The 60948-nt window shown below is 34.4% G+C and overlaps 1 protein-coding gene across 2 annotated transcripts; it reads left to right on the top strand.

Annotated features, from left to right (window-relative positions):
• The first annotated feature begins 15183 nt into the window (after positions 1-15183).
• On the top strand, positions 15184-59641 carry LOC125813573 (uncharacterized). 2 transcript variants are annotated; one of them, XM_049493048.1, is made up of 20 exons: positions 15184-15563; positions 21863-22106; positions 22900-23005; positions 23098-23239; positions 23452-23716; positions 24000-24367; positions 31065-31120; positions 39564-39708; positions 39930-40104; positions 40653-40875; positions 43351-43854; positions 44450-44507; positions 51452-51539; positions 54593-54667; positions 55840-55923; positions 56235-56378; positions 57407-57488; positions 58750-58832; positions 58969-59023; positions 59140-59641. In XM_049493048.1, exons 1-20 carry the CDS (start codon positions 15281-15283, stop codon positions 59194-59196), a joined length of 3237 nt encoding a protein of 1078 aa, XP_049349005.1. In that variant the 5' UTR covers positions 15184-15280; the 3' UTR covers positions 59197-59641. The 2 variants fall into 2 exon arrangements, with proteins under 2 accessions (XP_049349005.1, XP_049349006.1); XM_049493049.1 differs by lacking the exon at positions 15184-15563 and having other exon boundaries at positions 23109-23239.
• The last annotated feature ends 1307 nt before the right edge of the window (positions 59642-60948 follow it).

Raw genomic sequence — 60948 nt, forward strand, 5'->3', positions numbered from 1 at the left:
CTCTCGTGTGAAACATAAGATAACTTTTAAAAATGTGGTAATATAAATAAGATTGATTATAAATATATCTTAGTACTAGGGCCATCAAGATTTTATTATTTTCATCTTTAATACTCATTTTTCTTTATTTAGATCAACAAGAAGTATAAAGTTTGCGTCTTTAGTGTTTTTTTTGCTTTATCTAGACCAACAAATTTAAAATACTTTATAAAAGAATCACAACAAACATAAGTGACTAAATGAAGAAAAATCCTTAAATTGCAATACATGGAGCAAAATAACTAATTAGTGTGAAAACGAAGATAATTATGAAAAGTGGGATCATATGGAAATTTGTTTATTTTGAGATTATAAAGGTCTTGAAGTTAATTCATAATTGAATAATCACTATTGTAATGTTACGTTGGTTATATGCATGCGACTCTTTATATTTGATTTCATACTATAAACAATTTTGTTTTTTGATATTTTTATCCTTTTCTTTTAAATTTAAATTTTTCTCATTGTTTATTATGCATTATAAGCATTGTCCATAGTGAGGTGATTATCAGGGTGTTCAGACAAATACCCTTCGTCGAAAAATTATAATGTATATATAGATGAAATGTTGTTTGATACAGTTATATTATAAAATTTGGATACCTTTGGATCAACTTGAGGGGTAGCTTAGCCATATGAAACCATCTTTGAAGTGTCTAGATGTCCGTGTGCGCTAGTTCGAGACCTGTTGGCTTCGGTTCTTTTCTAATTTTTAAAGTAACACACAACCAACATCACCCCTTAAAATAATAATAATAATTAATTACTTTTTATATCTATTAATTTTAATTAATAATAATAGTTAATAAATTTGTCGTTCTTATGTTGTTATTTATTAAAATAATCCTAATTAATTTTTATAGTAACACGCAACCAACCTCACTCCTTAAAATAATAATAATAATAATAATAATACTAATAAATTACTTTTTATATCTATTAATTAATTGATAATTATAGTTAATAAATTTGTTGTTTTTGAACTGTTATTTATTACAATAATCCTTAATTAGTGATGGACAATGTAAAATCTATAAGAAATAAATAAATATATCAATAACCAATTGTATTTCAAACAAATATGTCTTTTACTTTATTTATTTATTTATTTATACTTTTCGTTAAAACTTTAAAATAAAACTTAAAAGTAATTCTATAACTTCGCCAAAATTAAAAGCAAAAATGCTACACAAAGAAATATAAAAAAATTGTTTGATTTTGCTCTCTGTTCTTAGAGGCTAGCAAAAGCCTAAAAAAAAATTTTAAAAAAAATTTAGATTGAACTCTCTTCTCTTTTTTTTTTCCTCGGTTCATCCACATCATTTTAAATTTAATATGAACTCAGTAGATTTACATATTATGCATTTTGATTTTTAAAAATTTGGTGCATTCATTCATTTAAAAAATGTCAATTTCAATATTGTGTAGTTTGATTTTAAATATTCTTGATGCATCTTTTAAGAAAAAAATACTCATAGTTTGGACACCCTTTATAAAATTTTTAGCTACGCCATCACTGTTTTCAAGCATCACAATCTACGATCACACCCCTAAAAGATCATGTATATTTCAAAACCTTTTTGTAACTTGACTATCTATTAATTTTAGAAAAAACATAATAGGAGTCGCTACTTAATTTTAGAAAAATTAAGAAACCATTTTTTTTTAAAAAGAAATTTTTTGAAAGAATTTTTTTAAAAATATACCAGAGTCGGGTAAGGGTTCAAGCAATCCAGGAAGGTATTAAGCACCTTAAAAGATCCGCTAATACGCGATTGACCGACGGAGCTAAAAGTTTAGCTAATTTTTAAAAGAAACTTAAGATTACTTATGAAAAATGTTATTTGAAAATAACAAAAGTCTTTTGATACTCATACACACATCTTATTCCAAGTAATGAAATAAGTCAAATGTTAAAGTGTCAAAACAATAATTTTAATTTAACATTTTATCTGAGTCATTTGGGTCGAAAAATCAACACAATAACCTAAACATGGATTTAAAAGTTAAATACTAACTATGAAAGAATATGAATAATTCTTAATTTAATCTTGAATCCTAGATTGTCTAATTTAAAATAGTTTGAAAATTTAAATACTCAAAGTAAATTAGTAATGAAATAGTGAAAGAGTGACAAATAATCTCCCGAGGATTCATCTAAGTTAGCCAAAAAAGAATTAGTAATCACAATAATAATAAACATAAATAATGAATGAAACAACTAAGATTTTCAGCCCACGCTGATAATCCTGGGGGCTGAAAGGGCTGCAATCAGCCATTGAAATCTGCCAGAGAGGGGAGTCCCTTGAGTGGATAGGTAGCAGCTATAGTGTTGATGACAGAAATATAAAGTAAAGAAACTCGTATAATTAATTGCTTTTCTATTATTATTTTTATTTAAAAATATTTTCTTATAATATATTTTAAATCATTTTTTTGAACTCAAATGACATATGTCACAATATAATTTGTCATTGTGTCATGTCATCGCAAGTACATCTCGCACACTATTTTTGGTCTGATTATCAAAAAAATGTCGAAAAGGTATCAATTCAAAGTGGTAGAGGTGTTCAATAGGTACAAGCTTTAGTTGAAGTGTTCAAATGAATTATGCGAACAACTTAAAATGGCCATTGATGACTTAAACCTTTATTTTACAACAACTTTCATGAAGTTGTTACATCCTTTACTTAATAAAGTTATTTTGTGAACTCCTTTGCTTAGCTGAAAGTTCTAATTTTCGAATAAAATAATTTTAAAATACTTACATATATGATAGCCCCATTTAGGAAAAATTACTTGAATCGATACATTTTAATAAATAATTATTAATTTTAGCGATATTTTTTATTTATTACCATTTATAGCAATATATAGTAATACTATGTTAAATCTGCAATATGTATTAAAAGTGAATTATGTATGCAATATAATGAATTATGACTATTTTTTAAAATATATGATGCTTGTTTGGTAAGAAATTGACACATTGAATTATAAGTGTATTAAAATGTGTGATAAATGTATTATCTATCAATAAAACTTGTATTATATGTGAATAATAAATTGTTCTTTGTAATATGTATTAAAATTGTATTATAAATATATTAAAAGGGATCAAGTGAAAAAAAATATATTATTGTTATAAATATTAAATATTTTCTTAATATACTATATTTATTTAAGTTTCCCCATTTTTAACGCGCTAATTGTAATAAATTCCCCTAGTGTAAACTGATAGGAATTATCACGTTGGTGTGGTGACAATTCGTGTGATTGTTGACAAGAGGCGTAACATCAATTAATTTTTTTGGACACCAATTTTCTACGAGGGCTTTCGACTAAATATACACTACGAGAAAACATGAACTTAGCTACAAAAATTATCTGTAATTTCTGGCTAGTCCATCACTTAAAAGCTAGGTAGTTTGTTTTTTTTATATTTCGTTGTCGATCCATAGCTAAATGAGATTAACATGAATTTTTTTTTTGTTTAGTTATAAAATTTTGTTTGTCACTAATTTCTTATTTTCTAAGAGAAATATGCGTACACTAGTCTACAATGATGTTCATCAATCAATTTTTGTTATGTATATATGTGAAGAAGATAAGAGGCCTAGAACTAGCTAGTTGCCAAAAATCAGCAATCTATATCACCTTATATGTTTTCTTTATATGTTTATATTTATTTTGTTCTTTTGGCTTCAATCTTTTTCCATTTGTTTATTGTGTTTGATAGATTGACTCTATTGATAGTATTGATTAGCGTTATTTGCTTAAACAAAAACATTATTACTTGGTGTTATATTTCCATCTTATTTTATTTTAAGAATGAAAGTTGCATAGATGCATATCAGGGAGATAAGATTAAGAATGAAGAGATGAGGTAGAAGTGACCTCGATAGAGGACAAGATGCAGAAAATGTGTCTAGATTTGTCTGGGCATGTGCATAGAAAAGGCATGGATGCCCGAGTGCGGTTGCCGGTGGTGTGAGAGGTTGGGTATGGATGACATAAAGAGAGGGATAGGTAGGCCGAAGAAATATTTGGGGAAAAATTATTAGACAGAACATGACGCAACTTCAACTTACCGAGTTAATTTCTAATGTCATGTGTCATGTTGAGCTTGAAGACAAGCGGCTTTAATTTGTGCTTCTAAATTTGTTTCTAGTGCCTATACGGTGTCATTTTATTGAGTTCCTTTGATATGGTTCTCTCAAGAGCTCTAGTATATTCAAGTATTCTACTTGTTCATTTGAGGTTTGTGGTATACGTTCAGTTCACTGGGAGGATCGCCCTCCTAATTCAATGTTTTTCTTGGAAGGTTCAAACTTATTGACAAGTACAACAGTTGCGACTATAAACAAATTTATGATTATAATAGGGTGGCATACTATATTATGCTCTCTTGCGACCCCTACCCTAATCAAAAGACTAAAGGTTCCTGCTGAAGATATGTTGCCTTTTGAAGCGCCAGTCGCATAGGGAGACCAAACCAAGCAAAGTCAGAAACATGTTAAACTTTTTGGACGACTCAAGTATGTACCTGAGGAACGCAATAGTCACGTACAACCTAATATAAGCAATAATGATCCATCTATAGCAATTTATGAGTACTTACTGATAATATTTGTTATTTTTCATATATATAGCACTGATAATACACTCTTCTTGACACAAAATTAAGTCAAAAGATGCAATACTTAAGCTAAAACAAGAATACGTAGCTAGGAAGGAAATATGTTTACAATATTATACACATATAAGTAATAGTAATACTTAGATTAGCTTGGTGGACTTTCTTCTCAAATCTCAATTTGGGAGTCCATATATTGTCCAATACTGCATGCCCAAAAGAATTACAAGAAACTAATTAGAAACTTAACCCGAATGCTATATAATAATTAAATGGAAACTTACATAAATCTTACTAGTTTAGGAGCTAATTATTTAGATACACTCTAGTTTGCAATATTACGTACTTTACCAGATTTTGGTGCCTCCAGATACATTCAGATACATGGATATCATATACATGAGGTCAAAATTAGGTGTAATTTGTTCTAGATATATTGTATCATAGTGGATTCACATGTATCAGGGATACATAACAAATCTTGTTCGTCCCAGTCGCCTCTCTCGCATCTTGCCCAAGTATATGGTATCCCAAATACATGCGAATCATACCAGATACATACAAATACATGTATCTAGTGTGTATCTAGCATGATTCACATGTATCTAGGATACATACTAATCTCACTCGCCTCCCTCCCCAATCTCGCTCGCTTCTCTCCCTATTTTTGTGTATCTGATAGCAAAAATGCATGTACCTAACTATATTTTCTTCAATATATAGTAGGAAACTCTCAATTAGTAGTAAAATACATAATATTTTGAAAGTATATGTACTAATAGTATATATGGTAGTAAAGTATGTCTAATTATTTAATTTTTCCTAATTAAATTGTCTGAAAGATCATCAACTTCCTTTCGAGAAATTCACAATTTCTTCAAAATTGATGCCCACTAAGCTAAAATTATTATTTTTTAGGCCAAACACATATGCAGACCCTTAAACTTGTTTCTAAATTTCATTTTGACACTCCAACTCAACCTTGTTCCATTTTAACCCTTCAACTCCAATTTTTATGTTCCATTTTGGCACTTCTGTGCATCACACATTCTCTAAGAGAGTGAAAGACAAAAAAAAAGTATTTTTAAAAAAAATAATAAAAGATTACCCTTCAACTCTATTTCTTTTATGTACCATGTAACACAAAACACTAATTTTATGATTTCTTTATTTCTATATATGTTATTCAACTGCAATTTTGCATTTTAAAAATCGACGATCATCTGTTAATTATTGTAAAAAATTAAAACTGACGGATTATGATTGTTTTTTTTTATAAAAAAAGTAACAATTTCTTTTTAAGAGTTTTCCTATATTTTTGCGTGAAAAATAACCGATGAAAGTGCGTTGATTTTCTTTCTTAAAAAAATCAATGACAACCCAACGAAGTCTATTGAGTTTCAACATTTTTTTGTAGTGTTATTAATTAGCAATGAACATGAATTTTTTTTTACTTGTATTTAGTTGAATGAAAAAAATTAGAAAGCTGATATTTGGGTTGGTCCAAGTAGACTAGATATTTGGATTAACTAATTGTTTTTTAAAAAAACCAACACACTTTCACCGATTATTTTTTCACACAATAATGTACAGAAACTCTAAAAAAAAAAAAATTTTTTTAAAATGATGTTCATCCATTATTTTTTAACACAATAATGGCATGTGAAGTACACACATCCCACTTTGTTGATTCTTTGGAAAGAAGTGCCAAAATGAAACATACAAATTGGAGTTGAAGGGTTAAAATGGAACAAGGTTGAGTTAGAGTGCCAAAATGAAATTTAGGGACAAGTTTAAGAGTTTGCATATGTGTTTGGCCTATTTTTTACGATAAAAATAAAAATATTCTTACCAAAATATGAGGAGAAGAAACAGGAGAAAAAAAAAGAATCAAAATAAAGTAGAAATTAATGAATTTAAGTTATATACATGATCAGTTTTATAATGACCCTTAGAAATTTCTTACACTAATTTGAACTCGATAATAATTGAGAATAAATTTCTTACCCATCACAATCCACTTGTGGACCAATAGGAACTCTCTTGATCTTACAAACTTTGAAAAGTTTTCTTCCCTTTTTAACATCAACTATAGAAGAATTCCCACTTTTCTGAAGACACTTGCATAAATCTTTAATATCATCAATTGTACTATTTTTCAACAAGACTAGCCAAAATTTGAGAACCTTGACAACACTCTGCTGTAATATTTTGTCTACAACCCAATAAAAATGGTTGGCATGGTGATAACAAATCTTGGGCTTGATAGCAAATAAGTGATTTCAAAGGGATAATATTTTGCATAGTCACAAATCCTACAAATCCTAGAACAATTAGTGAGCATAACATTGCTTCTTTCATCTTCATATGTATGTTGATATAATTGTAATTAAGTATAATGAAATGCTTTGTTGGTAATTGGATATATAGATGGTGCTCAAGTTTGTTTTTGTGTGTGTGTGTTTGGGTGGAGGGTGGGGTAAAATAATGTATGGGCTCTTCCATTAATGTCAGTTGGATCAAATTGAGTTCAACATTTTTGGTGATCATGATTACCATTTTTTGGTTTGGTGGGATTTTTTTATTTTGATAGTTGAAAACATGTACATATTTGACAACTCTGGTTTAGTTGAGGATTCAAATTTTATGCGCTATTAGTATATTTTAATTAATATGTTATAGCAAGTTATCTGTCTTTGAGTTATTTATTTCGACGCTTATTTTGGACAGTTACTTGAAGTTATTTTTGGAGGATTTAATAGTGTAAACTTTTTTGGTTCTTTTTCTTGCTTGGTATGTTTCACATAATTCCATTGAGAGCACAAAGACTTGTTTTTTTCTTTAAAAAAAACCATCAACTTAAAATTCACTTGAGTAAGTTGAGTTAAAGGCTCATCCTTCTTTTGGTAGGCAATGAGCAATTTAAAGAAATAAGCAAGCTAAACTTTATGCTAATAAGCAAATTATATGACTAGCTTATCGAATTTGAATTATCTGATTTGATTCGCTCCAATAAATAGAAGATGATTAATTTAGGACAATTTTTTTGTTAACGGATGCTCTTATTATTTCATTCGAGGGATGAAAACTAACTTTGCAGCGTCTACATTAAAAAAATTGATATTGTATATGCCTGTTTGCAACAAATTTTAAACATATGGAAAATAAATAAATCATACAAATAAAATCTGAAGAAACATAATTTAATTCATCAAGATAGTGCGGGTCTTGATCTTTAAAAATATCCAAGAGATTATGAAATATTTTGAGATGCCTTTTAAGGAAATTTTGTACCCTTTATATAGGCGTGAACTAGCGTTTAGGATTGAATAGCCTCCAAAAATTCTAATTGAAATTAAACACACTTTGTAGAGTCCCAACTCAAATTGAACATGTCTTGTAGAGTCCTACAAAATTTCAATGTCTACAATGTCATCAGGTCTATTCTTTGTAGGGATTATATATACCTATAAAAATGTGTTATTGACAATCTTAGAGGTCTTAGATCTCAACTAGACAAAATTGTTCACTAAAAAATAAATGTCGAACAAACTATAACTAACTTATCCAATGAAAGCACTTGTGAAAGAATATAGTGTAAGCGGTGGTAATGGATTATTTTATTAAATATTTATATTTATATTTATAATCATAAGCAAAAGATTTAGGGTATTATGTTGTTGAATATTCATTCATACAACACATAAACTACCTAATGGGTCGTTTTTGGGTAATATTATTTGTGACGTTTTTTATTTTAAAATAAAATATTTTTAATGAATAAATTGTGATTACTGGTGGAGTTAATAACTGGATAATATATATATTGTATAAAATAAAATGAAAGTTGAGTGACTTTATAGTTAAAAAAAGAAGTTCGATAATTTTTACTGCAAATTAGTATACTACAAGTTGAGCGATCTCTAAATCAATCTTTTGATTTATGGATGGTGATTAATTTTTACTTTATTTCACAAAAGTTACCAACTTATTTTTGCAACAAAATAATCATTCAAATTTAAATTAGTATCAATAAAGTCACTAAACTATTTTTTTAACAATAAAATCACTTTAACTTCATACTGATGTAAATTTGGTGTATATATAAGTATTACGTGAATTGGTAATTGGTGTGGGTATGCCTTATGTTTGTATTTAAGCAATATATGTACACGTTATCTCATGTGAAGCTTTTGATCCTCTTCCGTTATTGATATATAGTCAATAATTTTAATCAAAATTTTATATTTGTATTAAAAAAATTACTAAATCTATATATATATAAAGGAGGATCTTCAATCAGTTGATGTGGCATGCCTCTATGATCAGGAAATCTACTTATCTATTTTTGGTTTTTTTTTCTCTATTTTTCCATGTAAATAGATTTTAATTAAGGCTGTAATAATTAATAGATTCTAATTAATTGTAAAGAGGAAGATACTTTTCCAAATTTTTATTGTAACGGTCTCATTTCCATATAAATGCAAATTTTAATTGTAAGTTGTAACCTTGTACCAACCTTTCCTCTCCCCACGTCCCTTCATTAACTTCTGAAAATTAATTTATATAACTCCTCACTTTTTCATCTTCTCCTATAAATCTTGAGCTATATGTATCATGGAAAAATATTAATTGTCTCATGTTTGATGTGAATCATTGGCATTTATCAGGTACCTTTTTTTTAATTAATATTTTTTAAAAAAAATTTAAATATTAATATATTGTAGGATCTTAAGAATGATTTTTGTATCATAATTTTATTTGTAATTAAAAAGCATATTTTTATTCATTTTATTGTTATATTGAAATGAATGAATGTGTCAATTATTACTTTTTCATTTATTTATTTTCTTTAAAATAAAAGTTTAATTGTTTTTATTTTCAGTACTCCACACAACTCTTGACAATTATAATTCCTAAATTAATAGTCAATGACTGCACTTTGAACATCCTTTTTTTACTGCACTTTATAGAAGTCCATTACTAAAAGTGCACGGGACTTTGTGGATTGTGGAAGAAAATATTTAATGGTAAAGAAAAATGAATTCTCAAAAATAAAAAGAAAGGATTTGGGTTGTTTTTATTGGAGTTTTTATTGGGGCTTGTGTGATTTATATAATCCCTCCCAATCTATCAAGGTCGGCTTTTTATGTAGGTTTTTCTTTGTTACTCTTATTTGTATGATTTTTTAGTTTTTTTATTATCTGCTAATACTAAATGACTTTTATCTTATGACTTTTTTTATTGATTATCGTAATTATAAAATTAGAATGATTCTTTATGATTTACAAAGGAGGATCAAGAAAATTTCAATACTTTTCATATAGATTGAAAACAATAGCGTGGGTAATATTTTTTTTGGGTTTTTGTGTGGTGAAAGCAAGTGTTGTGTGATATGAAGAGAAACATGTGAATTCAAAATTTGAACTTTATGTATTTAATATTTAAAGTTTTTAGTACTAACTTTGATATTTTTTCAGGTTGTGTTTTTGAAGATTCAATTTTATTTTTTATGCGTGTGGGGGTGAAAGCAAGTGATATATATATCATGATATTAAGCCGGAGCCATGATTTAAATTTTATATATTTAACGTTTAATGATTTAGCACTAATTTGTTATATTTTTAAGTCATGAGTTCACTTTCATAATTTATTATAATTTTAATGAATTCTTACATACAAATTTATGTATACCACGAATATACTAAACTAGAAGAATATGCAATGATGAATTAGTTCCTGGATGGTGCTAAAAAAAATGAGTATGTGGTGATCATAAGTTGTCTTCTACTGTTAAGAGTCTTCTTAAATCATTGTTATATATCCACAAAATTCAACATAACATATTATTGTTGTATCTTCAGAAAATTCAACATATGTTATCTTATAGCTAACTTCAAATTTTTCATTCTTTTCCTTTTTGTTCTTGCAGATCTCCGAATAATATGCAATTTATTTGAACTTGAAGAAGTGCTTTAAATTTTAATTAACTAACGATGTAATATATAAACTATAATTTTTTAATTAATTTGTTGCCATCAATTAGTTTTGATTTATTTTTGAATATTTTTTTTTTCATTTCTGCTCGTACATCTTATTGTAAGAATAAAGTCTCAAATATTATTGCTAAGCTTTCATAGGAGGCTAACAAATATGTGTACTTTAGTGTACTTACAAATTTAAAAAATATGCATATTTTCTGTTAAACTGTAAATTTTTAGCATATATATATATTTTGTAAATATTATCACTTTTTTTTAAAAAAAAAAGTTAAATATAAGAATTTATTTGAATTATGTAAGAACTTGAAATAGGCAAAACCTCTAAGCATTTGTAACGAATAAATATTTATACAACTTTCTCAAAATTATAAAATGTACTATCGTAGAAATTTAATGAAACTATTAAACACCATTATTACTATATCATGATTATGTGCAAAATACTTTTCTTTTTAAGATATAATTTTTTTTAATTAAGCAAAAGAATGTCACTACACCAGAACACAAATAATGATGTTGAAAATTTAAGGGAATCTCTTTTTTTTTTTGGGATGAACTTTATTTTCTAACAACTAAGTTTTAGGTAATGAAAAGTTAAACAAATTAAAATTAAATTAAAATCTAATTTATTTGGATTTGAAGACTATATAATTATTTTAAAATATTTTTAATTTTTTGAAATAGTAAAAGATTAGTTTGTAAATCTAAAGAGATCTTTCTTAAGCGTGGCCAAGTCTCCTAGTATGTTATATGTATAAATAAGTTATCCAATATTCACTAAGTTGCCCTTTTTATGATCAAAAAATCATAAATTCAAAATTTTAGATTCACCGGATCATCGTGTGGAGCTTCTAATTGATTATTCAAATCCTTGACATCATTATCAAGTCCCATAATGCTAATATTTCTTTATAGAGTTATTTACAATGGTGGACATTTTCTTTAATTTCAACGAGGTATCGAATCAAGTGAGAGCACTAAAGATTTGTGGAATATTATTGCAAGTAGTGGATCATTGAATTATGGGAGAATTATTTAAGTTTTTATTTTAGACAAATAGATTAGGGATTTGGCAAATGGATATGATCATTTTGTTGAATATTAATAGTACAAATCATTATTTAGTTTGACACCCAAGAACTTTCCATCCACAGAAACTACAAAGTATTCAATTGGTTTAGGTCATTAAATTTCAGAATATCATCAAGTTTTAGGATCAATACATGTTATTGACCATTATGTTATATTTTTGAATATCCAATAACGCAAAGGCAATTTATAATTTGGAGTCAACTTACTATATCTTGTAAATAGGCAAAAAAGTTCAAATATATTACTGAACTTTGAAAAATAGTCTATGTATATCATCGGTAAATTAGTAAGGTAAAATATGTCCCATCGTTATAAAATTTGCCCAAATACCCTTATTCATTAATGAGAAAAATGTATAAAATAACAAACTATTAAATCAAATTAAATGTTATAACCACGGTTTCATTTAATTGTAATCCATAGCAAACACTTATCATTCGCCTCTTTCCACAGAGAATCTCTCTCGCCACACTCCCTCGCCCTCTCACTTTATACAAACACAACTGTAGAAATTGCGTTTGTGTTTGTATAAAGCGAGAGAAAACTGTATATACAAATATATATATTTTCGTCCCATACACTTATAACTATACAAATACAGATCTTTCCCTACCAGTTCTCTTTTGCCTTTCTCTCTTTCTCGCTTTATACAAACACAAATTATACAAATAATTACAATGTATAATATGTGTTGTATAAAGCGAGAGAGATTTGATATACAAATGTTTTATTTCGATTTGATTGTATACAAATTCAAATTTTATGCAGATATACAAACACAATCATTGATACATGTGCATAATAGTTATATATATATACAGTTATCTAACCGATATACATACATAATCGCTGCCCTTTTAAACAGACGAGAGTGACAACGATTTATACAAATCTGATGCTCCATAGCAAACATAAAGTTTGCTATAGAGCGCAATTATGCAAACTATAGTTATAGCATACAAATATGATTTTTATGTTTGCTATGCCTAAAATTTACTCTTCATTAACTGCAAAAGCTTTCCCATAAGGAACCTTTTTCTACCTGACAAAAGTCTCAAATTTGTTCTTGAACTTTGCAAAATGGTTTAATTTAAGCCTTTTGTTTTGTATATATGAAAAAGTCACGTATTGGAAAACTTCAACCATTAATAAATAAGGGTATATTTGGACCAATGGTAAAATAAGAACAACATATTACATCAATTATTGACAGATGCCATAATTGACCCAATTTCCAAAATTTAGTGGCATATATAAACTTTTTCGCGCATTATATTAATATTTCAAAGTAACCAAATCAAATTTAAACAAATTATATACCATATTACGTATTACTTTCTCTAATATATCGTATCAAAACGACCTCTAAGTTTGTTAAGTTGCACTTAGTATTATAGTGCAACAATTGATTTGTAAAAATATTCATATGTTTGCATTGACACACATCGGTTTGACCACTTTGTTCCAAATTTTAATGCAATTGAAGTTGCGATAGACACTTGTAAGTTGTATATAAGTTTGACCTCCCCGGGCTCCAAGTGGAAAAAATTGCATAGCATGACAATTCATAGTCTTTATTGGCAACAAATAGCCCACTTTAAACTTTTTAGCAAAAAAAAGATGTTTTAATATTTATTTGATATTAAATAGTCACATTCTCTTTTATTAAAAATTGATTTATTTTCCTTATTTTCTCTCTCTATTTCCTAGGAGTTAGCACATTTGCTGTTATTGTTTCTTTTCTCTCTATCCTTATAATTTATAAACAAAAAGAATTATGGTATTTTTCAATTTCTCTCTTTCTTCCTTTTTTTTCTCCCTCTTTCAAGTTTAGGGTTTCTATTTTCTTCTCTAAAATATTTCCATTAAAGATCAATCACAACAATAACTCTTCACAATAAGTAAATCAAATCATAGTATCATACCAAAAAATTTTTATATTGATTGTTTGGGTTATTTTTTTTAAAAAAAGTTAAAATTTTCTACATTCTTTATCTTGTAGTTAGATGCAAGATTTTTTTTTCTTTTGAAAAACTTTCGTATTTGTATTATAATTCTACAACGTTTTCTTCCCCAAAAAATTGCAACGTTTTGTGTTTCTGGAATTGACCTTTTTTCAATTTTTAATAAATAATTCATTAATATATTTATGACAATTTTTTAAATATTGAATTTCATTGATTGAATTTGATAATGAATATTTATTTTGTCTCCAACAAATGTATCTAAATTTGTTAATGAATACAAACGAACACATATATAACAATGTAAATTTTTCTAAATTTGTTAATGAATTTTGTTGATTGCATTCCAAAATAGTAATGCAAGCAACTGTATACCTATGTAAAATTGGAAAGGTACTAATGCAAACAAATGTATATCAATTTATAAATGAATATAGACGAATGTATCCAATACAAATGTATACTTATGTAAATTTGAAAGATATTAATGCAAATAAATGTATACAAATTTATTATGAATACGAACAAATGTATTCAATACAAATGCAAAATTAGAAAGATATTAATGCAAACAAATGTATACCAGTTTATAAATGAATATGGATGCACGTATCCAATACAAATGTATACATATGTAAAATTTGGAAGATATTAATGCAAATAAATATAAATGTATATCAATTTATTATGAATACAAACAAATGTATTCAATATGGATTGAGTTCCAAAGGCAAAATAATTGCCAGGTAATGAACTCATAGGAATACCTTTGAAATAAGAATTATCATAATCAAAATATTATTTGCTAATTTTAAGAAAAGATATAATTCTAAACAATATTTTGCTAGTTTTAAGTGAATGATTGGAAGATAGAATAGAGATGGTATTAATTTTCTTTTATTATTTTTGAAAATACGAAATAATTTGAAAGGAGAGAGGAATAATCTTTTGCTAGTTTTAAGGAGAAATGGTTGGAAGTTAGAAGAAGGATGTAATTAATTTTCTTTTATTATTTTAAAAAAATACGTAATAATTTGAAAGGAGAGATAATTATAAATTATTTTTTGCTAGTTTTAAGGAGTAATGATTGGAATTTGGAAGTTAGAAGAGAGATGATATTAAATATCTTTTATTATTTTAAAAATAATTTAGAAAATGTATATATTACTTTTAGGCTAATATGTGCCAATTTTTTATTTGTTTATTAATTACTAATTAATATTGGGCTATATGTTGCCAATTGTATGTAACACTTGTCTATCTGTGTCAATTCCTCTAGATTTTAAATAAAAGTAGTAAAACTGTAAAAGTGGCACCTAGTGCAAATTCTCCACACTTCCCTTCTAGATTACTCTTTTTCAGTTTCATTCGTACAGAGACCCAACGTGAGAAAAAACCGCAAGACCCACACATCCCTATAAAGCATCGTCTTTTCAAATTCACCGCCCGGTTACTCTCATTTCTCTCAATTTCTCAATAACATGAAACACAGGTTCTGCAATTTCAATTCCCTATGATCAGAGAATGATCACATACCAGAGAAGAGGATGGATTTATGTGAATTTCTCGGGTTTGTGTTAGGGTTTGTTCTTTGCGTGAGTACATGTACTTACGGAGAATCATCGAAATGTTTGACGGTATATAAAGAAGGTGGTGCACCAGCCGTGTTTAAATCTCCGAAATGCCCTCGCTGGAAGCTGCCAGAATATGGTTCGGAACAATGGTCGAAATTACCGAATGCTAGGTGCCAAACTGCCTTACATCAAGGTCGCCGCAAGTCTCAAGAAGATCGAATTCTCTGTGCTCTCGATATTCACATCCCTTTCCCCAGTAAATTTTCTGTTTCAACTTTTACTTTTGGAATATTTTTTGTTTGCTAATATGCACATTACTTTATCTGTGAACCTATTATATGAATTGTTATTTTTTGGTAATTTAGCATGCTCCAAGACTTTTATTGTTTAATCAATCCAATTTTTAGTTTAATGGCATAAAAACTCATATTTTAAAATGTTACTACTTATTTCTGTCTTAGATTGTATCAATTGTTCCAGTTGAGTATTTAAAGCAAAATTATGAATGACAGAAAAATTGGTGAAATAAAGAAAAAGGTATTAGGGAAAGTTTGTGTTAATTATCAAGAAAACAAAGCCTCTTTTGTGTGTTTATCAAACTTCAAATGGAAATTGTGGGTTGGTTGCAGCTTGGCGGAGAAAAAATAGCATTTCCTTGTTATTAGATCTTTACTAGATTAAATATTAGGGGTAAACAAAATGGGGTTCTCAAAAGTGATCGTGTAGTTGAGTGCAAATTCTGATTCTAATCCCTGACCAGTGACTTCTCCTCATAGGTTTTTCTTTTTTCTTTTGATTTGGTTGTCTGAATTTTGCACTGCGCTGTTATTTATAGAATAGTAGTAGAAGATGTAAATTACTTAGCGTTCCTTCCACCTCAAATTGTATGTCCCTCATATGTGCAATCACATTGTCCATTTTCTTATGAGAAGATATTTTCACTCATAATACTCTTTAAAAGATACATAAGACCTACTTTTATGTTTTGTAATACAACCTTTATCTACTCTACTTTAAGAAAACTAAAGCACTTACATGTGCTTTAATAAAAAACAAACTAAAGCGCTTACAACCATAAGTTCTCCTAACAATGTGAAGTTTCATTACTTGGTATTAAGTCAAATTAAGACAATTTATGAAAAGTGGGGGCCCATTTCATATGGGAACATATGGAGCCATATGGTGTTTCTTTAGCTTTATAGAATGGAGTAGAAAAAAAATATTTAGAAAACTTGAGTGGATGCCTTGCAAATTTTGTAGAGTTGATCAGTTGATAAGGTTTGAAACCTTATAGAACAAAAAATGAACTCTACTTTGGTATAAACCAAAAAAGAGAAATGGACTTCCCATTTGATGAATTGAATAGTATCATAGATGTTTAGAACTATTTAATTTTCTAGATTAAGCATACTAGATACGTATGCTTTGGAGCTTAACCTAGGCAATGGCAGTTTAAAGTGTCAATAAATTGGTTCTAACTTCTAGGCCCTACCAGTAGTACTAGTTTCAAATAGCTCTAGTAGAATCTAACCTATTGTAAGACCCCACCTTACTCACGATGTTGTGTAGACATACTTTTAGAATAGGAATAGGAATCGAATTTTATGTAGTGTCTTACGTGGAGAAGGATTGTAATGTAGTGTTGATAAATAGGACTCAGTGTAATAATGTAGAATATACAATTCAATAATATTTTCCTAAGTCTTTATTACTCACATGGTATCAAAGCAACCATGAGAAAACATCGAGACAAAAAGATATTCGTTGTGCCTTCTTTTTCGGTGACTATTTAATGTCTGTTTTGTGTCACCTCTCTTTAGGTAAGTGTTGCGCAAAAATCAACGCTACCACAAGGTTTAGGGAACTCTGGTGAGCAAGCCCAAGAAAATGCTCCAATAGAAGCCTTTTTATGCGTCTCCACGTGCAACTCAAAAGTCTTTAGCCGACGTATTGAAGTAGATCCTTTTCCCTGGGAGTCTCCCAACCCTTCCAAAGCTATTCTTTGCATTTTCTGCTAATTTCGATTGTCGTAACCCTAATCCAATGCCCTTGCCAGTTTTCTAACAATCTTTGTGAACTTTTATTATACTTATAGGGACTCGATTGAAGTTTCTTTGCAATCTTTGAGAAGATTCCAGCTCCTGAACTACTTAAAGATTTTCTTTGACACTTTTCCTGACCAACATCAACCTCAAAGTCACTTTCTTTGTTTAGACCCTCCTTCAAGACAACCATGTCTTTTTGGCTCAAAAAACATGGGAATTGAAAGTTCGAGCCCTATGATCACTTCAGAACTATTAATGGAAAGTCCAAACTATTTAGCTAGCGCTTCCTCGGTTTAGTTGTCGTTTAAGAGTCAAGGTGTTATAGACCACTTAACAAAAAAGGGCTAGTTTGGTAGATGAAAAGGCAAAGGCTAGTGAGGTAGATTAGAAGGCCAAAATGTAGTAGGAGAAGATTGACATTCAATTATGTAGTCCTGTGGCAATCTATTGATTCCAAGTTGATGCCCTTGTTTCGCCCATTCTAGACATGTTATTCAATTTAGGGAAAGACTCGTGTTTTTATACACTAATGACGTATCTCATATTTATGATGTGATATCACGGATGACCAACTTAAAGAAACAAGAATCATGTGTCTAATTACTTACTTGAGACATGTACAAACAATCATGTTGGAATTTAAGAGGTTGATACCGGTCACTACAAATGCTGGAAAAAAACAAGAGCATAGACATACATTGTTTATAATTCTTCACTTGTTGGACTTTCTAGTGATGTTGATTCAGTGTGTGATTAGAGTTTGGCTAGTCTATGGTTCCTACAATTGATGAACTATTCTCTTGTTTACTTAGCCTTGCCGTGACTCCTAATCACACAATGGTCTCATCACCAACCATTGACTCATTTTTTCTTACATCTCAAACCATAAAAAATTGAATATCTTAGTTTATGGAAAATTGATAAGGATGAGGTCGTTTTGGAAGATCTTGACCTAAGTGTAGGTATTGTAAAAGTCTTGGACACACTCGTGGCGTATGCTATTCACTGCATGGTCGACCACTGAAGATTGCTTATATTGCTCAGTCTGACAATGTTGGTAATCAGGGGTTCATATTATCTGAAGAGGAATATAATGACTTCCTTGAGTATCATATCAAGTAAGCAGACATCTCCACAAGTAGCCTCACACAACCTGATACTTTTGTTGCTGTGTCTAGTACCCTTCGAAGTGGGTTATGGACTCATGTATTTTTATCATATTTTGGTAACAAATCACTTTTGTCAAATGTTTTTTATTCATAGTATCTTTTTTTTATGACAAGGGAAACCCGCAGTGCGCACCTTTGGGTGTGCACAGGGTAAAACCTCTAATCTTATGCAATAGCTCGCAAACCACATAGGAGAGGTAACTCGCACTAGGCAAGCCCGGTGCGATGAGCTCGACCCAGTAGGTAAACCCCTAGCTTTCGCTAGCAAGGGGTTTCAAACTTGAGACCTCCAACATGAAAGTCCCAAGCCACATATAGCAAACCCCTTGCTTATATTGCTCAGTCTGACGCCCCCAAGGCCAAGCTTGAGTGCCAAAAGGTGGAGGATTTGTGACTTAGGTCGCAGGTTCAAGCCCCACACCATGCAAAGCGAAGCCCGGTATTTAAGTGGAGAAGGGTAGAGGGGCGGGCCCATTATCCACCGAGTTTAGAAGGCTGTGATTGGTCCAAGGGTGGCGGGTCACAGACGGATTTCTCAGTTATCAAAAAAAAATATTGCTCAGTCTGACAATGTTGGTAATCAGGGGTTCTTAGTATCTTCATGTTGTTACTTTAGCCAATGGATCCAAGCACAACCTAAAAGAGTTGACAAGGTAATCTTTTATCATTTGTATTTCAAAACTCTCTATTCTTTATGTCCCTATGTCCCTAATTCTTCTTTTAATCTTGCATCTGTCAAACCCTAGAAATTGCACCATAATATTTATGATGATTCTATGTTATGCAAGACTGCAGTATAGGGCAAACTATTGACGCAGGGCTTGAATCACAAGGCCTCTACTATCGTATTTCTCCTAATTCCTCCATAATATGCCTCGTTAAAGATCCTCCTGACCTATTCACATACATTTGGATATCCAAGTTTATTCAAGTTGCAAAAGATGGTGCCTAGTTCGTCCGACCTATCTACATTAGATTGTTAGTTGCGTCAATTTGGAAACATACCCGCACTACCTTTCCATATAGTGCTGAGATGTTTTTTCATTAGTTCATTATGATATTTGGGTCCTAGTAGAGTTGGTTCAAACTTAGGATTTTGTTGTTTTGTTAGTTTCATTGATGATTATTCAAGATGTACTTGGATTTTCAAAGTGGAAGATCGTTCCGAATTTATTTTCTATGTTCAAGAGTTTTTGTGTTGAAATGCAAAACCAATTTGGAGTTTCTTCTTCACACTTTGTGTATGATAATGTCTTAGAATACTTATCCTCCAAGTTTTGGTAGTTTATGACTCACCAAGGAATTATTCATCAGACATCTTATCTGTATACCCCTCAATAGAAAGGGGTAGTAGAAAGGAAGAATAGACATCTCATTGAGCCTGATCACACTCTTCTCATTGAATTCTATGTTCCGCTACAATTTTGGGACGATGGAGTTCTCACGTCTTGCTATTTAATTAATCAGATGTCCTAATCTCTCATTCAAAATCAAATTCCTTAGTCCATATTGTTTTTCCTAAATCACCTTTATGCTCTCATTCTCCTTGTTTCTTTAGGAACATGTCTTGTTCATTGCTTAGCTTCGGGATAAGATCAATTAGCCCCATGTGCTCTCAAATGTTTCTTTCTTGGTTATTTTTGGGTTCAAAATGGTTATTGTTGTTACTTGCACATTCATCAGTACCTTAAGTCAGCCAATGTCAAATATTTTGAGTCTCGACCTTAATTTACATCTTCTTCCTATCATCATTATATTTTCGAGGTCTTACCTATTCAGACTTTTTGAGGAATCTACAGTTACTTTTACATTCCTAGTCATAATGCCATTTTTGACCTTATTATCGTCATCCTCATCCAACATCAGGACCAAATGATTCATGTCATGTGTCGGACCTTGCACCTACTGCAGACTTGTCTCCTCCTAGTCAATCGACTGCATTTCCGAAATGTTTAAGATCCACTCATAATACCAACCTCCATTATACCTTTTTAAGTTATCATTGTCTATCATCACCCAATTATGCGTTTATATCATCTTTGTCCTCTATTTTCATCCCTATGCCGCAAACATGTGAAGCACTTCCACATCCAAGATGGAGGCAGGCTATGATTGAACAGATGTTTGCTTCACATTTGGGAGTTTGGCATGAGTCTTTGTGAAGTTGATCATTTTGTGTTTTATTGCGTTCCGCATCAAATGTGTGTATTTATTAGGTGGTTTATGTTGATGATATTGTTATCACCGACAAATCAACATCTCTTTCAACATTCTTAGACTAAAGACCTCACTAGGCTGAAGTATTTTCTCCGAATTAAGGTTGCTCAGTCCAGATCAAGTAATATTATTTCACAAAGAAAGTATGCCTTAGACATTTTTGTAAAGGTATGTATGATGGGATGTAGACCCATTGATGCTCCTATGGATCGGAGTGCTAAACTCCTGCTAGGACAAGGGAACCACTCAGTGATCCCGGAAGATATAGACGGTTGGTTGGTAAGTTAAATTATCTCACTGTGACTAAACTTGATATTTCTTTTCCTATGAGTGTTGTGAGTCAGTTTATGGATTTTCCTTGTGATAGTCATTAAGATCTAGTGTTTGGATTCTCCGATATATAAAGTCAGCTCCAGGTAAAAGACTACTCTTCGAGGATCAAGGCGATAAGCAGATCATCGGATATACAAATGTTGATTGGGCACCTTTTGATAGACGTGTTCTATATTCGGATATTGTGTTTTAGTTGGAGGTAATTTGGTGTCCTGGAAGTGTAAGAAACATAGTGTGGTTTCTCGATCTAGTGTTGAAGTAGGATTTCGAGCTATGACATCAGGAAACTTTGAACTAGTTTGGAATAAACAGTTGCTCAGAGAACTAAAATTTGGGGAAATTAGTTAGATGGAACTTGTGTGTGAGTGTGATAACCAAGCGGTCCTTCCTATCGCATCAAATCTGGTATTTTATGAGAGGACTAAGCACAGTGATTGTCATTTTGTCAAAGAAAAGATATTCTCGGTAGTATTGTTACAAAATTTTTAAGTCAAGTGATTAACTTGCAAACATTTTCACCAAGTCTCCTATTGGTACTCTGGAATAAGTTTGTTACATATGACTTGCGTGCACTAGCTTGAGGGGGAGTGTTAGAATAGGAATAGGAATACGATTGTTTATTCTGTCCTACGTGGAGAAAGATCGTAATGCAGTGTCTATAAATAGGGTTCGGTATAATAATGTGGAATACATAATTTAGTAATAATTTCCTGAGTCTTTATTTCTCACACTATGTTCTTATTTCTCCTTATGGTTCACTATTTTCTCTAAAATTTTCTTATATTATGCAGGTAGTGATGGTATTACTGAGGTTACTGTTGGTGTTGTCGCAGTTTTTGATGGTCATAATGGTGATGAAGCAAGTGAAATGGCATCAAAGCTATTGCTACAGTATTTCACATTGCATACATTTTTTCTTCTTGATGCAACATTTTCAGCTCTTTCAAGGAAAATGATTGGGCTCTTGCCAAATGAAAGAGGACAGAGTACTCTTCGAGACCTGAACTGGGAGCTGGATGAGTTGAACGTTGGGAGGTGTCTTCTACATACCTACACTCTCTGCTTTTTCGTTGTCCTCTCGAAAGCAAACATATTTCTTTTTACTAAAATAGCTCTTATCAATTATGAGACATTGAAACGTGGAAAAGTTGTTTGTAAGGTGATATGTCGTTCAGTCCCTTTTTCATGGTAAACACATGAAAACCAACAAACATACTTTAAAGAATGCTGTGGACTGCCCCTCTTTTCCACTATTCTATAGAAAACTCACTAAACAAGTAAACAAAAACATAGAAAAAAGTAGGGCACCTTTGTTGATTATATCCAAGGCTTGACAAAGACGAGCAAAAGTTCCTGATTCCTTTTATGGAGTCTTTTACTGGCTGCTGCAGCATTGCTAGTTTAATTCTGCATACAGGAACATGGCAGTGAGAGTAGATGATCCTTCCTTAGATCCTCAATATTACTGTGTCAAAGGGGAATAATCTTACTTATTATATACAACAACATACCTAGTGTAATCCTCTGGGGAGGGTAGAGTGTACACAAACCTTACCCCTACCTTGAGAGGTAGAGTGGTTGTTTCTGTTAGACCCTTGGCTCAAGAAAAAAAAAAAAAACTCAAAGCAGGTCGAATAATCTTACTTTATTATATGTGTAATTTTAAGTCTAAACTTGAATGATATTTTAAGCTATAGTCTACTTTTTGATTTTATTTGCTATTATAGGGTTTCATTATCTGTATTTACTTATCCAATGGCATCTCATATTGTCCAAACTAATTTCATGATGTACTTATCCTAGGAAAACTGTAATTTTTTCTCTGTAGGCTCAAGCTGACTGTTTCATCAATCATTGATCGATCTTTTCACTTGGAAATATTGAGGGAAGCATTGCTAAGGGCAATTGATGATATTGACTCTGCATTTTCAAGGGTAATCTCTTAAGTTGTATCTTTTTTGTTAGGTTGATCGGAGTTAAATCTTTATTATTATTTGTCTTAATTTAAACTTGTCTGATTTTGAAGGATGCTTTTAGACACAATTTTGGTTCTGGCTCTACCGCCACAGTTATTCTTACGGCAGAAAATCAAATTTTAGTTGCCAATATTGGAGATTCAAAGGCATTTTTATGCTCTGAAGAATTTAAATCTCAAGAAGAGTCTAAAGGTTAGAAAAGTCCTTCTTTCAGGCTCTATGTCTAGTAATAATCTCTGTGCTCTATACTCATATGTTATATATAATGTCCTTAATTATAACAAAACTCATATTTTAGTGAGCAATGGAATGCCTCTAAACTTGGATTAAGGCCATTGTGGTGGGCTCTTTCAGTGTGTGGACTGTTAGCGGAGGTAGTTATCTTAATCCATTTTTGCTTGCAGCTAATTTATTGAGGTTGTATAGGCAAACAAGAGGCTTTGGAATTTTCGAACCTGTGAAGAACTTCCGAAGCTTCAAGTTGGCAGCTCCTGACCAGTGGCCTTTTCTGATTGCTAAGGAACTGACTAGAGACCACCATCCAGATAGGGATGATGAGAGGTCTCGAGTGGAGACGGCAGGAGGACATGTTTCTAAGTGGGGCGGCGTAGCTAGGGTTAATGGTCAATTGGCTGTTTCTAGAGCAATAGGTGATGTTTATTTTAAAAGGTAAGTTTCACACTTTGCAGGAAGATCTTTGTAAATATATTCCCACCATTGCTTCATCTGCAGATTTGTGTTGGACTTGGATGTGTGCATAAATTTTTGTGCATCTTAATTGGTGAAGTTGGATGCATGCTTTGATTGATCTGTGTATTTAACTGTTGAACTAGAAGACATGCATTGATTCATCCGCTTTATTTTTCCTGTACAGTGCTAGTAAACTAGGAAATTTCAAGAGACTTATTTTAACTTGACATATGACTAATCAATTTCTTCATGTTTTTATCAGTTATGGTGTTATATCTGCTCCTGAAGTCACTGATTGGCAACCTTTGACAGACAACGACTGCTATTTGGTGGCAGCATCTGATGGCGTTTTTGAAAAGCTTAGCTCACAGGATATTTGTGACATATTATGGAATTTACACGCTGATTTCGCTGTGCAATCAGAACTCGCTTATTCATGTTCATACTCCTTAGCTGACTGCATAGTGAATGCTGCTTTTGAAAAGGGTAGTATGGATAACATGGCAGCTGTTATCCTTCCAGTTAGATTGAATGATTCAATGCAGGCAGTAGCGAAGAAACCCCATGCAGGAATGAAAAAATTCAATTGCTTATCTTCAGGAGATAGTAATTATATTTCTCAACATTCAGGTAAATTTGAGTGCTCTTCATCTTCTTACTTGTGAGACCACAAATGACTATGAGAGGGAAACAAGTAATTCGGGAATCGGGAAGAGATTTGAACATGGAATAATTAAAACGGTTTGTATCAACATCTAAATTTGTTTAATTTTATCTTTATTTAAAAATTAATCAATATAAAATTTAATAAATGAAGAATTAAATCTCATATCCGAACAATTAGAAAAAATATTAATTTACATTATATTGTGAAAACTGCTTATGTGATGAAACACACTCCAAAAGCTAATGATGGTGGTAGTTGGCGACAGTGGGTCGGTGATGATAATTCATAATTGTGGTTAGTGGATTGGCAGTAGTAATTGTGTTATGGTAGCTGATGGCGGTTTTGGTGGTGGCCAAAGGTGACAACTGTGGGATGATGGCTGATGGAGATGATTTGCAATAGAGATGGTTCTGTTACCATTCTCAAAAAAAAACAATAGAGATGGTTGATATTGGTGGTTGTGCAGTGGATGTTGTTGTTAACAACTTGTTAGCGATGGTGGTGGTCGATGGTCGAGGTGGTGACTGGTGGCGAAGATGTTAGTTGTGGTGGTTGTGTAACAATATCTCCAAAGATGAGTTAATTAGGGTAAAATCAGTTTAATTCCCAATAAGGCAGTCTCACATATTTAAGAATTGGCAAATATTTTGGGATGCGAAGTGGAGAATCTGCCAATGACTTATCTTGGCATGCCATTGGAAAATAAGCACCAAGCAGTAGAGATACGCGATGGTATAATGGAGAAAACAGAGAAAAAGTTAGCTAGATGGAAAACCCAATATTTTTCTTTTCGGTGTACACTCACTTTGATTAAATCGTTGCTAGACTCTCTTCCCACATATGTGATTCACTTTTTTCTATTATCCTCCAAGATTGTCAAAAAACTGGACAAACTAAGGAGGACTTTTCTATGGGAAGCATGTAAAGAAGGAAGTGGCTACAAGTTGGTGAAGTGGGAAACATATTATTGAACAAGAAGAGGGGTGGTTTGGTAATCAGGAACTTAAGTATACAGAATAATTGTCTAATGATGAAATGGCTATGGAGATACAATGGTGAGGAACATTGTTATGGTCCCCTGATATGGATCTGGTTATGGGGCGATGTAGTGTGAAATCAAATGTTTTCTTCCTATGACCTATGGTGCTGGTTCGTTAAAAGAGAACCTGCGATCTCTTGAGTTTGAAGTACTCAAAAACTTGATTAATTTTCTGCTCCCTTTCCATTGAATTAAAATAACTTAAATACAACATTGGTGGATTAACCACCCACCTAATAACAAGGAAATAACTTCCTACTACAACTGAAATGAGAAAGTGGAGGAATAACCTCCTTACTGCTAATAACTACTACAATAAAACAACTGCTACAGGGAAAACACCTTTTACAGAGGATCTACAGAGAAAACTAAAAAACATAAATAATAGTTGATTTAATCAACTTAATTTTCCATGCATAAAACTATTGGTAGACTAAAAGGGTGCTAACATTACTCTCCCCTTCAAGCGCTAAGTGTGGAAAGTAATTCTTCTTCATTGTTAATGAAATCAATCCAGAACAATCTCTTGCACTGATGGCCCCGAGTGAATAGTTCGTCGCAATTGAAACAAAGTCCCTTAAGTCGTCTTTCATCCATTTCAGATCTGGTCAATTTCTTCACAAATCTAGTGGGTTGTTGAGGTGAGAAATCTGTTGTCTTTGATTTACAGACATCTAACAATTGCGAACCAAGGGGTTGTTCTTTGCGTTCATAAAGTCGGGAAATACTCATAGCCGTAGCCAAATCTGGAGGATTATGCAACTCTACCTCAATTGCTATATAATCAGCAAGATCACTAATGTAAAGTTCAATTTTTTGCGCTTGTGTAAGAGTACCAGCCTGTGAAACCAATTGCTCAAACTTTTCTTGGTAATCTACCACAGATCCAATTTGGCATAACTTGGCCAATTCTCCCAACTTTTGACTTCTAATTGGTGGTCCAAAACGAAGGTTGCATTGACGTTTGAACTCATCCTAAGTGCATTGAGGCATATCTTTCTCTAGTTGAAGAAACCAGTGTTGTGCAATTCCTTCCAAATGAAAAGAAGTGAGTCCAATTTTTTCTTCTTCTAGTATATGTTGGTGTCGAAAGAAATGCTCACACCTATTCAGCCATCCCAAGGGGTCTTCGTGGCCATGAAATCGTGGAAAATCCAACTTTGTATATTTAGGAATCATAGAATTCCCATCTGATTCTGATCCTGAGCCTGCAACCACTTCTTTACCTTTCCAACCTCGATTGTGACTGCCATTTTCAGTTGCTTCAACATCTGCCTTTGAATTTGCTAAATCCTTCGTTAGTGCATCCAAGCAAGCATTTATGGCTTCATGCCTTGCTAAATTGGTTGCACGCTCTTCTTGGAACAAAGTCAATAATTGTGCTAATTGTTGTTGGATTAGATCTCTCATAACTCCCGGCTCTGATACCAAGTTGTTATGGTCCCCTGATATGGATCTGGTTATGGGGCGATGTAGTGTGAAATCAAATGTTTTCTTCCTATGACCTATGGTGCTAGTTCGTTAAGAGAACCTGCGATCTCTTGAGTTTGAAGTACTCAAAAACTTGATTAACTTTTTGCTCCCTTTCCATTGAATTAAAATAACTTAAATACAACATTGGTGGATTAACCACCCACCTAATAACAAGGAAATAACTTCCTACTACAATTGAAATGAGAAAGTGGAGGAAAACAACTGCTACAGGGAAAACACCTTTTACAGAGGACCTACGGAGAAAACTAAAAAACATAAATAATAGTTGTTGATTTAATCAACTTTCTGATTAAATTTTCCATGCATAAAACTATTGGTAAACTAAAAGGGTGAACAAACATGCTCTATGGAAGGAGGTTATTAAGGCAAAATTTGGTGAAACAAATCCTTGGTGGACAAAGATAGTTACAGAACCTTAGGAGTTGGAGTTTGGAGAGCTATAAGGAATCTTTGGCCCTTGATGAAAGCAAATCTGAGACTAAAGGTTGGAGATGGTAATGAGATCCAATTCTGGAAAGAAGCTTGGATTGATCAAATCCCTCTCATGGATTTTTTTCCCAGATGTGTTCACTTAGTGCACAATCCTGAAGCAAAAGTGAATTGAGTGTTGGTCACCCCAGGGGTGGGATCTGTCTTTTAGGAGACTTATGAATGATTGGGAAGTGCACAGGGTGGCATCTCTTCTGGAAACTAACAACTTTTGAGGGCTTCCCAACTGACTGAGACAATTATCTGGGAGCATAGCAAGGATGGATGTTATACAGTTAACAGCGCATACAAAAAGGAGATGACTGACCAAGTTGGGAGATTTCAGTTCCCATGTAGTTATATCTGAAAAGTCTTTCTCCTACCAAGGTGAAATGTTTCACATGGCTGGTGGTATTGAGAGCTTGCCTTACACAAGAAGCGCTACAGAAGAAAAGAATGCAACTGGTGTCAAGGTGTTTTCTCTGTAACAAAACAGAGGAAACAAACAAGCATTTGTACCTACATTGCAACTTCACTACTCCACTGCAGACACTTCTTCTCAACCTCACAAATACTAGGTGGATCATGCCTGAACATACAACTGATTTTCTAAGCCGCTGGATCAGAATGGGAGAAGTAAAAGAGGATAGAGATGGTGGAAGCTTTGAAAACAGATCCAATTCCAATCAGAAAGTTAAATGGAAATGCATTGTATCTCTATAACTTGTATAAAGGATATAGATTAACTTGTAGACTTGTTAGGAACTTTGCAACTTTTTGGAGGTTGCCAGCATACCCTTAATGCTGGGGTATACAGTTTACCAATTATTATTTTTAAAACAACAACATATCTCCAAAGAATATCTTTTATTTGACAAAGTGACATTCAGCCTCAGTGTGCTTAGTCCTCTCATGGAATACTAGATTTGATGCAATATGAAGGGAAACTTGATTATCACATACAAGTTCCATCTGACTAACTTTTCCAAATTTTAATTCTCTGAGCAATTGGTTGATCCAAATTAGCTCACTTGTTCCCATAGCCATTGCTCGATATTCTACTTCTGCACTAGATCAAGCAACAACACTCTGTTTTTTGTGTTTCCAAGATACCAAATTACCACTTACTGAAGCATAGTATGCAGCGTGGTGATTTATTACTGAATAAACAATGTTTGCCAAAAATATGATCTGAAGTGCCCGAGTCCACAACCAACGGTCCAAGAGTACTAGATTGTGAAACACAAGCAAAAGAATTACCAACAAATAAAGTATCATTCTGAGCAACAGAGGCTACTTATGGAAATGTTTGCTTACTTGCTCTATAATAAAGGAACTCATTATATTCCCCTTTAGATAAAGAAAACCCTTGATTACTTGTAGTGTCAGTTTGAGCAACGTGTGCATTTTTGGGTGGTTGACCATGCAGAGAACAAGATACTTTAAGAGTGTGGCCAAGTCTACAACAATAACTGCACTTGGGTCAAGAGTTTCCATTGTCTGATATGCGAGAACTTAGGAATCTACTACTTGTGATGAGATCATTATGTGATTGGGTGCTGCAACAAGATGAAGTAATTGAGAGAATACTTCATCAACTATAGAACAGTTGGATAGGCCAAAATCTGGTCATGTACTGAATCAAGGTTATTAGAAAGTCCAACAAGTGTAAGAGAACTAGAAACATCTTTTGTCGTTGTTTTTGTTGTTTTATCAACACTTGCAGTAACTGGCATCAGCTTATCGTTTTTCTTCACGACTGCCTGTGCTTGTCCCAAGTAAGTAGAGTATCCAATTCCTAATTTTTTAAGTTTGTCATTCAAGATATCACATCATAAAACTAGATTTGTTATGACTGTATAAAGTGTGAACCTTTTTCCAAATTGAATAATATGTCTGGAATGGATGAAAAAGGTGAACTATTTGGAATTGATAGATCTCCACAAGAGACTACATAGTTGAGTGTCAACCTTCTTCAACTGTACATGGGCCTTTTCATCAACTTCACTAGCCTTTGTGATTACCTTGACCTTTGCACCTCAACTTAACAGAAGATTGTAAGCAATAGCTTCAGGCGAGCCTCAGTACAGGATTTCCAGAAAAATGAGATGTTGGAATTGGTGAAAACTGGTGGAAAAGCTGCTGGTGGCATTGGAGGTGGTTAGAATCGAGATGGGTCAGGTCAGATTCTCACAGTGAACATAGCAGGAAAATTATAGTCGCAACACTGTTGGAACTCACCGAAAAACTCATCAGGGAAAGTATAAGTGGTTGGAATTGTAAAAAATGGTATGGATGGGTACGGAACCACAAGACGGTCCCCACGGACTAAAGAACGAAGTCTGAAAGTTGCCGGAAAGTGACTCATGCGCCGGGCCATGATATGAGAAAATTGGAAGATGAATCTTTTCCCCAGAATCGGAACAACTTGTTCTTCCTGACCAGATTCAATGCCGAAAAATGGCTTGTCCCTACCTTAAAGTGTTCATATTTCCTGAGGAGCTGCTCCAACATCGCACTACAACAAAAAAAAAAATGCTCTCCAGAAGATAGTCCCTCTGTTTGGTGCATGAAAGTGTGTGAGAATTAGTATTCCAGTGGGGCTGCCTGAGCTTTTGTTGCCGGAGCCTGAGTAACCCAATGATAGTGTTGGTTTTCACACAACACTTACCAAAAGAGGAATGCTGCAAATAAGATCTGAACAGTCACTGGGAAGGATGCATGACGACTAAATTAATATATTATTATGCACACTGATTATCTAACAACAGTGATTGTACAATGAAGGTTAACGGTGGTGGTAATAGATAGATTAGTAATAAAAATTCCCATTCACAAAAATCATTTATTGAACGCTTCAATTATTTTAAATCTATGTACAAAATCTGAATAGATTAGACTAAAAATTCACTTAATGAACTGAGATTTGGATGATTCAAATTCAGAACTCCATAAGTGAAACAAATGAAACCTAAGAGTGTGTGAAACAATGGATAACATGTAAAAGAGAGTCCTAATGTGGCACTATGTTTTAAAAGGGGGACGCATGCATTGGACTATATTTTCAAAATTTAATCATGCAGTTGATAATTTCCTGATTTTTGAGCTTCTTGTTCCTGCATATTCATTATGTCAGTTTCTCAAGGATCATACTCGTTTTATTTCCCTTTTTTTAATAGAGAAACCCCACCATTGATTTAGCTTTGAGTGTTAACTTCATCTTTTGGAGTAAAGATGAAATTACTTCTCAAAACATTGTTTTTTGGTTTTCTTCCTCTAAATTTGTAGGTTGAGCTGCAAAATTTAGTTAACTGAATTGAGTTAGTTTCATTTTGTATTTGGTGAATCATCCATTATTGTATTCTTGACTTGATCGTAAATTTCCTTGGTGCACAGTTCTTAAAAGACAATAATATTGTAGATCTCTAATAAAATAAAATAATAATAATAATATATTATTGTAAATCTCTATTTTTTATGCGTTTATTTCAAGGTAGCCTTTTACTCAAGATTATGATCCTTCATAGCTTTATTTCATAGTGTGATTGTCTTGGACTTGGCTTCAAGGTAGCCTTTTACTCAAGACTATGATCCTTCATATCTTTATTTCGTAGTGTGATTGTCTTGGACTTGGCTCATCTTATTTAGAACTATTGCAGTGTTTAGCGAGGAGGAGGATGATCATCAACTTGATTCCAATTTTGGCAGATTATTGGTAAGACTGCTAGCAGCTGGGTTGATGTTTCCTATTTGCTACTGGGTCCTCTTGATTTTGGGGCTGGGAGCTGAGGATACTTTTTTGTAATTTGATGCATTTACTTCTCCTATTTGATGTAGTATTACAAATTGCTTGTCGGGTGGCTGGCTGGGCATTTCGCGACAGTCTGCTAGTTCAGCTATCAATAGTCCAACTTAATGGTGTGCCTGAGAGGTATAGTGCAGTATCTTCATCAATGGGGTGAAAGACCAGGGGAAGGAATGGATTGGAGGGATCTTCTGCAAACATAGGGGCATTCTTTCATTTCAAGTTAACTATAGTGAATTAAACAAATCCATGGATCAAAAAAAATTTGTTAGACAGCTCATACGTACGCATGCACTCATCTACAGTGCTGCATGATCTGTCCTGCTAGTGCTATCATCCCTGTTAATGCATTGAAGAAAGAAGATTTTGCTACTAAACCCTTTGGGGTGGCCCAGTGGTTTGAGCTTGGGACTTCCATGTTGGAGGTCTCAAGTTCAAAACCCCTTGCCAGCGAAAGCAAGGGGTTTACCTTCTGGGTCGAGCTCGTCGCACCAGGCTTGCCTAGTGCGGGTTACCTCTCCTATGTGGTTTGCGAGCTATTGCATAAGAGCAGGGGTTTTACCCCGTGCGCACCCAAAGGGTAGCGGCTGCGGGTTTCCCTTGTCATCAAAAAAAATAAAAAAAATTTGCTACTAATATTACCTAAATAGATGTTGCATAGTGTTGCTTCAATTTGAGTAATTATTGGCCGATTAGCATTATGATCCACAATTCAACCCATCTTAACCCAACTCATTTTGATCCAAACTGGCTTTGGGTGGGTTGGGTTATGACCCATTTATTGACATAATATGTTTTGACCTGTCCTAATATGACATGACTCACCCATTTGACATTCGTAGACAGAAATATCAGTTGGATTCGCTGGTGGAGGGTCTGATCGAGGTTGTCTAGAGTAGGAGAAGAGCTAGAGTAAGAAATTTTGGAGTTGAAATGGGAAAAATCGTGGATATGGTGTTTTGATATTGTGAATTGGTGAGAAGCAAGGGGATGTCTAGAAAAAGGTTACATCAGCTGAGACAAAGTACTTATGTGTAATAGGATCATATCATTTGTAACATTTTTCGAGACGGGAGTACCTCAAGAAGATACACTTGACAGACTTCACCTACAGCATGCCATTTTTGGGGGTGAGATCTTGGATGAAGCTGGTACACTCAAACACTCGTGGAGAAAGAGGAAACTGAGGTTGTTTTGAACGAAGTATATAATAGGGACTCTTGTTCTGCAAAACAGCGGAAGGCATGTGATTGATTAGGTAACAATTGTCAGAATAAGATCAATCCAAAAACGAAGTTGAATATGAGTACGAATTAGCAATGTACTAGTTGTCTGGGTGAAATGCCGATATTTATATTCAACAACTCCATTTTGTTTCACTTGATGACATATGCAGAATACCTTGTGAAGACAAAAGAAGAGATAGGTGCAGAAAATTACTCTCTTGATTAAATTTCCTAATTGGAACACCAAATTGATTATGAGTTTAAACACAAAAGGCTTATAACTGTTGCTTTACAATTTGGAACCCTACTAGTTGGAAGTTGCCTGTAGACGAGGATGATAACTGTGGCTTTACAATTTGGTACTGAGATATTCCTCATTATCCTCCCCAGTCAGGGTATGAAGGCAGGGTTCCAACTCCATTGGTCTGAACCACCATTCTTTTGTGGGAAAAAGGAGAAGAAAAATTGTTTTACTTTTGTGTGGGAATAAGAAAAAGAAAAAGTTCACTTTTTTTTTTGTTGGAGAAGTGAATAACTTTGTTATTAATTAGAATAGAAAAAGTAAAAGAACTTTAAGACAAGAGAGAGGAAACTATTTTTAGGAGTAGGGATTCAGATCCTTGGCGCTCGCACCATAATAAAATGGACCCTGGGCATATTGCAGAGCATATGAAGCAATAGATGGCTGGGGGAAATTCATAAGGGGGCACTTGGGACTTGGGAGTAGTGGGGGAATTCTAATTCTTTGGGACAAAAGAGTCTGGAAAGGGAAAATCGGTGGAGAGTGGGAGTCAATGAAGACATAGTAGGCATCTCAGTGCAGTGTATGCAGATTGTAACGGAGAGACCAGAAGAGTGCTATGAGAAGAATTGGAAGTTACTAGAAACAGATTCAATGGGCCATGGGTAGTCTCTAGTGACTTCCAGGTACCCATCAGAGAGAACAAATTGCTATAGGCTTAGTCGTGCTATGACATAATTTTCTTCTTGTATTGAGGAACTAGAATTGGTTGATCCTCCTTTATTTGGAGGATCATACACTTGGAGAAGAGGGGAGGACCATAGAAGTGCATCAAGGATTGACAGATTTCTCCACTGTGCACAATGGGGGAAAGTTTTGGTCACATCAAACAAAATATTTTACCTAAAATAACTTCACATCATGACCCTATTGAAATGACATGGGGAGATTGGGATTGGAACAAGTCTTACTTTAAATTTGAGACATAGTGGCTGGAAGTGGAGGGCTTTAAAGATAAGGCAAGTGAATCGTGGAAGTCTTTCTCGGTGAATGCTTGAGCAGGATATGTAGTAGCTGAGAAGTTGAAAATGTGAAAAGAAAAATTGGAGTGGAGCAAGGACCATAGGGGGAGCCGAAAGCATGGGAAGGAGGACATTCTTAATCAGATAGCAAATTGGGAAAGAGTTTAGGAACAACGGGTAGAAATTAGAATAAGTATAGGAACAAGAATAGAATATACAATCCCACTTAGGGTAGGCATAGGAATAAGAATAATATATAGAATCTTACTTGGAAAAATATTGTAATGTTGTGTCCTAGTTAGAAAAGGAGTAATGTAGTGTCTATAAATAGGATTTCAATGTAAAAATATAGATACACAATTCAATAATATTTTTTCTCCTATATTTCTCACATGGTATCATAGTTTCTACGATCTTGGTAAAGAATCAAAGAGCTTGCGTTGTCGGCGGGCGGCTATGACCCATATATGCCTCCCGTACGATCAATGGTTATGTTCACAAAAGTAGGGACAATGATATATGCATGAACCCCATATTCAGGGGAAGAAAACTTAGCTAGATATGTCATCGTGTGTCAATTTTCGGCGACTTTCTGTGACTGTTTTGTTTCAACCCCAAATCCGCCAATGTTTGTGTGGCACCGTGCCATTTTTTTGATGTCTAATTTCTCATATCTAATTTGTGTAGCCCCGTGTCATGCTTTTGGTGACAAGTCTCTTATATCTAATTTGTGTAGCACCATGCCATCTTTTCGGTGACTACTTTCTTATATTCTATTTGCATAGCACCATATCATCTTTTTGGTGACTACTTTCTCATAACTTTAGCACCGTGTCATCTTTTCGGTTACTATTTTCTCATATTCGTAGCATCGTGCATCTTTTCGATGACTACTTTCTCATATCTGATTTATGTAGCACCGTATATTTTTTGGTGATTACTTTTTCATATTTGATTTGCGTAACATATTTAAATATTATCGTATCTACACTATCCAATTATACCATAATAAAACTCATCCTCAAGCTGGAGCGTATAAGTCATGTGCTCCAAGTTTGCCACAAATATAGTCAATTTTTTATCCTCGAAGTGATTTGTGAAAATATTCGCCAGTTGATCTTTTTGAGTTGACAAAACTCATGGCGATGTATCCAAACTCAGTCTTCTCTTGAATAAAGTGACAATATATCTCAATGTGTTTCATTCTTTCATGAAACGCGGCATTGGAAGTGATATGTAGTGTAGCTTGGTTATCACAAATCAATGTCATCCGTTCAACTCCTCCCAACTTCAATTCTTGGAGAAGTTGTCCCAACCATATAAGCTCACACGTAGCTAGTGCCATAGCTCGATACTCTGCCTCTGCGCTCGATCCAATCATGACAACTTGCTCTTTTACTTTTCCATGATTTTATATTGCCTTCAATTAGAACACAATAACTTGAAGTGGACCGCCTGTTAGAAGAAGATCCTGCCCAATTTGCATCAGAATATCCAACAACGTGGTGTGTCCCTTATTGTTATACTATAAACTTTGTCTTGGAGAGATTTTGATTTATCACAGGATGCGAATCACTCCATTCCAGTGACTATCACAAGGTGATTGCAAAAATTGGCTATCTACAATAACAATAAATGAGATGTTTGGTCACGTGATCGTAAGATAGTTGAGTTCGCCAACAAATCTCTGACATCTGCTAGGATTTCTTAGAGGCTCCCCTTGTCCTGGAATAAGCTTAGTATTTGGATTTATGGGATTGTCCACATGTTTGCAATCCAACATACCAACGTCTTCCAAAATGTACAAAGACATATTTTCTTTGTGTAATGGCATTGCCATGACCATACTATTCCACTTCAATGCCTAAAAAGTATTTCAGCTTTCCCAAATCCTTAGAGGTGTTGTTTGAGTTGCATAATACCTTCATGATCATTTCTTGTGACAACAATATCATCAACATAAATAATTAAAAAGATATGTTTGCCATGAGATGAATGCCTATAGAATATGGAGTGATCAACTTCTGTTTGGATCATTCCAAACTGTTGGACAACAACTTGAAAACGACCAAACCATGCTTTAGGAGACTGCTTGAGACCATAGAGAATCCATGAAGTTTAGAAGCTAGTCTAGACTCCCCCTAAGCAACAAACCTTGGTGGTTGCTCCATATATATCTTTCCAACAAGTTCTCCAGGTAGGAATGCATTTTTGATGTCCAGCTGAAAAAGGGGTCAATGATACATTGCTTCCATAGAGATGAGAAGACAGATAGAAGCCATTTTAGCAACTGGTGAGAAATTATTCTCCATTATCGATGCCGTAAATCTGAGTGTATCCCTTAGCTGCCAGTCTCGCTTTGAGACGATCAATAGCTCCATCCGAACCTACCTTAACTGTGAATGCCCAACGACAGTCAACTGTGATTTTTCCTTGAGGTAAAGGAACAAGCTCCCAAGTACCATTATCATGCTAAACAGTCATCTCCGCAATCATAACCTGACGCCAATTTGGATGAACCACTTTGGAACTTTGATTGTTGATAAGCTAGTAATGAAGGCATGATATGAAGGTGACAAACGATGATAACTTAAATAAGCATAAATGGTAGTTTGATTGGAAATAGTTATGGTACCTTTGCGAAGAGCAATGAGAAGATCATCTGATAAGTGCTGGCAGAAGACATTGGTGGAGCATGATGGTGTTGTGTACCTGTATCAAGGTTAGAAGTACTAACTGGTATTAGCAAGCTTAGAAGGAGGTTGAGGTTGTCGGGAATAGACCTTAAGAGTTGGAGGTGGAGCAGGGATTGGAATAGTTGGAACCGGAAGGATGGATATGACATTTCGATTTCCCGTATTAGGAGAAAGATACAGATAAGTCTCAGAAAGAGTAGCATTTGTAGAGATCAAATACTTATTGGTAGAGGGATCAAAGCATTTGTAACCTTTTTGTAGACGAGAATACCCGAGAAAGATAGATTTAAAAGCCTTGTGCTGAAGTTTATCTTTTTCGAGGGTAAGGTTATGAACAAAACAAGTGCAACCAAACACACGTGGAGGAAAGGGAAGCAAATTTTGGTCCGGATAGAAGACTGAGTGAGGACTGTGGTAGTGCAAAACTGATGAAGACATGCGATTGATTAAATAACAAACAGTAATAACGGCATCACCCCAAAAATATAAAGGGACATGATTGTGAATGAGCAATATTCGAGCAGTTTCAATCAAATATTTGTTCTTTCGCGCAAATACTCCATTTTGTTTGAGGAGTATGCACACAAGAAGACGAGTGCAATACGCCTTGGGATGACAAAAAAAAAAGTAGAGAAGTATTTTCGGGCATAATCACTGATTAACTTCTTAATGAAAATATCAAATTGATTGCGAATTTCAGCATAAAATTTCTGAAAGATAGAGGATAGCTCTGATATATTTTTCAGTAAAAATAACCACGTGCACCGAGAATAGTCATCAATAAAAGTAACAAAATAATGAAGGCCTAAGGAAGAACCGACACGACTTGGACATCATATATCCGAATGAACGATTTCAAACACAGAGGTGGCCCTATTATTGACGCACTTTGGGAAATAGGCACGAGTGTGCTGCCCAAGCTGGCACGACTCACATTCTAACAAAGATAAACTGGGGACCATCTTTTGCAATTTCAAGAGACTTGGATGACCCATTGACTTTGGAACAATTTAGAAGAAACAACGGAAATGAAAAAACATGTGGTGTTGGGATAGAGAGCAGGTACAATCCTTGTGACTCATGTCTTTCTCAATCACCTATCCCGTACTTCAATCATGCACAAGAATAGAACCATCAAGGAAGGTTACAACGCATTTCAGGGTTTTTGCTAATGAAATAAGATTATATGGACAGTCAGGTGCAACAAGGATTGATTTTAAAAGGTATGGAAGGCAGAGGATGAGCTATACCTATCCCTTTTACAATAGTCTTTGATCTATTAGCCAAAGTAACAGTAGAGATGTAGAAGGGATAGTAGGAGTAGAGAGAGAGTGTTTTTGTTACCAGAAATATGGTCAGAGGCACCAAAATTAGGAATCCATTGTTCTTGAGATGGAGACTATGACATAAGCAAATGAGTTACCAGGTTGTATTTTGCAAGCAGTTGATTATTGTTGCCTTGATGTTTGGTACTGAAGGTAGTTATTATAGTCTGCTCCGATTAAAGTGGTAGATTGAAATGATTCATATATGACATCAAGTGTAGGTAGAATACTATCTCCATTATGAGCCACTTTATTTGTCACAAAAAGTACTATAGAAAGAGAGAGATAAAACTCGGCAGTTCTCTAATATGGTTGATTTAGCAACCAATTGATTGATCCCTCCTCTTCTTCTTTTTTCAGTTTATGTTGCTAAAAACAGTAGCTCTGAAACCATGAGAAATTAGAAGAAGAAGAGATATTGGAAATTGAATTGATTGATTATTCCCTCAAGTTGATGGGATTAAATAGTTGTTACAAATAATGTAAATAAGCAAAGAAACTAATAAAATAATACTCAATCTCCTAACTGCCTGCCTAATGAAAGGGATTAAGGAATATTTTCATATCTACACTATCTAATCATACCATATTTAAATATTCTCATGTCTACACTATCCAATAATACCATAATTAACAGTATTGTACTATACTATTTTGATTAATACATTGTTTGGATAAACCGTATTGTTTTTTGGTCGTTTTATAGTGCCACGTACCAGTAATCTGAAGAATAAAGTACAATAGACAAAGAAAAAATAGGGCACAGGTAGAGTTATTTTTATTTTAAAAAAGTTAGGGTAAAATAAAATTATTAGATGAAAATTAAAGGCAAGATGTGAAAGAAAAAGAAGGTAACGACGCAACTCGTAACATAAAATGTCACGTTTCATTGTTACGTAATAACTTACTAACAATATGATACAATAAAATAAAAGTAACATCAAAATAAACTTTGTATTTAAAGTAACAATATGATACAATACAATATGTAACAACCTTCTAAACAAGTGAACTCACAAAATCTATCCTTGTTGACTTCTCCTACAGATCGAAGGTTGTCTGGTGGAGAGTGCTCTGCATGTCTCCCCAAAGATACAAAACAAACAATCTGAGGATTAAGTAGTGTCAGAAATGAGATAGGGATCTTTTTTAATATGTAGGTTGGTGTTTGGGCAATTTATGTGCACCTTGACTATTCCACTGGGCACTTGCTACCTCCCCAATACAGGTACCGATAACTTTGCCCATCAATGCTGAGGCAAATGAAAAGAGAATCACCTAGTTTTTTTCAATGATACATGGATATTATAGTTAGATGGAAAGAACGTGAAGCCCGCGACAAGATGAGAAACTATATGTTCCAAACCAATTCCTCTATTGAAAAAACTAGATGTCCAAAGATCTTGATTGCTCTGTGTTATCCAAAAAAAAACACAACTCTCATAAAAAGTTCCTTTATCATTGTCATTACGAGAAGTTTCTGTTGTGTTTTTCTCTCTATCTTGGTTATGATCTTCTTTCAAAATGAAGACTGATATCTTTGTCTGTTCATTTGAACATCGACCATTCTTGAGCTCATTACTTGGGATAAGTAATTAGTCTTTAGTTTCTTTACCTACAAAGTGAATGAAATGATTACCTCTACAGTCCCTGCTATCTGCATTCAGTCTATTTGACTGTATCAGCACTGTATTTAAATGTGATATCTCCATTAACTGTGGGCATCAATATTTGTTGAGAAGTTGATGAAATTTATGGACTGTTATGCCGAGTCATCTGCAAGCATTTCTGCTCTCACCTACATGAATGCTAATGGTTACAAGAATTCTTCCACTTGTCTCAGGTTGAAGGAAACCACGGCAACTTTGGATGTTTCTATCTATCCGAGAACCTTGATGTTAATGATGAGTATACCTTCTGGGTTCAGAAGGACATCGATGAATATGAACATGAGCTTCTCCATGCTTTACCTGATAGCATTGGTCAAGGTAAACAGTGAAACTTGTGTGCTTTGGTGATGTGATTGTTCATTCTTTGTTATCTGTACTAATTGTCTGCTTATTCTCTTGATATTTGTTCATTACTAAGCTCCACTGCTGTAATTTCGCTGTTGACTTCTCTGAAATGGCTAGACCACATTTGAAGTCCATTATCAGCGAAGCTGCTATGAAACATAAGAACTAATTTCCACTTGCCTTGTTAATTGTAGGTGGAGCTTTGGATCTATATAATGATCAGCACATGTGCATGCACTTTGGGATGAACTTTAGTGATAATAATGATCAGTGCATTAATCCTGAAGGCTTTGCAAGGTTCCTTGGGTTGCTTGAATCTATTCCATTCAATGATAGCAGTACAAATGATCATGCCAGAGCAGATTCTAGGTACTTTTCGACGAATTGTTTGGTTCGTAAATGTTGCATCCACTATGTAATAATCCTTGTAAAATGATCTGCAGCATATATTAGTCTCTGTATGAATTGCACTGCTAACACTGATATACTATGACGTTTTCTCCTTATGACACAGTGGTCCATGGACTTACTAGCATATTCTATCTGAATGGATTCTACTATTGTTTTTCTTGATCAGCAATCTGCTCATGTAACACCATCTAATCATATGATGCGTGATTTAACAGATAATTTTATTTGGATTGATTGGAAATGTTTACCTCTCACTTGTTAAAACTGTGGTCATGAGTTCTATGTTATTATACTTCTGTTTCCACTTCTCTGATATATGGCTTATTTTTCATCTGCTTTGTCTTTATGCTTGATCAGTATGGCTTTTTGATCAGTGCATGTCTTCATCCTATTATTTGTTCCAAAGCTTCTGTGCAGATTCTAAATTATCTGTATCTTTTGCTTTCCTTATGATATATACTTGATCTATACTTTCTTTTTATGTTGAATCAATTTTATATAACAAGGTACATTCTAAAGAAGAAATATGATCGTGGATCTTATGGTGAAGTTTGGCTAGCTTTTTATTGGAATTGTTCTCATGTCATCAAGTCTCCAAAAGGAAGCAATTTTTCAGCCAATACTATGAATGAAGGGGCTAATAATGAAACAAGGAAGAACCCATCATCTGCTGATGTCTGTGATGATGGCCCTTCCAAAGGCAGCATGTTCATTTTGAAGCGTATCATGGTATTTTTTATATCCTGGAATTGGATCTTCAGAATATTTCTTAGATTTGGTTTGATCATGCTGGTTAATCTTTTATCCTTACCTCATGACGGTTGATGGCATTCAAAAATTTAAAACCAGTGGTCTTCATGTCGATTAGGTACATTTGCATTTGAATTTTCTTTTGTCATATTCCCCTTCCCACCTTTGACGCTCCAGGTAAATGACCTTCACAAGCTCTTTTCCCACTTTTCTCAAGCAGTGATGCTTTATGGATGACTCAAGCATTGATAATCTTTGTGGAAGAATTAGTCTATATGAAGTCAAGACCAAAATCTTCAACTTAGTTGATGTTGTCAGGCTCCAGCAATCTCATTCTGCTTTGCAATTTCAAGCTGTATACCTGAGCATGGTACAATGTATATTGGGGTGATTTAACCTGTTTGCTTGTTTTCCCGCTCCACATCCCGGGATAGATTAAGTATATGTATGATGGTGCTAAAACCTGGGTCAGGATTGTGGGAGGCGACTCGGAACACTTTCCAGTCTTGATGGGATTGCACTAGGGATCTACTCTTAGCCCATTTTTATTTGTCTTGGCAATGGATGCTCTTATGCGACACATTCAAGAGGAGGTGTCATGGTGCTTGTTATTTGCAGATGATATAGTTCTTGTTGAAGATATGCAAAGCGACATTAAAGTGAGGCTGGAGGTCTAGACAGAACGTGGAGTCAAAAGGTTTTAAGTTGAGCAGGACCAAGATTGAGTACCTAGAGTGCAAGTTCAGTAACGCATTCCATGAAGCGGACGTGGAAGTGATGCTCGAAACTCAGGTCATCTCCAAGAAAGCTAGTTCCAAGTACCTAGGGTCAGTTATCCAAGGTAATTGGGAGATTGAGGAGGATGTCACGCATCGTATTGGGGTAGAGTGGATGAAACAGAGGCTTGCTTCCGGTGTTTTGTATGATAAGAATGTGCCGCCATTACTAAAAGGTAAGTTCTATGAGTGGTAGTTAGACCGAAGATTAGAGTAATTGAGATGAGGATGCTGATATGAATGTGTGGGCACGCCAGGAAGGATAAGAATAGGAATGAAGTTCCGGGCCAAGGTTGGATGGCCCCCGTGGAGGATTAGATGTGGAAAGTAAGGTTGCGATAGTTCAGACATGTGAAGAGAAGATGTGTGGATTCCCGAGTGAGTAGGTGCAAGAGGCTGGCTATTGAAGGCTTGAGGAAGGGTATAGGTAAGCCTAAAAAGTTTAAAACATCAGAAATATCTTCTGTTTGAGCTAATAGTTTTTGCTCACACCAAAAATAAAAAAGGCCTAAACAATTCATTTTAAGACTATGAATGTTGTTTTGAGTCCCCTCAAAGCACCTCTTGTTCCTCACAATCCAAATTGACCACCAGACGCATGCCGGGACAATCTTCCATCTTTCTTCCTTCTTGCTCACATTACCATCCATATTCCAGCATCTTAGAACGTCTGCACAAAAAAAAAAAAAAAAAAAAACCATTTTGGAAAAAAAAAAAACATGAGGAAGAGGCACTGACAAACGAATAATTTCCTTATTTTATATTTTATAAACGTTCCCAATAGTATGAGTCTATAAACATATTCTCTTTGTATATTAACAAAAACCATTTTAGAAAAAAATAAATAAAATAATTCAAGGAAAAAAAAGGGACGCTCCATTTTTGGAATGGTTTAGTAAACCAGAAATGTCTCCAATTGGAAACATGTTTGTTTTCAGAAGACCAACAGGCTAGTTTCTGAGATAATTGGGTTCACATCATGGCGGTTGGTTTAGCAGTTAGAACTGAAATGTCTAGTTTTGTTGGATTTGAATAATAGTAGTCGCTTGGTAGGGCTAGATCTACTATGTAATGCGTAGAGTACATGCTGTGAACCTCACTTTTTCGGTGATGCAATGTTGTATGTTACCTCAGATGGCTGCATGGTGCTTATATGGTACACCTGCTGGGGATGTAGACTATTTTATGCCCATAACCATTGTCATAGGCCAGGAAGAATTTAAACAAGGAAAAGAAACAAGTTTCTTCGACATGTATGATCTCCTTGTGTAAATCAGAGTTTGTTGTTTAAGTTATCTGGTTTCAGTACTTTCTTGGCATTAGTTCGGATTCTTCTGAAAAACTATTTCTATCTTATGCATCTGTTTCAGATTTTCTCTAATTGTTCCGTAGAATCTTGCTAGAGTGTATAGTATGTGGTGATCTCTTTTATCATTCGTTTAGGTTTCCTTTCTTCTGCCTTTCTTGTACCTTGGTTTTAAGTTGTTTTCTTACCTTTTTAGGTTAGCTTAACACTTTGATTCTTTGGTTGTTTTGATTTTGTTTTGTTTACTGGTAGACCTACATTTTAAAAAGTATCCTCTTAAGACGTTTTGTTGGATTTATATGAGACTGGTATTCAGTTTTGCTTTTTGGTTATCAAAGTCTTTTTGTTTATTAAACTAGCAACTGCAAACAGGTGGAGAAAGGCACTGCTGTCTATTTAAGTGGGCTACGGGAGAAATATTTTGGTGAACTCTTCTTGAATGCTTATACTGTTCTTGGAGGTTCACTACAAGTTGAAGAATCAAATTCCCTCTTGCTAAATGCAAGACCTGATCTGCATGATCCTGTGAGAATACATGAATCAGCGGATCTAGAAAGGCAAAGCACCTTGAGGTTCGACAAAGTGTATGGTAAAAAGGAGGATATGCGGAGAACTGCCTTTGAGGATGGTCTTAATCACATTGCCAGATATGTGGAGTCTTTCGAGTCTCGATCCAATGAGATATGGCTTGTGTTTCGCCATGAAGGGATATCCTTATCAAAGCTTCTCTATACAGCTGAAGAAGTGATAAATGATTCGGATGGAGGAAATGAAAATATAAAGCATATTCAGATATTACATCCATCAAAATGGTGGAAACGGTTGAAGACAACAGAAGCAGGGCGAGAGGAAATGCGTAATCTGATTTGGCAATTGGTATTTTCATGATATGCTACATCCCTCTTTAACATTGTTTTTATTTCTCCGCAATAAATACTTGTTGAGATGTTGTTCCTTGATCATTGGATTTTGATACGATACACAATCTCTTGTAGCTTTTCCATCCTTTGTCTTTGTTGCAAATCACGTCTTTCATTTGATGTTTTCTATAGTATACGCAGTTATGGTGCTATTATTCTAGATTAGATTGTTAATGTTTTTCTACTTCACATGGATACTGTTGAGGAGCATGCTTTCCCATGTTGAGGTGGCTGCAAATATTTCCACATGCTTGCAAAACATTTCTCTGAGGGTTGTTACATTGTCAACCTAGTGCCCCAAAATGTTCTTGTTTACACTATTATTGCTGCAAGTTTAATCATCTAGAATTAGGTCATGTAGTAATGAATGTTGGGGTTCTTGTGTGAAAACTTGATATTCAATTGAAAGTAACTACTAATAACTAGAATATCATGTTTTACCTAGTAACTTTGCTTGCACTGTTTTCTTTCAAGTATCTTCTTCCATCCTGACTAACGATCTTCCATTTTCTTCATGAGGCTGTTCATTTCTATGTTTCTGTTCTATGCAGTTGATGGCACTTAAGTCTTGTCATGATCGCAATATCACCCATAGAGATATAAAACCTGGTGAGAGTTTTTCATTATTTGTACATAAATTTCTGTACTAGTTTCTATCTGAGAAAGGAAAGATAATGTTGCTTTATCTGTGTGGTAGTGATGTGTTATCTAAGCTGTTTTTTTTTGGGACCGTCTTGTATCCACTGATATGCTGTATGTTGAAGGGTCCTATGTGTAGTGCTCACATCTTATTGTGGAAAGGGTCTCCTGCTCTGTTACACATCGGTGAATACCTGTGGGTAATGTATAATCAGGCTTCAGCCAAGTTTAGCTCCGTTTTGCCAGTTAAGAATTGAAAAAGCCTTTGGTAAAAAAAGGATAGGAAAATGTACTCTATTTTAATAGCTGACATTTTTTCTTTTGAGTGGTGGCAAAGACTACTTATCTGATGTTTACATATAGCTAAGGCCACAATCGAATTCTTAATTCTCACAGTTAAGCAGAAATTCAGATTGAGCAACAAAATAAGAAAATAAGAGAGATAAACTGAATGGTTTCAGGGAAAAGACCCTTCTCACCTTCAGGGTGTTTTAAAATGAAGATTTTGGGCAATGACACAGTGTAATTACACATCACAACATTTTGCATCAGTTTAAGTATAATATCTGCTAAGAAAATAAATCTTGAGCCTAACACAACCCCAAGAGCTAGTTCAAGTGGAGGATTGTCCAAGACTATATAAGGAGACTATAATCCATATAATTAACCGTGTAGGATTCTAACTCGGCCCCTCATGCTAAGGCCTGATATATGGAGCATGGAGAAACATAATATGGGTGACCCAATATTGTATAGCCGATATCAATAGCATATTGAATTGTGTGACCATCTCATTTAAAAGATTAAGCTATTAAATAGGGAACACCTTTATTTACTTAATTATGTCTTCAACACCCCTTCACATGCGAGAGTGTTTTTCTTTTAATGGGTCAAGCACGTGAAATTTATTTAATAAAGGGTTGTAATGAGATTTAAACCAAGAACTTTTACCTTCCCCGGTACCATATTGAGAAAATAGACATTACGTGTAATTAAACCCCAAAAGTTAGCTCGATGAGGATTCACAGCTATATAAGGAGACTACAGCGTATGCATTTAGCTGATTATAGACTCTGATGTACTAAAGAAGTTGTTTTCCTGCTGGCCTTTTGTATCTGAAATTTGTTCAGTATAACCGATGAGAACAACTGTGTTGGTATTAGAAGATATATTACAGTTGGAAGAGGAGGATGTTGCTTCAAAACAAAAGACTTTTGGAGTATTACTCTCTGTAACTCGCAAGGAAAGAGGGTGAAGTAAAGGTAGCATCAGAAATAAAAGAAATATATGTTCTTGATTATGCCAACCAAAGTGAATTGAAGGACAATACTCTTTTCTTTGTGTATCTTTATTTTTCTGTAGTTCTTATGTTACATTTGAGCCTGTATTCCCAAAGATGACGGTTGAGTGGTTGAGACATAAGAGTAATAACTTGGAGATTCCAGGATTTCAATCTTACTTAGACACCCAGGGCCTAGGATCCTTGTATTTTTAACTCACGATGTTCTCCTGCTCGGGAGTTTCTAGACCCGATTACTTTTGAACTACAAGCCTTAGAACGACAGCGAGTGGTGTTCGATAATGAGGACTTTGACTGCCATAGCAACTGTGAAGCGGATGATGAAGGAGACGAGGGGAGTACTTATTCTTTATCTTTGCACGACTTTCAAGATCAATCTCTTGAAATTCCAAAGCAAATTACATGTCTAATTGATGCTGCTACTGACTCAGATCAGTCATCCATCTCCCGTAATAATTTTCATCTTCATCTTCCTTGGCATGGTGAAGGTATCCCTGGTCAGCAGGTTATACATACTCCTTCAGTCATCTCTACTTCTAAATGGACAAAGTTAGTCATGGTTAAGGCTTGCAAAGCTTTCGGCGTTAATGCTATCGGATTTGAGCATGAATTACTGGGCATGATTCTCAGAATGGATCAACGAAGACAAGATCAGGCTAAACAGAGGGTTTCATCATCAGAAGGTGACTCGAAGATGAAGAAGAAAAAAGGGGTAACTTAATTAAAAAGGTTATCTTCGGGTTTAATTCAAGATGTTGAACCAATCAAGGCGAGGGGTAGGAGTCACAAAACACAATCCAGATGAGAATAAAAATTCTCAGTTGGAATGTCAGGGGTCTGAATGACAGTAGGAAGCGGAGTACCATTAAGTCTCTGTTAATGAAGTGGAAGGCTGACATAGTTTGTCTTCAAGAAACTAAAATTGAGGATTGGTCACAACTAGTCAATTATCTTTGGGGGAATAGATGGGCAAGCTGGGCAGAATTACAAGCAAACGGTACCAGGGGGGGAATCATAATTTTGTGGGATAAAAGGTTCTGGAAAAGTGTCAACATTGAACCAGGAACCTACTCAGTCTCTGTAATTTTAGAGAGTATCCAGGAACAATTCAGATGGTGCTATACAGGAGTGTATGGACCACATACAAACAGCGAAAGGGAGGATCTTTGGTATGAACTAGCCTTGATTAGGGGCACTTGGGATGGTCAATGGGTGTTGGGAGGAGATTTCAATGTGTGCAGATTTGACTACGAAAAATTCAACTGTCATAGAAGGACTAGAGCTATGGAGAACTTCTCAGAAACCACACTAGATTTAGGACTCATGGATTTACCTCTGCGAGGAGCGCAATATACATGGTCAAGAGGAACTGAGCTTTTGCAGGCATCGAGAATTGATAGATTCTTGATCTCATCAGAGTGGAATGACAGTTTTAAGACAATAAATCAAGTGGCCCTTCCTAGAGTAATATCTGACCACAAACCTTTGATGCTTGATGTGGGGAATGGGACTCTAGCTCATCCTACTTCAAGTTTAAAAACATGTGGTTACAGGGTGAGGGGTTCCTTGATTCAGTTAAAAACTGGTGGAGTAGCTATGAAGTAGGGGGCAGTCCTGATTTCGTTCTAGTACAAAAGTTGAAATATCTAAAAAAGGATATCTCTACATGGAATAAGGAGGTATTTGGGAAGTTGGAAGAACAAAGAAGCCAGGCTTTGAATGACCTCACTAATCTAGAACAATCTTCTGAAGGCAGAATCCTTTCTGAGGCTGAAAATGCTCAAATGATTAACTTGCAGACACATTTAGAACAATTAGCAAAGATTGAGGAGGTTTCATGGAGACAAAAGTCAAGATGTTTATGGCTTAAGGATGGGGACAGGAACACTAAGTACTTTCAGAGCGTGGCTAATGCTAATAGAAGGTACAATTGTATTGATAAGCTAAAAATAGTGGAGTATGTAATTGAGGATAAAAGAGAGATCAAGGAGGAAATTTTGAGCTACTATCAACATCTGTATACAGAAAATGAACCATGGAGACCATCGGCTAGATTTGAGAATTTAGCTAGAATCTCGCAGAAAGTACTTGGCTGGAAAGGGAGTTTGAAGAGGAAGAGATCTTCTCAGTTATTAAAAGTTGTGCTCCTGATAAGACTCCGGGGCCGGATGGTTTAACCATGGCATTTTTCCAACATGCCTGGAAGATTATCAAGTACGAGATCATCAAAGCTTTGAGACACTACCACCAACATTGCCACATGGTCAAATCTGTAAATGCCACTTTCATATCCTTGATTCCTAAAAAGAAAGGGGCAATTGAGCTCAGAGATCATAGACCAATCAGCCTTATTAGCAGCATTTACAAGATAACATCAAAGCTTCTGGCAAACAGGCTCAAAACAGTGATTGGAAAATTGGTTTCTGGAAGCCAAAATGCATTTGTTCGAGGAAGGCAAATATCAGATGCAGCCCTCATTGCTAATGAAGCTCTAGATTGGAAAATAAAGAGTGGAGAACCAGGGTTGCTAGTGAAGCTAGACATTGAGAAAGCTTTTGACAAAGTAAGCTGGTCATACTTACTTACTATCCTGAGGCAAATGGGGTTTGGTGAAAGATGGATAAGATGGATGAAATTCAGTATCACAACAGTCAAGTATTCTAATCTTGGTGAATAGATCACCTGTGGGTTTCTTCCCTCCCCAAAGAGGGATTAGACAGGGTGATCCTATTTCACCATTCTTATTCATCTTGGCAATGGAAGGCCTCGGCAAAATGATTCAGAAAGCAAGTTCTTTGCATTGGATTGAGCCATTTAAGATAGGAAGAGATCCGACATCTCAAGCTAATGTATCGCATCTGCTCTATGCAGATGATACATTGATTTTCTGTGGTGCTGAAAGATCACAAGTGATGCAGCTTAATCTAACTTTGTTTATTTTTTAAGCTATTTCAGGTTTACACATGAATATGCAAAAGAGCACTATCTACCCAGTTAATGAAGTTTTAAATCTGGAGGAGCTGGCTGATATCATGCCTGCAACATTGGCTCATTTCCTTCCACTTATTTGGGTCTTCCTTTGGGTGCTCAGCATAAATCCACTGAAATTTGGACAGGGGTTATTGAAAAGTTTGAGAAGAGGTTGGCAACATGGCAATTGCAATATCTCTCCTTTGGTGGTAGAGTAACACTTATCAATAGTGTTCTAGACAGTTTACCTACTTATTACATGGCCTTGCTCCCAATGCCAAGTGAGGTTATAGAACATATTGACAAGATAAGAAGGGACTTCCTCTGGAAAGGCAACAGGGAGAAACACAAATTTCATCTCATTGAATGGGAGAAGGTCACACAACCAAAATACCAAGGAGGTCTTGGCATTAAGAACCTTGCAGCCCACAACAAAAGTATGATGATGAAGTGGCTTTGGAGATACAACTTGGAAGACGCAGGTCTCTGGAAAGAGGTCATCATAGCTAAGCATGGAAGGCTGAATCAATGGTGCTCAAATATTACTACACTTCCTTACGGAGTGGGACTGTGGAAGAGTATTAGGATGTTGTGGGATACATTTGATCAGAACGCTTACTTTGAATTGGGCAATGGTTTACTCCTAAAATTTTGGACAGACAAATGGCTTGGAAATACCACTCTTCAGGAGGATTTCCCAGATCTGTTTAGAATTGCTCAAGATCCCAATTTTGTTATTGCTGCTAATAGAGAAGGGATCAATTGGGATATGAGATTTAGAAGGAATATGCATGATTGGGAAGTGAATGATCTGGTAGACCTTTTTGCTAGACTACAACATTGTCACATTAATCTCCAGGCAGGTGATAAGCTCAAATGGGGACACCAGAAAAGAGTTTATACAGTCAAGGAAGGGTATCAACAGTTGTGCTCTAGAAACCCGTGATAGCTAACTGGCCCTGGAAACTCATTTGGAGGACCAAGCTACCACCTAAGGTAGTTTTTTTTACCTGGATAGCTCTATATGAGGCATGTCTCACCCAAGACAACATAAAGAAAAGAAAAATCCAATTCCCAAACAGATGCTATATGTGCAAAAAAGAGGCTGAAACCCCAGACACCTTCTTCTTCATTGTGAGGTGGCCTCAGAATTATGGAGCATGTTTTTTTGTCTCTCTGGCATCAATTGGACCACACCCCTCACTGTTAAGGATGCATATGAGAGTTGGAGTCTATGGAAAGTTGACAAAGCCATCAAGAAGATCTGGATTATGATACCTGCTTGTATTTTTTGGTGTATTTGGTTAGAGAGGAACAAGAGATGTTTTGATGGAGAGTCAACTGCTTTAGGCATTTTGAAGACTAGGTGCACTGAAAATTTGTTTAGTTGGACCAACTTGTATCCTGCTGTTAATGCAGAACAACTTTAGGATTTTACTAACTCATTAGCTCTGGCTTAGATAGTTTGTATAGTTAGCCAGAGATTTTTTTGTAAGCTCAAATGCCATATCTTGTAAATTTTGCATCTTCCTGATGCTGTTATTAATACCACTTATCTTATCAAAAAAAAATATCATTCTACTCCTATAATTATTAAGCTACCAGTATCAGCCTAACACTCTTCTCAAGTTGGTGTAAAGATGGCACACTTGCCCAACTTGCTAGTTAGTGTATGAAAAGTTCATTTGATGAGGCCTTTGGTAAACACATAAGTTAGTTGCTTTGCCAATGACACATGAACCAAACTCAAGATATCATGCGTAACTTTTTCTTTGATGAAGTATCGAGCAATTTCAACGTGCTTTGTTTGGTCTTGCTGGACTTCACAAACACCCTGGATTATAGCTCTATATTTGCCTTGAGAGAAAACTCGACCTCTTTGATAAAAACGAAACCCTAGTGTGTGAGGCAGATAACTCACCTCAAAAAGGTAGCAATTGCTCTGATACCATGAAAATTTCAAGAAGAAGAAAAAGTTTCTTTATGTTTCTTGATGAATATACAACCCATGAGAATGGGTACTTATACAATGAGTTCTAAGACTAATACAATATCATTCAACTCCTATAGTTAAGCTATCAATATCAATTAATAGAAAGTTACCTTTGAGCCTTGAAAGTGAAGAAGTAGAGTTTGATCTGACATCTTTTTGTTAAGACTCCAGTTGAAGAATTAGATGGAAACAGTCTTATTGTAACTGCGATAAAGTATGTCAGTAAGAAAAGAAAAGGTATGCTTTCAATGTGCCAACCCAGTCTAATTTAGTTGAAAATAAGTTTCAAAAATGTCTGATATGGGTTTTCTCTCGAGTTGTTGATTATAATTTTTATTTGTCAGCTGTTATGTCATGTCTTAACTTCTAATTTCTCTTTGATGCTAAATAAACGTCTGTGAATTTCTTGTTAATATACGGTTTCTGATTTATTTTTTTCTTTCATCTTATTTGATGAAACTGTGTTCATGAGCTTTCTAAGGTTTATTTAAAGGATCCACTATCCTTATGCTTGTGAAGTACTGTAGTCAAATTTTCACTGTTCTGAAGGACTTAGACTTTCCACATTAATTTTGTATAATATATCGAGACTATTTTTTATATATAGAATGGAATTCTTACACTAGTATTCTTTGTAATTCTATATGCAAGAGAATATGGTCATTTGCTTCGAGGATCAAGATTCTGGGAGGTGCTTGAAAGGGTATCCGAATGAAGATGAGAATTATATAACTAAAGTGTATGTCAATTATCTTTTACTTCCACATCTTTTGTGTTGAGTTGTCTTCTACTTTATAGATAACTGCTAAATATTGTTTCTATTATTTCCACAGCTTTTGTGTTGAGTTGTCTTCTACATTATAGACAACTGCTAAATGCTGTTTGATGTTTAGTATGGATTCTCGAGTGATCTCAAATGTGTCTCCCCATGTTTGGTTTAAACCTCATTGCATCATAGCTATTTTATTAGAGTCCTATGGATTCCATATCTTGATACTTCATCAAGTGTCGGAAAGTTATCCATATGCGGAAAATGTAACTCTTATTTTCCAGGGATTTCATGAAACTAATATCTGTGATGACAATGTGGTCTTATTTCCTCCTATGAATTTCTTAATTTAGTGATTAAATATTTCCTCCTGTGTAAAAGACAAAGAAAGAGAAGATATGATGATCCACTGAATACAAGACTATTTTTTGGTCTCAACACAATACACATATTTTGTTTTTCTTATAACGGAAGAATTTTATTTTTAATAAGGATCATTCATACAAAAAGGAACTGATCTAAGTGAGGCAGTTCCATTCGCATCTCTATCAAGAGTATTAGTAACAAAGGACGGAGATGCTTGAAAAATATGAGGATTGTTAGTAAATTTGACCTTAACATTCTAGCAAAGGAACAATTTACCTATAACACCTCCTTTCAAAAAGTTTAAGTCTTAGTAAAAGCTGATTATTGTGCATAACAAGTACCTTCTTATTTTTGCTTATAAAGTAAAGTGAAGTAATTTAGTTAAGGAAATCAGTACCTAGAAGGTACTGTACAGATGACAAATATTGCGTACTTGATCAGGACCTACACAAAAACAGCATCTAACAGGTCCATGAAATCAGAACAGGTTCTGGAAACATTTAAATTTTACAAATGCATTCATTTCCTTTTTTCCTCCAAAACATCTTTTCTTCCTCTCTTGCCATACTTTCCAGATGATACACAAGGACTGACTTCCAATTGTTCTTCAGTTTTCTCGTTACACTTTGTCCTTGCCAACAGTTCAGTAATTCCTCAAAGCTTTGTGGCATCACTCAGAACACCAAATATATTTAGAAATATAAACCAGATCTGCCAGGTTTGATTGCAATATATCAGCAGATGATTAAGAGATTCTCAGCAAATTCACACAAGAAGCATCTATACTGAATCCCCTTTTCTGCAAATTATCCTTGGTCAAGCAAGCATGATAAGCTGCAACCCACCCCAAACATGCAACTTTGGTTGGGGCCTTAGTTTCCACAACAATTTCCATGGCCAGAATGTCTCTGAATCAAGATACTGATCTTGTAACCATCAATAGCCAGGATTCACCATATATCTTCCCATGTTATTTGCAAGCCAAACCCAAGTTTCTTCCTTGTTTTCTTCAAATAATTATTGTCTGCATTTTCTGCAAAAAAGAACTAGCTTCACCCAGTCCCCAATCATTTAAGTCTCTCCTAGGCTGAAATTCCCATCCGTTTTCCATAAAACTGTCAGCCATCAAGCAATCTTGTCATCACCATGCTATAAATGACTGGAAATTGGGTAGTATCAGATGTCCTTCTTATGGCAAGGCAACAAGGAAAATAGAAGCTTTCACTAGGCCAAGTGGAAAGAAGTAATTATAGGTAAAAAGCAAGGTGGCCTAGGTATCAGAAACTTGAAATTACAAAACAAGGCTCTGAAGATGAAATGGCTGTGGAGGTTCATCCCAGAAAGCCAACTTTTGTGGGGAAGAGGCATCAAGATAAAATATGGGGAGGAAGACTAGTGGATGATTAAAGGGTTATCACTCCATATGGGGTCAGTCTATGGAGATCCATCAGGGCTCACTGGCCATTTTTGAAGGACAGCTCATTCATCAAAGTGAATGATGGAAAACAGAGCTCTGTTTGGAAAGACAACTGGCTAGGGAATGAGAGTCTTCAAGAAATATTCCTAAGACATATTCAACTTGGTGAACTTAGTGGTGCATCAACATAAGACCATGGTAGAAATAAGGACAGATCATGGAGGATGTGTTATCACTTCCAAAAGAATGCTGAATGACTGGGAGATACAGAGGGTGACAGAATTTTGCAAAACATGGAATCCTGGGGGACTGATTTGCTCAGATGGAAGGAACACATCTCTGGCTTATTCAAGGTGAGGGATGCTTATAAAATGATGAGCCAGGTAAACTTTCAGATTGTAGACTTTTCATTAGTGTTAGAGGCATTTCTTGAATAATGTTTGGAAAGATCACTGGAGTTTTACATAGTTGGGAGGAAGCAGGAGTTCGGGCAGAAGACAGGAGTATATGGAGAATTGTCCATGCAAGCATTTGGTGGACAATCTGAAAAGAAACGGAATTCCAGGTGTTTTGAGGATTTGAGGAACTTAGTGCACAAGATCAAATGGAATTGCCTTTTGTGTTTTGTTTTTTTTTTTGGTGCAAACAGACTTATATAGAGGATTCTGTTGATAGAGGTGATGTTATAGATACCATTTAGGATAGGAGGAATTTAAAACAAATATCTTGTAACGCTACGGTTTTCCTGCTTTCAGGAATTTCCTTGTTCCACTTCTATAGATATTTTCCTTGTTTCAAGAATTTCTTTAGTTTCAGTGAAAGCTAATCATATTGTGTAGTTTCCTCAGAGTGGGAGGTCTGGCAAGATAAAGAAGAAAAAAGGGACAGGATGGAGGTGAGGGAACTGGGGAAGAGAGATGAAAGAGTGGGCTCAGACGAGAAGAAAATGAGGCCGGGTAGGGGTGGGGGGATAGATTCTCTTTAACTTGTCTTTTTTGGATTGGAAAGAATGTTTCTCTACTTTTTTCTTGATTAGGTTTAAAGTTGTATATTTAAGTCTTTACGAGTATAGGAGAAGCACGAATATTCAAACTCTAAATGAAGTAACTCATCAAATATTTGTTCCACATTGGACTGACACATATATTATTAGTGATAGTCTGTTCGATTAGATGAATAATTGTTATAGAATCTTTCTTTTCTTTATAAACCTATTCTTAGTGGCCTTATTCATTTTCAGGCGTATTATTGACTTTGGTAGCGCAGTAGATGAGTTCACATTGAAGCACTTGTATGGGTCTATTGGGCCTTCAAGGTATTATATTTTCTGAATCTTTCTTTTCAGCCCTTTTTGCATTAAACTGAATGATATCAAGGTACTTTGAACTTGTAATGTGCATTTACTTGTAAATCCTTGTTCGTGAGTGGTGACTTCTCTTTTTGTTTTCGATTCTCCCTTTCAGAGTGTCTTGGCACAACATGCCTTCTAATTAGGATCAAAGAATGTACCTATTTGGGAATCATGGTAGCCCAGTTAGTTGGCTAGGACCCTTGTAATCCTCTCACCGAATTTCCCTTCCCCTCACCCTTATGTATAATAAAAAATTCGGATAAAGAGAAAAAAGGACTGTACATATTTGCCTGATGTAGAATTCAGACGTCATTTACAGTCATGTTTGCGTACCATCAATGTGCAATAGTGAATATTAAATTGAGAATACTACTGTGTTCCTTATTTGCTACCACTAGTTATGGTCTGGTCATCTTTATAAACTTGCCTACTATGTTCATATAAGATGAGGAGCATGTGACAGCTTTATGTTTCTCTCTCTCTCTCGGTTTTCTGGCTGAATGTTACTTAAGCATGTATATTTAACTGACAACCCCACACACACACTATCAATAATTAGTGGCTCCACCACACACCCTTGTTATCTGCTTACCTTAGAGCATATACAGGACATACTCATAGTTATTTAAATGGGTGGATCTAAAGATGGTGGGATATCAAAAGCAACAAGGATGACATATCATGGGACACGCCACCCAAAAGAAAAACACTTCTCCATAATGTTGTGTATGGTTTCTGGAGTGTATCACTTATTCTAGTTCTTCTGTTACTCTTGCTAGTGTTAGGTTACTAGCTGTCCATTTCCACGCACTGTGATAACCAGCTGAGCATTACCATTTATGGGCTAAGCGCAGGCCTTCCTACAATCTCTGGAAGTATAGTTAAGAGGTCATAAAATCTCTGGAAGTATAGGCTGAACATGAATTCATTAGGGAAGTTTTTTGATAACCTAAATGATGTGATGTTTGCCCTCTACTTTTTGTGCTGGGGAATGTATAGTTAATAGGTCATAAAATCTCTTTGCTGCTCCTCTAGCCAATTTTTCTGTGGTATATTGAAGAATTGTACCACCTTTTTTTATTATTACATATTTCTTTTTATTTTTCTCAGTTCTGTTTCCTTTTCTTTTTTAACAGAGATGAACAAACTTATGAATATACTCCACCTGAAGCTCTTTTGAATGCAAGTTGGTACCAAGGGCTGACTCCCACCACCATGAAGTATGTCAATTTCTTGTTAATTGTGAATTTTGGTTCTGGTTATATGCCCTATTATTATGCAGTGTACGCTCCACTGTTCTATAACATTAATTCTGCACTTGTCATGTGTGTCTTTTAAGCATAGAATCTGTAATTTGGAATTGAATGACATTCTGAAGGCCACCAGATTTTTGTTCATCATTTTGATTGGTATTTACTGAATGTGACTTCATTCATTAAACACAAGAACATCAGCCTTGTTATAATTGTTCTATTGTATATGCTACATGCACTAGTTTCGTGGAGCTTCTCATTATGTCTATGTTTAACAGGTATGATATGTGGAGTGTTGGTGTAGTGATCTTAGAACTGGTTTTGGGTACGCCAGACGTGTTTCAGGTAAGTTCTAGGACACAGGCTCTTTTGGATCAACACCTGGAGGGTTGGAATGAAAGCTTGAAGAAGCTTGCATACAAGTAAGTCCAGTTTAGATCAATGATTATTTTATACCTTTTCAACTTCGTAGAAAAACTTCCAGTGTTAACCATAAATGTGCATTTATGTCCATTCTTTTGCCCAATTAAAAGTGATTGGTATTTGGTTTACAATATTGGTAGCATAAAATAAGGCAGTTATGATGTTTTCAGTTATTCATGCACAAAAAGGCATTGTAGATTTTCCTTTAGGATTGCTGTGAAGGCAAGATGTCTCTGTTCTGCACAGTTGAAATCAGAACTGTGAGGATTAAAAGTTGATGCAAATATGTCTTAGCGATGACGTAAGTTTCTGCAGCGAAGTGTATTTAAAGTGATAGGAAACATGGAGAAAAGGAGAGAGTGGGACTGTGAGAGAACAAAAGAGATGTATTGAAGACCTGATGATTTGCCTGCAAGCCACACCTCTTCATTGGTGTTAAGCACAACACGTGTGATAATTCTTCTAATGCTACATTCTTATGCTAATGGTTAACACTCTAATACTGATCGTAATTTACTCTTTTTAGTGGTTGACTTGCAGCCTGTAATTTGATAGGGTATCACATATTGTTAAAGACTTGATTGAAATAGGTAGTGTCCTTTTGGTAGCTATTAACAACTAATTTAGATTTCAAATTTAATTTGAAATGACTAAATATTCCATTAGAAAATAAAAGAAAGTTAAATACCTCAAACAATCTAAGCAAATTGGCATCATGCCGAGTGCACAGTTTATTTGGGACTTTTTCCTTGCGAAATCATCAACAGTCTCTTTACAATTGAATTTCGAAATTTTTCCCACTTTTATCTGTATCTGTCTAAACATACTTCAGTGGATATTTGCTTTGATCAATTTGTGCTACTTGTTAATCATCGCATTTGAGAAGAAAGGATTTTTGTTAGTATAGTTCAATATAAAAGGAACTCTACAGTTTTTACATGGATAGTGTTGATTTGATGTAATCTACTTGGTTATTCCAGTCAGGTTGACACTCTGCTAAATATAGCTGCAATGTTTCTTTTGACAGACTCAGATCTTTCATGGAAATGTGTATTCTGAGCCCTGGAGTTACCTCAAAACTTCATCAAACTAAATCAAAATATAACCAGGTGAGGTGTCTTCTTTCTAAATCCTATTGGTCCACATTCTGTCTGTTGCCTTGGGTTTTGTACAAGAGATTTATGTTTGACAAAAATGAGTACTCCCTCCCTTTCAATTTTGTTTGTCTTATTTATTTTTAAGTCAGTTCAGAGAAGGATGTTTCTTTCCTTTCTTGGGAACTCTTTATTCCCATTTCCACATGGTTTGTTTAAGACCACAAGATTAAAGGGTATTTTGGTACATTCTACGTATCTTTAATTTAAGACCACAAGATTGAAAAGTTTTTCTTTCTTTTTTGAACCCCGTCCAAGTCAAAACCAGGCCAACAAATTGAAACGGAGGGAGTAGTTCTTACCCACTTTCAATGTGATTAATTTACTTTTCTTATTTGGACCTGCTGCAAAGTGGGGTTTGTTGGACATGTATATTGAGAATCAATATGCCATTACTCATTACCGCAGCTTAGGCTCTTGCTATGATGTTCGAGTTACACCAATACAGATTTGATTTATTCAGTGTCATTGGTTTTAACTAATTCTGTATTCTTCTATTTTTTTTCTTTATTGTGTTTTGGCATATAAATGGATGTCTGTTGTTGAAATCCTTTTCCCTGGATGGTGTAGTACCTGTTAATATTAGGCAAGAACAGAAATCTCCACGTAATAGGAGATATTAGGTGGTGGAAACGTATTACAGTTTCACATCTAACCTGTGAAAAATGTTTTTCCGACATTTCTGACAACGAATAGTTTTGGAAGCTATATAACCGAGAAAAAGAATAAAAATCTCACATGTAACAGGAAGTATCAGTTGGTGGAATCTTGTGATTCAGTTTCACATTAAATTTGCAAAATGCTTTTCCACATTACTAAACCTAATGGTATTGTGAGAGACAATATTTGTCTGATGATTAGAGTGAATTGTTCCGAGTGTCACTTCTGTTCCACTTTTGCAGTTAGAAAATCCTAGCTGGTGGCAGTCAATATTTTCAGATGTCTTCTGTCAAAATTCTTTTTTCCAATTTTTTTTTTTTTTTTTTTTTTTTTTTTGCGATAGTAGATTCTTAGTTTATCTACTAGACTGAATTATTCACACTTCACATCTTTCCAAGAGCTTATTCAATTTCATTGCTTTTGAGGTATGCCACTAAATATTATTACTACCTGTTTTTATTTCTGAGATAATCTTTATAGATAGGAATGATTAGCTTCAGGGTTTAGAGCTATGGATTCATTTGTTTTAATTTCTAATTCTTATTTCTTCATTCAGGCCTCAGCTTCACCAGCTCCATGGAAATGCTCTGAAGAGTTCTTTTCTCATCAAATTAAAAACAGGGATCCTCTGAAGATAGGGTTCGTATTCATGTCTGTACTGCACATTCCCTACCGGAATCCCAAGGCCCTCTTTCTTTTTTCAAAAGGACAATCTATGGGACACAACAAAGTTCCAAATTGGTAGCTCGCTAAAATTATTTTTTGATTGCTGCAGGTTCCCAAACATATGGGCACTGCGACTAGTACGTGAATTATTACAATGGAATCCTGTAAGCTGTCTTGAAACAGTCAATGTTAATACCTACATTTGTGCTTCGTGTTGTTAATTCAGTAAGCTGAAATTAGTATTTGATTCTAAATTCTATTAACTGCATCTTCATTTCAGGAAGATCGACCAAGTGTTGATGAGGCTCTAAAACACCCATACTTCTCGCAAAGGTGATAAAAAAAATACCAGGTGGGATACCTGCTTCTGTATGAACAGCTAAAAGACAACACAACTTGTATACCTTTACCCGAGGTTCTGTGATTCGGATGCCTTGTGGCCCATTCTCCACCTCTCTTTCTTGTACTGTCCTAATGGGACACTGGGCTTTACAAGTGCAGCTTATGGTTATTTCATTGAACTTATTGCCTGGTGTGTAAGCTGGAGGAACAGAGAAACGGGCAGCAAAGAATGAAGAGCTGGAAGTAGGAGTGTACATGACCGGGTTGGTTCCGGTTTTTCAAATATCAAACCAAATCATTTGTGTAAAAATTTTAAATTTATAAACCAAACCAAACTAATAAAATTGGGATTTTTTTGGGTTTTTCAATCTCGGGTTGGTTCGGTTTTTTCAAATACCAAACCAAACCATTGTGTCGAATTTTTAAATTTATAAATCAAACCAAACTAATAAACCTCGAATTTTTTCAGATTTTTGGATTTTTTCGGTAAAGTTTGCATACAAACATATAATTAACTTGTGCTCCAAATATTTCTTTAGTCCAATCAAAATATAATTATCTAAGGTGTTTCTTAAAAAAATAACACTATGAGATTAGTATGGATGACACAAAAATATTCAATAAAAAATAATAATGAAATCTTCATATAAAATAAATATTGCAAAGTCATAATGAAAATGATCATAATTTAAAAGTATTAAATTATGCTAAAATAAGATTAGTTTCATTACTAAATATTTAAGGAAAATTAAAATTAGATTATGTATTTTAATTGTCTAAACTAATGTAAAACTAAAGAACAAATATTCAATATTATTGTCATTCTTAGTGTTGAATTGATTTTCTTTTTGCATTAGTATTAATTTTATTTTGATTTCAGTTTTATTATAATTATCAACATCTATGAACTATAATCTTTATTGGACCATTCCGAATTCTAAGTTTTAAACTTGAAATAATATATTAAAAGATAAAAACTATGAAATAGTATAAGAAATATTTAAAAAATATATTTAAGTAAATATTTTAATGTATAAAATAAAATTTTAAAATTACATATATAATGTCGGGTTGGTTTGGTCTCGGGTTGGTTTTTTTAAGTTAAAACCAAACCAACCAAATATAGTCGGATTTTCTTTCCAATATCAAACCTAGTCAAACCAAACCACTAGTTGGGGTTTTTTTTCGGGTTGACTCAGTTAATGGTTTGGTTCGATTTCATACCCCCTAGCTGGAAGAATATGGATATTTCTTCGTTTCTTTACCTTGCAGCATGAAATTTCTTGAACCAATATTCCAATGTCAAATTCTTTGGGAGGATAAGTATGTCATGTGTTTTAGGATTTAAGTTATATACATGGATGGTATATAGTTTATATATATACGTAGTTTAGTTTAACCTGTCATAGCTAACACAAAAGGTCATAAACACTATATAGAGCTATGGAAACTTTCATCATTGGAAAGCATATAGCATATCATTCCGAGGATTTATCCCAAAACTTCAGCTCCAGTTCCAACTTCATGAACGAGTAAACGCATCTAGTTTTAGTGCAGTTGATTTGTGCAATAACCAATAAGACCCAGAAGCAGCACTTCGATAGGAGGCACAATTGTCGATCAAATAGGGAAGGCAGGCTTTTAACTGATCAAATAATTTCCGAGACTTTTCAGTTTTGAATACTGTGAATGGTCATTCTATTGGTTGTGTTCTTGAGGGGGGAAAGATAGTCCGCGGAACAACAAG

Source organism: Solanum verrucosum, unplaced genomic scaffold (assembly GCF_900185275.1).
Source record: "Solanum verrucosum unplaced genomic scaffold, falcon-dt-bn FXZP01000235.1, whole genome shotgun sequence".
Classification (NCBI taxonomy): Eukaryota; Viridiplantae; Streptophyta; class Magnoliopsida; order Solanales; family Solanaceae; genus Solanum; species Solanum verrucosum.

Excerpts from the sequence above, each read along its gene's own strand:
- LOC125813573 (XM_049493048.1), top strand. The coding sequence starts at position 15,281 with ATGGATTTATGTGAATTTCTCGGGTTTGTGTTAGGGTTTGTTCTTTGC. Across the intron at positions 31,121-39,563 it reads CCAATTTTGGCAGATTATTG|GTTGAAGGAAACCACGGCAA; the intron begins GTAAGACTGCTA and ends CACTTGTCTCAG. Across the intron at positions 39,709-39,929 it reads ACCTGATAGCATTGGTCAAG|GTGGAGCTTTGGATCTATAT; the intron begins GTAAACAGTGAA and ends TGTTAATTGTAG.